Here is a 70810-nt window from a genome sequence, read left to right as displayed (position 1 = left end):
ATTTTACACAACCTGGTTTGACCCAGATCTGGGGAATATGATGATGTAAGAAATGTGCTTTAGGTGCCCAGGAGGGGCCAATGAAGTAAAAGAAACTATTTTGACTCTAGAAACTTTAACACCTAACCAAAAGTAAAAACAGTGTGCTCTGGTACCACAGTATATTTTACTGCTCTAGTAAGAATATAGATTATGCCACCAATTTAGTATTGGACTACACTGCGGACAAAAGAGTACTATCAAACAATATAAAAAAGCAGCAAATCCTCTTAATTGAGAGTGGGAAACAGAGAACATTTGGCATTTTTGTTTGAAAAATAACTTGGAACTGTTAATTGATTATCAAAATAGTTGACAGTTATTTTTCTGACAATCACTTACTAGTTTCAGCTCCAAAAAAACGTTGGCAGTAAATTTGAATGAAGATATTCCTGATTTCCTTTCATACATGGGAACAGAAAGAAAAAATCCACACAAAAATGTGTCAGTGCTGACCAGTGAGCCACAGTGCCACACTGGCACTATTTTGGCTTTCTAAATGACATTCCTATTCTTAAAATGCAATGCTGCATGTTTCATTTTTGAGTCACAAAAATGTGTGTTGCAAGCAAGAGTGATGTCAGGCTTTGTTTGGAAGGTGGAGAGAGATTAGAGGTGGCCTCTTATGACAAAAGTAGCATCTGATCCTGTTAACCCTCCCACAATTTGTCGTCCATGTTGTCAAGACTCTTTCAAAGGCAGAGACAATGGCAACAGAACCTGGTAAAAGAGGACTGTTAATCAATAATGTTATCCTCACCTGTGAACCTAAAACTGATGAAATTAAAGTGAATAAATTGGTTTGATTGATTGTCTGTGTATGTGTGTATGTGTCCATCCCTGCAGTTGTCCCACAGTGCTCTTATTAGAATTGCCAAACATGAATTATGTGACACAAATTTGAAAACAAATGCTGGTGTTAATAGCGCTAAAATCAAACAAAAGCAGTGTGTGAAAGAAAACAGCATGAATAACAAAATACTGCAGCTCTGTACAGTGCAACTGCTGGGTAGTAAATAAAGCCTAACACCCCCTGTTGATTCATGGTGTTGCATACTCTCAGCAGCTGTTACTCCAGATATTTCAGTGACATTTTTCATTTAGAAAAGTGCAATTGATGTTCAAGAGACTTTTTTTTATCACAATAAACAAAGCCGATCCACAGCACAACAGAATTATCAGTATACAGTACGTAGCGGACCGAGCCATTTCAGATAATAAACTTTATGTATAGTTGGTGATTATACAGAGGCACACCAAGGGTAACCATGTATTTCCCTACATCCTTAATCTATCAAAGGCATTTTTGAGACCAAAGGTGGTGTTTTTTTTATCAAGTCTCAAGAGCAAATATTTCAGTACAGGTGTACAGCCCAGACAAAGGCAACACAACAAAAAAGAATAATGTATGTTAAAACGTCTGTGGTGTTTGTGATGTGGATTGATACTGATAAGCTAACGAAAGATGTGACCTAAAAATGGTGGTGTTCATGTGCTCCCTTGTTGTTGCATGTTTAATCCTGTAAGGAAGCCCTTAGTGAGAAGACTAAAGGTGCAGATAGAGGCAATATCATAAGCATTTGACAGGACATCAAGGTTAACTTCCTGTTTTAACAATTGCTTCCTATTGTTGCTCACTTTAATTGCTGTGCAGTGACCACAAAAGGCAAAATCTGCAGTGTTGAATTTCCAAGTTAAATGAATTTAAATATGTCATCCTGTTGTTATTCAAACTAGTATAAACCTGAAAACATCCACAAGTTTTTCTTCTATCTTCAACAAAAGCGTTGTACATCAATGCAATAACAAAACATTAAATACCAGCTTTGTGAATCTTAAAAGTTAATTTTTATTAACTTTTATATCATAAGGTGTTTTCTGCTGTACATACACATGCTGCACTTTTTATTTTATGTTTTATATGAGACTTTAAATGTTTTTTCAGCAGAGAAATAACTGGGTTCTATAAACTTTTAATCAAAGAAAATACCCAGAACATATGGATAGTGAATGGAGCATATTCTTTACAGTTAGCTGTTAATCTCATTTAGAGACTGGTGAAGCATATCCTCGAGTAATGTATAACCTTCTCCCAATTTCATTTAGTGGCCTATCTTTTCTGCATCATTATGAATTCAGGTTACAGTACATACAGGGCACTGAGTATGATCGGTGAAGTCTGTAACTACATAGAGTAAGAACTTTCTCCATGAAAATCCATAAAGCTGCATATTAGCCAGCTACCCTCCTCCTCCTCCATATCAGCAGATAGTAGCTGTAGGATGGAGAGTCAAGGGGAGCACAGAAAAGAGTCATTGAGGTATTCTCCCTCTCAACTTAGTTACTAGCTGCATGCATGGCGACATCAACATTTTACTGAGTGATTTGTTAAGGCCATCACTAATTAATTCTATATTTACATTAATTTATTGCCACAATGGGTGACACAATTAGCCCCTGAAGTGTGGTGTGTGGTTAAAAAACAGTTTCAGAAATACAAGTGAGTGTCACATACAAAATTCACCCATAAACCGTAATTTTGGTAATTTTAATTTTAATGGTTTCCTGCAAGTTGCCTTATTACTAAATCCTGAAAATGTTCAATTACTGTTTAAGCTATCAGAACACTGTGGTTACGTATTTTCTGCCCCCTTGCATAATCAGGAAACTTGTTTATAGAGTGTTTCTTTCATTGTTGTTTCTGAAAAGCTGAAACATGTTCCTGGGATTACTGTTCATATTCTAAGCTAAATTCTAGTAGTGTCAACTACTCTCCTGGCTCATAAAATTGAAACAACTTGGCAACAACTACGGCTTCTGTGAGGCTTTATAAGTGTTCCAACTGCAAAAACTCATGGGATAAATGTAGAAACAAAAAAATCACTTAGTGGTTATCAATGAGGAAATCACATAGGGAAAGAGAGATTTGTTGAGAGAAGTAAGAAAAGTGACAGGTAAGAATCTAGACTCTGCAAAGTTCTGACATATGTCCTTGTGATTTGAGCATTCCAACATGCAGTACATGTCCGCGGGTAAATGCAACAAAATTTTTAAAGTTGTCAAGAGTGTCACATAGTGGTTGTCAGTGCAACCATCCAAGAGAGAGATAGAGTGACCTGATGCAACCAGGTATTGTCAAATTGTACATATAATTGGTATTTCAGGAGGGATTCACTTGACAGTCTCTGCCAAGTGAAAGAAAACAATGTCAGTGTCTAATATGGTGGCAGTCAATACTCTGAGAGAGGAGACGAGAGTGGACTGATAACGATTAAGCAATATTTTTATTTTAACACTTATAAGTGTACTTCATATAACTTGAAAGGGTTCCTGTACTGCCCACCTGAGGAGTGCAAATTAACTTTAAATCTAGGGGCCATCCTCACTGCATTTATTTGAGAGTTTTCTGTCAACACTCAGCAAATAATAACTAGCACCAATTAAATGGTGCTAGGCATGGACAGTATGGTGCTGTTTCATGCAGTCATACCATCTTTTTAACTGTCTTTTGCTCAGGATTAAGAAATATGTGGGAAATACAATACATGAGAAAACAGTGTTTTTAATGTTGTTGCAATTAATACAGTCACATGTGCCATTTTGATTGATTTGTTAATTTCAGTGTGCTCATATTGGTTTGCGAGACACTACTAATATTCAGTTGCTACTATTCAACTGTCCAATTTGGTCTTCTAAAATGTTACACTTACAGTCCAATGACCATGTAAAAAAAGTTCTAAAATTAACTAATAGCCATAATTTAGCAACTACAATTGGTTCAAATTAGATCAATTCTGAGCTGCCCCTGTGTTGGCTGCATTTGTAACCATATGGTTAGTACTGGAAGGGAGTTGGGTAGTGGTAGCAGGACACACTATAATATTTTTCCTTCATTATACCAAATATTTCAAATTCTGTCTTTGGATTGATAGTGATATGCACCAACCAACATCAGTGCTCAGTGTAGAGCAGCGAAAGAGGATGTGATTTGACCTTTTCCTGAAATCACATATGATGCTAGAGTGTGAAAGACAATGTGTTGGGTCTTGCCTCATCCACTACAAGACTGACATTTTCTATGTATATTACAATGTAGCTTTATAGGTTGAGAGAGAAAAATAGAAGGTCTATAATTTAGTACCTAGGGAGTCCTAGATTCACTAAAAATCAACAACCAAGTCTGTAGGTCTATGCAGCTTTCAGCTCTTTCTCTTCATTAATTATTCTGGTTTGTCTGTATATCTGTTTGAGTCACTTCTCTCACTAACCGTCCATATAAACCTGTCACTAGCTACTCCTGGTGGACAAGCTCACACTAGCCAAATGGACCCTTCTCACGCACCAAAAAATGACAGGGACCCAAAGTAAAGTTTAGTTAAAAAAAAAAAAAACCATCTAGCAAGCTATAAATACACCAATGACATTTTCTAAGAAGCTGGTGGACCAAGAACCTAGACCACTGGTGAATATTGGGCTTATATTCCATAAATGGCAAGAAAGAAGTCTTTAATGTGATGTTCATTTTGCTCTGACTCTGCTGGATCTGTAAGTGCAGCCGTCAAGTCAGACATGATAAACTCATATACTTCATTGAGGATGCTTTTTGTGTATTTGAGTACTTTCTGCTCTTTAGAGGCAAAAAAGTCAAATGCAGCTTTAAGATTTTAACTGTAATGTTATTTACAGTAGAATATCTGGGATTTATGCATTCTCTTGTAATTCACACAAAGTACAAAAACGATTAAATGTCAGAATTGTTGTAGTTGGTGATAATATTGTGTTCAAAAGTTAAAAGATAATTTCCCAGCTTTTCATGGCACCCTTGAAGCAAATCCTTTTTTCCTCAAGGGAAAAAGGCATTCACCGCCTCTTTTGTCCCGTTCGTCTCTGTTGTTGCTGTACAGTAATTGCTCCTTTAAAAAAGTTTTCAAGGTTGGAGAGAATAAAATATTCACATTAAGGGACTGTATTGTGGGAGACAGGCTTGTATTAAAGCTGCATCGCTGTCAAGCATCACCCGAAAGTCCTCTGATTTTGTGTCGCGTAACAAATGAGCTGAATTATTTGAACAACAAAATGCACATACAGACACACACACAGACACACACACACACACACACATACACACACACACACATTTTACTGGACTGTTGCAATCATTTTACCTGGTATGTGTTATTGGGACAAAATTTGGTGAAATGCTGACTTGAACTTGCAGCACAAAGAACAGATTGCAGCATTTATTTAATTTTGCAGCCACTGGAAAATAATCACCCAAGCTGCCAGCACTGATGAATGTCAAAATGTAATGGAATCATGACTTCCACAGTGCCTTCCTCTCAGGACTTGCCATCACTGTATACTTGGCTGTCAAAATCTGGCCCACTGTTAGACTCTACATACACCCAGGCTACTCCTATATACAGTACAGCAGTCACACTAATGATCACTGGATTTTATCACCTAACTGAGCAATCTTTTTTTAAATAAACACATTTGTGAGATTTAAGTTTTCATATTATTATTATTTTCATGTGATCATTTTAATAATCATTTGCTTATCGCCAAGGATGGTCCATGTTGTAGGGCTGCAAATTATGATTATTTTCACTATTATTATTTCAATTAATTTGTTAGTCTATAGACAATCAGAAAATATTGAAAAAAATCTCCTCACAATTTTCCAAAACCCTGATTTTGTCCAGTAAAAATGTAAAATTATAAAATAAGAAATACATAAATCCTTCTATTGAAAAAGCTTGAAACAAACTTTATAAATTAAATGATAAATCAGTTTTAAAAATAGTTGTCAATTAATTCTCTGTCAATTGATTAATCATTTCAGCACAACCGTGTCAAAGATGACCTGATTTGAACAAATGGATAATGCTCAGTCTTTGAATCACTTTTATCAGTAAGTCCAAATAACACACACACTCCTCTGTCAAATCAAAACCACCGGCTTGCTGTTATGATGGATGCGTGTAGTCATCTGGTTTTTCTATACCCCCTTTCCTCTTATCAGCCTGAAACAGCAGGAACTGAAATCAGAGCAGCCATTTTTTATCATCCAGTGTCTGCTTTTGTTCCTTATTCCAGTGCAAACAGTATTTCTTGGGTATTTCTGCTGGAGGAAGCACAGCTCTGTAAGGTCATCAGCCAAGGCTTAGGAACACTTTGTGTCCTCTCTATTTGATCTTTCACAATCAGTGTTATGCAGGACTGTTGACTGACTAAGTAATCTGTATTTCTCAACACTTTTTTTTTGGTACCTTTGAACACTAACTGGCTCAAAGTGTTGCTGATCTGTAGTTACATTAATAGTTTCCATAGATATCACCATACAGTAACTGATCTGTAATCTTAAGAGCACTTTCTAAATGGTTTCTGAACAGAAATCACACAGGACATTTATGTATGATATCAAGCCTCACTGTGTGTAAATAAATCACATCCATACTTCTAAGAATTATGGATAATCTCTCTGTTTAAAATGTGTGGATTTTAGTCTTTAAAATATTTCTTTTCTTAACTGATGTTTTGCTTTTTTGCTGTTATTTCTGTTTTGCTCAATCTTGTTATCCTGCCTGATATATCCTGCTAAATGCTTTTATTATGAAGCCCTGGACACTCTGGACTTCATGGTTATGCATCAGTAAAGCCAGCCACTGAGAGTATTCTCATGATCATTTAAGATGTCACACAAAGGATGATCTTCTTATTGTATAATTATCTGTAACTTCCTCAAAGTCCTCAGCTTTCTGATGACCTCTAGAGATACAGGAATACAGGCAATAGAAGAGTGCACCTGATCTTTTCAATGATCCTGTTCCTATCTGCAAATGCTGCACACTGCGTTAACTTGAACATTAATGTATATTAATTCATGTTTAATAATGAAAGTTCACACAAGATTAGAGGGGCTGGGGTCAGCAGTGGTTCAAGAAACAGCATAATAATCTCAAGGACTGGGTTTATATTTGCTCACTCCTTGTGTTTCTTTGCCCAAACAATTCTCTTCTTCTTCTTGGTCTCCCTCACTGGTGGTTTGTTTGCAACAATTCAACTATGAAGGCCTGATCCACGAAGTCTCCTCCGAACAGTTGTTGAAATGTGTCTGCTACTTGAACTCTGGGAAGTATTGATGTGGGCTTTAATCTGAGGTGCCGCTAATTGGCGATTTCTTAGGCTGATAACCGTAATGAACTTATCCTCTGCAGCTGAGGTAACTCTTGGGCTTCCTTTCCTGGGGTGGTCCTCATGAGAGCCAGTTTCATCGTAGCGTTTGATGGTTTTTGGAACAGCACTTGAAGACACTTTCAAAATTCTTGAAATCTTCCACACTGACTGACCTTCATGTCTTAAAGAAATGATGGACTTTCATTTCTCTTTACTTAGTTGAGCAGTTCTTGCCATAATATGGATTACTACAGTAGTCGAATAGGGCTATTTGCTGTATACCAACACTGCCTCGGACACTGCCACAACACAAATGGTCTCAAAAAGGATGCAAGAAATACTACCAATTAACTTTCGACAAGGCACACCTGTTCATTGAACACAATTCCATTGCCAATAGTGTGAAAAGCTAAGGAAAGGAATCTAAAATATGAAACGTATTAGATCCACAAACTAAAAAACAGTTGATACTTCAATAAAATTATATAAATAAAAATTCTGATTCCGTGTATGAAATGATCAGAAATGTTTTCTATATCTTGTTAGTACTTTTACTGAAAAATAAATCAAAGGTTAACTACCTTTTTTTGTATTGACAGGTTCACATGAATACATTTTGATGTTGTTTCTGAAGTTTTGTTGTTGTTGCTGTTGTTGTTCCAGAAGAAAAGAATCATGTTGTAAAACCTACGTAACAGGATGATCCAAGTTCTGACAAACTATGCATTCATAGACTGAACTAGGTTTGCCAATATCTTGTTTATGTTTTTGGTTTTGGCCTTTTGCTGACGTGGATTCTCAGACAGTGTGCATTGTTTCAGTACATAAAACTCCTAAAATGCAGACAAAGGAACAATTAAGGCAAAATTGAAATGTGGATCATGCAGACCATGATGTGATGGTTGGGATGGAAAAGGTGCTCTGTATGAAATGCAATATATACTGGACCTGATTATATTTTAATTTGTTATTACAAGAAACTAAACTCATATTGTAATAATTTGCATAAAATGTAATAACTTCTTACATTATGTGCAAAAGGTTATTACGTTTTGTGCTCACCATTTTTATTACATTACTGGCAGACAATTACATTATCAGTTTTTATTACATTTTATGCAATTATTATATCATTATTTTCTACAAGGCACAACAAGTTTCAACCATCTGAGCTCTGTATGTGTTGGTGAAGACAAATCCTCTGGTTGTGTTGCAGAATATATTTACTGGATTTTTTATTTTATTTTATGCAACCAAAATAAAGCTGCTGTTGCAGAGCTACTGAAATGATCCCTGAGAGGATTATATTGATGTTTCCTTCCAGTTAGTTTGTGGGGATATTTTGTATGTGTTGCAGCTTTCTTTTACCCCAAACAAATGACCAGCTGTTTGTTTTCAGCATCACCAGGTCTCTGGCACAGTACAATCAGTTAATACACTTGCATTTGAACAAAAAAAGATACACAGCACACAGAAATGCCACAGTGCACAATAATAATAATAATGTTTCCTTGTTTTGGCTGAGGGTGAGAGACCTCCAAAATTCAGCACAAGTTGAAAAGTGAATTTTTAACAGCCAGAAATCTCAGCACCTGGTCATTTGTGTTGATCAACAACCTAATCGACCTCCACAGATATATTGTGGTCATTTTGTGCCGTCGGACAGTAAAATCATTTTATGTATGAATGGTAGAGATGTACAATCAATGTCTCTTAGGAATAGATGCAGATAGTCTTAACTTTATTTAAAAATTATTCTTCATGTGTCTATTTATACTGACTAAAGTAATAGCAGATTCCTCAAATTATTGTGCATGCACTTTGTACAGTCACAACTACCACTTAAAATGAAATGAATGTTTAAAGGAATTTTAAAACATTTTTGGATATAAATTTATTTGCCTCCTTTCAGAGAGTTACAGAAGACTGATACCACTCTCATGCCTGTATGCTAGATATGCATCTGGAGCCAACAGCCGATTAGCTTAGCTTAGCGTATGTTAGGTATCCCAGATAATAATAGGACTATAGGTGCAGCTGTTGCACTATTAGTCTGTTTTCAGTCAGTTCATGAAAGTTAACTGTGACATTTTGGTCATCTAAAAAAGTCTTGTCCAGCGTTCGGTTATATTAAAACACCCTCTAAGGGGTCAGCTGTTCAGTTTTTCTGGTACGTACATTTTGGTTTAAGCCTCTTTTTGCGAGCTAAAATTTGCATTAGTATTATCACAGTTAACCATAGACTGTAAATGCACCGTGCTAACCGAGCTAGCAGCTAGCTTTAGGGTCAGCTCCACCCTCTCGTCCAAATATGGTCACTTCTGGCTCCAAAAATCCAAGATGGCGATGGTCAAAATGCCAGCTTCGAGGCTTCAAAACAGGAGTCCACAAAACAATGGATGATGGTCACAGATCATGGTGGCTACTTCCATTATTTTTATACAGTCTATGGTTTTATTAAACGTTGTCTATCAAATTTTAATACATTGAAGAATCCAGCGAGCATAGGTATACCAATATGGACAAAATACATTTGAAAATTCCAGGTGGTTCCAAGCATCTAACATTAACAGTTTTTGTCTTGTTTTTTGCAGGTCATGTAAGCACATTTTAAAAATATTTGTGTAAATGAATCCTGAGTTTGAATTAGTGTAAAATGGATACTATACTGTTGAGTACAAACTGTGTGAAACACATTACATGAGCTTGCTAATGGGCAGCAGGGGTTAGCTGCTTGGAGGCTCAGTCTGGCTAATGTCTAACGTTAGAGCTTGCAGTGCAGCATGCAGTTGACATTAGCATGACTATTACCACAACTAACCATCTATAGTGTAGGGCCTGGCTTAATCACTGTCCAGGAAACCAACTCATAATGTAGCCAGTTAGAGAGCACAACCTTTAACAGTTCACAGCGGGGTTGTCCTCTGTGTCCCAAATTAAACACCACATGTGGGAAGACAATATGGAGACACCTGGATGGCCACATCAAAAATGCAGTGCATTTCCAAGGTAAGCTGATGAGAAACATCTGCTAAAATGATATACTTTCACATCAAACTTAAATGTTGAATGACATTTGTGTGTTTGCATATAAAAGTTTGGAATTTGTTAAACAGTGATATATTGAGTAGCATTACTCTTTCCCATTGCATTTACCATAGATTTAAAGGTCAACAGTCTGTTATTTGGGGTCAGTAGATCACCTTGGCAAGAAAGCAAAAGTTACTTTCAAGGGGAGAAATGGGAGGTTATTAAAGGGTTAGTGTGGTCAATCTTTTCCCCTCTGGAAAAAGTGCACTATCTAGGACAGTGCAAGGAAAGACTGGATCATTTGCTAACTGTTTTTCAGATTAACATCAAAATCCTGGGGGCCCAAAGACAAACCCGGTGCCAAGCAGAGGTCAGCATGGCCAGAGGGAGACAGTTTTAACCCTCCTATTATGTTCAGAATCAGAACACTTTTATTGTCCAAGTACTGTATATTTGCACATACAAGGAATTTGGATGGGTGGTTGAATGTGTGCATTTAAAGACAGAAAGAATAAGACACAATGTAAAACAGCACAAATAATGTATATCAAAAAACAAGTAAAACAGTATACATATGAAGGGGTAGAAGAAAAGATGAGATCAGAAACATACAGAATGTAGTTATTGCACTAAGTCATTTGTTTGATAAAATGAATGAATAAATAGCTAACTGTGAGTTGTAGTAATACGTGGTGATGATGAGAGTGGGAAGGGGGAAGGTGCAGTGTAGTAGTGATTAACCATTTAACCATTTATTGCATGTGGAATGTAACTATTCTTTTGGCGCGTGGTTCGAGACTTTACAGTCCAGAACCTCCTTCCAGAGGGGAGTGCCTGGGAGATGTGATGGGCTGGATCGGAAATTTAGGAAAAATATTGCATTTCATCATGATTGTAACATTTAGAAGTAAGTGTGCCTTATGACCTATTGTCATGATGTAGGATGAATAGTTTAAGGATGTGTGATTGCTAAACTTAAATGTGTCTGTGTGTTAGAGCAATGAAAAATTACTGAAAAGAAGACCTTTGGGTGAATTGTATGTCTGTCCATCTGGGGTGCAGGTCAAAAAGTGCTTATCTCAGATTTACATAGTGTGCTTACTCCCAAATGGAAAGAGGAAGCTCGTAAAGTCAAGAGAAGTTTTTATACAGATCCTATGCTAATGAGAAAGATTATCTTGCAACACAACCACATGCGCTTAGACTTGTTTGTCACACTGTATAAAAGAAAGTTTTAAGATCCTCTTTCCAGAGAGACTTCTCTACCTCTACATGATTCTCATGTAAGAGTCCTTTTTTCATGTAAATGTGTAAGGGATAAAGACTTGTATTCACAGACATCTGAATCAATCCAGGTTACTGAAGGGATAATATTTCCCTTGACAAGGGTCACTGGTAATCTTTTTTGCCCTTCTTCCTGACCTGGAAGTATAGAGGTTGGACAGGATACACCTCTCTGCTGCTCTGATGACCTGTTGAGTCTGGCCTTATCCTGGCTGTTGATAGGCCCATACCAGACAGTTATTGAGGAGGAGGGATGGACTCAATAGCTGTGTAAAACTGGGCCGTCATTGTCATTGGCAGGTTGAATATCCTCAGTTGCCTGAGGATCATTTTCTTTAGTACAGTAATTAAATGTGTAGAAACACAGTAAATTACTGTGGATTTCACAGACATTTTTAACAGTGTCCATTTTTAACTGTCTCTTTTAATATGAAGGCTGTTATTTTAAAGTACTTTCTTTTTACAAGATGTAAATTTACCTTTATATCTTCAGAACCTTATGTCATTTTGAATTGCTATCTATGCCATGGTTCTTAGACACAATCAACATGATGCCTGTCAGAAAAAAATAACACCTGTATTTCAGAAAGAACAGATAATTGTTCTGTGTAATTTTCAAATCAATCTAAAAGGATGAATTTCTCTACAAAGTGCTCATGATGTCTTCACATGCTGTTAGATGTAGACCTACAAAAACTATAGGAGGGCACTGGTTTCCTCTGATGTCTCTGTCCAGGGGATCTGCTAATGAACTCCTACAGAGAGACATCTGGTTCAGGTATTTTTATATCACATAGAATAAGGAAGAAAAACACAGCATAAAATTTCTACACACTGTGCACCTAGGCTTAACTCTTTCACTGTACATGGTTCTTCCCTTGATGTATCATTAAGTGTTTTATTGTTAAAGCATTTTTTTTAAATGGGACAAAAAAAGAGCAATCCATCCAATAGTGGTTGACACGTTTCACTAAAAGTCAAAAATGTCAACCTCATGGTGGAGTTAATGGAAAAGTCAGGTAACCAACAAAGTCAGTAGGCATCATCCTCTGGAGACCATGAATGTCTACAAAATTCCATGGCAATACGTTCAATAGTTGTCAAGATCAGTTTGGAGCTAAGTGCTGGACTGACTAACCAACTGATGTTGCCATAAAAACTTAATTTCAACCAAGGAAGGTCTCTTCTATTTGGCTTCCGTAAAACATGAAAACCCCTCAGAAGTTTCTAGTAACAGAAGAACGTCACAAAAATGTATGTTAAAGGTATACTATGCAAGATTTTCCTAAAAACAATGTATAGACTCATACAAAAGTAATCCCTCTCAATTATCACTTACGACCCTTTAGAAATGTGTGGTGGTGTATGTATCTACCTCTGCCTGGATTTTCTTATTATTTTGCTGTATTCAGGACACTTCTGGGTATCAACCTTTTGGGCAGCGGGTGAGTAACCCCAGCCAATAACAGCACGCAGGGTGAGAGGTTGGGACTCATAGCATAGTGACCAGGTTACATCACTGGCTTAGCTTAGCTACACACACGCAGAACAGAGAGGCCACAGCAGACAGGATGAAGCTCTGCATTCATACAAAATCCGGCAATGCAGCACCCACTTGTAGGGATGTGCAGAGGTAAGGGTGTGTTTATTTGTGCTTTAGAGCATAACCGCCATGAAACAATCAGAAGATAACATTCTCTCTCTCTCTCTCTCTCTCCCTCTCTCTCTCTCTCTCGCTCATTGAGCTGGGGAGGAGGGGCCAACTTTGAATGCTGTGTGTTTACTAATACCAACCCTCAAATCCTGCATAGTTTACCGTTAAGTTTGTGATATATCTTGATGATAAATTATGAGACACAGTTCACTTAATCTACGTCATGATACGCAATTTTATATTGCTTTTAAACTGTGCTAAAGATTATTTTACATAGATGTATTTATCATTTTAAGCTTGATTTATTGCTTAAAAAATTAAAGTTAAAATGTTCAGTTTTAAAAGTCCCCTTGGTGTATTTATCATAATAATAACTATATCTGCAAAATCACAATAGAACAAGTACCTTTATCATCCAAAATATGAAAAGTGGGAAGGGATGGAAAAATTAAAAATACCCAAATGACAAGTCATTAATCAAGATGCATATCAGACCCGGTGAACCCATTTTCTTCAATTATGAAATCGACCTTTTGTCAACGCCACATGCTGAAACACTCAATAAAAATCAGAGAGGAACGTTTGTAAAATGTATATGGAAACTTAAGTGCTGACATTTAGCAAGAGCTAGATTATGAGCCACATGAAGCCAGAACAAAAACAATCTCATTCATTAAGATTTAAATCAACAGTAGAGTGTAAATTAAATTCACTTTGGCATTTTGAAATAATGTGAAAATAAAAATGCATTTAATTTCTTTTCACCTTTGCAAGTATTTGCATATGCCATCAAAGCTTTTTTTTTAAAAAATAATAATAATGAAATCTTCCAAATCAACATAAGGGGTGATTACTTACATTGTAATTAGTGACATTTCATATGGTTTGTTTTATTGCAGTCACCTTTCTCCTTTTAGATTTCATCATGTTCCTGTTGTTACCACCGAGTTTTGTGTAGGTCTTCACAAAGGAAGTAAAATACTTTGTATTTCCAGTAGCAGAAGCAATGATTCCTTTAGAGTAAAGCAGAAGATGAATTCAGTAGTAACCATGACCACAGCTAGCTGTTATGTTTGAAACAGACAAAGAATGACAGAACATGAGCTCAAACGTCATCAATAGAAAATCCAAAGAACAATGATTGTACTCTGTATGGCTCTAATCAGCTTCTCTAATTTAGCACTCATCAAGCAATCTATGAGGAAGTGAAATCACTTAATTAGAGAGATAAAACTGGTTGATGGACTGCTGATCCAAAGTTTTGCTTGACCAATTTTTATTATATTTCATTTCTGCTTCCTGTTACTCTGTGTCTAAACATGTTTCATTTCTGTTTTTACTTTTCTTTTTTGATTTAAGGAAGATTACTTATTATGAAATTGTCCCCCTTGCTAAGGAAAAAGTACTTAGTTCATTTAAATTGTTGAGCTCCAGAGTAATATCAAATAAAAAAGGTACATTACGCACCATCACAAAATGTCTTAAAACCCTAGACTCATGATCCACCCACAGAGGTGTTTTCACAGCAATCGATCTTAGAAGGTAAGACATATATTACAAAAAGATAAAGTGAAAATACATAAACCACAAAGCATGTAAATTATACCTTACTCTTAAACTCCTATTAAACGTAAAATGATGCAGTTGCTTTCTGTATTAGACGTGCTGTGGCAAACAACATATGTATCAAAAAGATGTGGAACCTGAAGATATACTATCAGGAAAGTGGCACTTCAGCCAGAAGAGATGAATATTAGACGAGAAGAGGGAGAGAAATGATAATAAGTACAGAAACTGGCAGATCAACTGCGCAAATAAATTGCTGAATTAATTTGTGTCTTAGTTTAGTTTTATTTTGTAATCTAAACATTATTTATTATTTTACATTAAACATCATTTAGAGAACATAAAAACTTAAAAATGAACAAAAACCTGAAGAAAACCTGTTTTCCATGTAAGTAGTTAAAACATTTCTTTAGCTTAAGAAGATTTGTAAGATGTATTTTACAGTAATCTTAGCCTTAAGATGCTTTTGGAAAACGGGGCCCTGGTTTGACTGATATCTCTCTCACTATTCTGTTGCACCTGTTGAGGCAGGACAATTAACATATTTTGCCTGGTGTGGTAAAAAGTAGGCAGGACAGAAAATAGCAAGGATAGAGTTGTCAACATAAATTGTGTCTCCTTCCTCGGAGACAAGTACGGGGAGCAAAATCTGTTGTTACTTCACTTTCACAGGTACATTGAGAGAGATGACACACACAAAAAAAGTCCAAAAATGGACCACTGCATTCAGCACAGAAAAGCTTACTGTTTGGTTAAATGCTTGGCTTTATGTGTTGAGACTGCTCCCTGATATTTTAGGTTTAGTTTAAACATACACTTTATGAAGTTTATTCCTCTACTTTGTGGGATTTGCTGCATTACTTACATTTTATTCTTGACTTAAATGCATCTAATAGAAACTCATCTACCATCCTACGATCGGCTCATTGTTCAGGCCCACTCGTCTCGTGCCTGCACTGCAATTCTCTCTTTGACATCCTCCCAAAAGATCCCCTTCAACACCTACTACTCATCCAGAATGCTGCACCTCAACTGAACCTTCATTAACTGTCCTTTGTCACTCCCCTCCTACATTCTCTGTTCATATCAAACCCCCACAACCTCACAGTGCTCAGTATTCTGCCGTCAGAGGCCACTTAGCTCCCTTCCTACCTGGTTATCTCACCATACTGTCTCAACTCTTCTCCCTCCTGGCTCCCCAGTGGTGAATGAGTGACCTTCTCCCTGACCTTCCTGTTGACAACTTTTTTTTTTCCAGCAGAAACTCACATCATCTTCTCTCCAATGAATTATTCTCATCCGTGTAAATTTGAAATAGCTCCACATGAAGTCTCATTTTCTCTTCTTATCTACACCTTTCCTTACACTTCCATTTTCATGTTAAATTGCAGTTTGTGATGGCAGTGTTAGCTAATTACTTGAAATGTTAATGTAATGTGATTTTAGAGCTTAAGATAAGTGTGTATTAGCTTGCTATTTTATCATATTGCTAATGATGTTTTTGAAGCTTCTTCTTATTTTTAAATTCTACTGTCCATCAAAGATAACTAGCTAACACACAATGTTGAAATGCACCATAGATAGATACACATTCAGTAGATGCTGCATTCCGAGGTTGTGAGACTCTCAGCCGCTGCCATATTGGTCCATTGTTGAGTAGTTATTACACAACACTTTACTGTCATGAACATGTTAAATTTAATGTACTGTCATTACTATATGCAATGTTAAGTGTTATCTTTGCAGTGAAACTTTCTAGTGTTGATTTATGAGTGAAGTGAGTTTTTTGCTTCCATTTATTCTTGTCATTTATTATTCCATTTATTGACAGCAAACCCAGCCATATGAACACATAGGAGCCAACCAGTGTCTATACACCTACCTGATGATCTCTCTCGAAGAATAAACAGTGCTTTCAAGTTGACTAAACTTATTAGGGCTAAATGTATATTGATCATGTCTCCCATACACAAACATGCAGTCCACAACTCATTTTCAGGTAACAATTAGTGTTAGGCAAGTGGTGATTGTGGTTGAGGTTCGTATAAGGAAACAATGTAATGCTCTCAGAAGTGATGGAAACACAACTGTGTGTGTGTGTGTGTGTGTGTGTGTGTGTGTGTGTGTGCGTGCGTGTGTGTGTATGAGCATGAATCTGAGAACCGACCCTGACCTAGTTTTACATTTTAGTTATTCCCTTTGTCAAAGAGGTACACTGGAACTTGCATTAAGTGCACAAACTTGGTTTCTCATGAATTAAAATGTTCAGAATGTATTGTTGCCCGATGGCACAAAACACAAGTGGCTTTTATTGCATTAACCAAACCTTTTAGACTGAGGTTAAATTTTTACTGGCAATACTACCACAAAAAATGCAGCCAGCATGTGTCACAATAGCTTCCCAAAATAATAAACCATCTGCTTCACTTGTTGGTCCATATCCAGATCAACTTGGCGCTTTCGCAATATTGGCCAGATGTTCCCAAAATTAAGAAGTCATCCCTGAATCATTAGGGATTTTTAGAAGCATCCCTTTACTTTTTTGCATTACTGACTGGTAGCCCAATGGCTGATATTACACATAGGCTACACTCTCTGACTTCTTCTTTATTCGTACTTCCATGACACACATGGAAGCAGACCATTGGTCCACACAGAGATAGAAAAAACATTTGAAAATATTCAAACCCAAACCCGACCTAGAACATCACACTTTGTCAGAACCTGTCGGGTCAGGTAGCACATCTCTAGCTCTAGTGTGTGTGTGTGTGTGTGTGTGTGTGTGTGTGTGTGTGTGTGTGTGTGTGTATCACAGCAAAATGCCAGTAAAGAATGAAAAGATGAGGGAGAGAGACGATGTGAATTATTTATCCTCTCCTTGCTGTTACCTTCTCATTACACACCGCTAAACTCTTATTTACAACCATTTACTGAAGACGACAGTTCACAGGCTTTGACCACAGCTATTGGTGGGCTCCTCACCTGGCTACATACCTATTACTTACACCACGTATTATGTTTGCTGGCTGTCTGTGTATGTCCAGTTTAGTGATCCTTATGTTTTTTTTTTTGATCTGCAGCTCATACCTCACCCACTCAAAGTCTGTCTGTCTATGACTCTCTTTCTCTTATCTCAGTGCTGTGCTGTCTCTTATCTTTGTGCGTAGTGTTGTTACACTCAGACAGGTGGCATAAGATTTGAAATTTGCAGTTTGACCAACACAGTCCACTTTCCTTTTCCTAAAAGTTAGTATTTTAATGGATGGCAGCCTCTGTGCATCCTAAACTTAGGTCAAGAAAATGTACTGCTACAAAACAACTTACAATTCTTGCATCAATTTGTCTTCCTGTCTGTCCTTGTACCGTATTATTGCACCACAACAAATGTGCCTTCAGTCACATTTTTAACAAAGTGGCTGGTGGAGATATGCAACTTGTGGGTGAGCTCAATCACTTTTTTATTTTAATAATTGACTGACTGGAAAATTGAATAAAAGCCGTTTAGCACAGGAAAGGTCATCACTGTGATGCCTTGTTGACTCTGTTGTCTCAGTGTAGGTTAATATTTGAAAAACTACTGTGACCTTATGGTTAAATGTAGATATTGTTTATGGTCTCTGAAAAAGGGCAGAGCCTAACATTGTGGAAAGAAAGAAAGAAAGAAAGAAGAGGACAGTGATGTTTTAGGGAGCATGTTGCAGCATGAAACAGGAATTATTAAGGCAGACCATCAGCATGACACATAGGCCATATAGTGGGCAGAACAAGGCATTAATAATTCATTGACCTCCACCCCCTTATTTTCCATTTTCCTGCTCTGTGGCTGAGCTGACTTCATGTCAATACCAGATGCCAGAACACACCACCATTCATCAGTGCATAGTGCATTTTGTTTTGCTCTGGTGGAGAGAATTAAAGGCAGAAAATCTGTAGAAACATTACAGGCTACAGTATCTTGTATTAAAATGTTGACTTTTTATTGCAGTGATTTTGTACTAATTATTTGGATGACAGTCTTAAAAACTAGTTATGACAACCATTTAGTATGGCAACATAATAGATAACCAGATAAATCATAACCTTGAGATAAAGAGACCAGAAACATAATTAGCAACCATGACTTTGCACACATAGAGACCACCTTGATGCCAATGCGTGCTGTGTGCTTTTTCACACCCCACTAAAAGAACGGTGCCTGGAATATTGAAGTGGAGGAGTGTCCATCCATCAGTATCTCAAAATACCCCAAAATTTGGCCAAAATTTCAGAATCAAGACAACAGGCGATGAATGTCTGGTCTCAATGGATCAATTCCTGTCATTTAAGGCTGTGTGATTCTTGATTGATGCAATCAAGACATGATTACAGGGGGTGAGTGGTTTCTGAGAAAAACACTATGAAACTATGCTCAATTAGAAAGGCTTGGCTACTCACCAAAATGGTAGGTGGCCAATGCTTTTATTATTAGCTTCTGTATGGGTGAGTGAGTATGTGTGTGTGTCAGAGTCTGAGAGACAGACAGACAGAGAAATAAATTGCATTTACCCATTTTTATTATTGTTTCGGTCAGAGATGGTACCATATTTGGGGGTGTCTGGAATTGCTCACAAGTAAATCAATATTGTGGCTTCCATCAAGATTAATACCTGTCAGAGAAGAGTATGAGTGCTTGTGCTTATGTGGGTCATTTAGATTTTGTATTTGGAAACTTCCATGTGATCAGAATTGGTACCTGGACCCAATCCTCCAGTCTGGCCGCAGAACAGCCCACATGTCTTGCAGCTATATTCATTTGATTCAAGAAGATTATGCTCATTATTAATGAATAAAACCTACTTTTCAAAATAAGCTAAAGTTAGACTCCAAAAGAAAATGATGAGAAATATTTCATTGAGGCCTGTTTTAAGATTCTTCCATACTTAAATCCTAAACAGTATGGATATACTATACTTTGTTTCAGCTGCAAACACAAAAATGTCGTTAATATAGTAAACATTATTGGTTAGTGAGCAGTTGCCTATTTTCACATTCAACAGACACAGCAACTCCAGCATTTTATTTGTTTATTTTCAATGGCACTTCTGTGCCATTAAAAGTATTGGGCTTTGGTTTTGTTTTAGTGTGTAGCAATTCTTGAGAAAAATATCTGCCTTTTTACTATGTTCAACTTTGTCTTCCGTTTGGTGCTCATCAGGTTGCTTACAGTGGGTTTATATGAGTTTTTTCAATGAAAACAGCTGCCTGTGATGACTGGAAAAGAGGTAAAGTTGCAGGCTGTAAAACCGAAACAATGAGCTAAAAGACGGTAAAATGCACTAACAAATAGTCATTAGTGCAGCTTTAAGGTGCCAAAGTATAAGACAGTCTTATAGGAGTAAAGAACCTGTGAATTATTTTAAAAAGTCATGTTTGTTTCAGACTCCAATTGCTTAAAAACTGGTTAGCCTGATATGTTTGAATGAGTACAGGGATAAGATGAAAACTGCCAGTATTAAAGGAATAGTTGGATATTTTGGCAAATATCCTCAATTCCTTTGTTGCCAAGAGTTAAATAAGAAGATAGATACCACTCCGCGCCAGGAGACAGTTAGCTTAGCTTTGCGTAAAGACTGGAAACAGGGGGAAACTGCTAGTTTGTCTCTGACTTAAATGCCAGATATGAGAGAGGTATCATCTAACTCTCAGCAAGAAAGTGAATAAGAGTATTTCCCAAAGTGTCAAACCATTTCTTTAAACGAAGAAATCACTGCATGTTTCTTATTCATGGCAATAGCAATTACTAAGGTGTTGTAAATCTAAAAAGCAAGACTGTAGACACCTATTTTAAATTGTTGCATGGTTGGTCTACTTTGAGCCTCTACACCATTACAATGTTTAATGAATTGTGTGCCTACTGTGAGAGAAACAGTGAATCAGTACAATAAAACCACCTCTCTGCAACTAAAGCAGCAGATTCTCATAACCGACCTTTTCCTGGGATATGTCTGAGCTGGAACATAATAAATTCTTTTGTTGACTGTAAGTCTTTCAGATTGAATATTATTTTTCCATTGACATTTGTGCATAAGAGGAAATGTGTCTTTATCTCTTTCTGAAAAACAGAGAGATGCACCCAACACAAAAGAAATTCAATTTATTTGTTTATGTAAAATGTCATCTTTCACTTCACACATCTGTTCAGAGCCTCACAACAGAGAGGAACTGATTATAGTTTTATTTCATGAATCTAAAGTGTGCTTCCTTTCATGACCTTCCAATTAAATTCATCAAATGCAGCAGATCCATGGCCTGACAACTGAATTTCAAAAGGCTGAGCACAAGAGAAATTACTTTTGCAGATTAATTTTATTCATCTGAATGCATCTTGAAATATCAATGTTTTTTTCACACATAAAGTACCATTTTACTAACTGGTCACTTACAGGTGTAACAACATTTAAACCAACAGAATCGCTCTTCAAGAAAGTCATAAAAGTTTTTGATTTAAAAAAAACAAACCACTCTCATTCCATCATTGTAACTTACTGGAAAATATCATTTATTGAGCTTTAAGAACTTTAAAAAATTTAAATATTGCATTTTATGTATAAGGTTTTGCATGGGTTTGCCCCACCTCCTTTAAATTAATTCATTAAACAGAGGGTTAACAGTGACAATAGCAAAGGTTATGATTTTGTAACCCTAGTTCTATAAGCACAGGCAGGGCCCTCTAATGGTTAATACTCTGGGGGCTGTTAACCAATGTGACACTCCCTCCCGCTGACAGTCATTTCAGTGCTGCTGAATTTCCCCGAGCGTAAGCCAGCTTCAGCGGAGATCTGTCTGCGCTCTTCGCTGCAGCTTTTTTGAATGGTGTTCCTAATATTTTGTCCATGCCATTAAAATACATGAGGGAGGCAAAAAATTAGGAACACTTTTGAATATAATGCATTCCAGTACACCACCACCACCCACTACGACCTCAATAATAAACATGAAGAAGAATTATCACCTTTCTGACAATGTCAACTAAAATTGAAAATGTATGAGTTTTGTAAAAGTAGAATTTATGGCAGAGTTGTTGTATTGGATTGCATTAGACTGCACAGGTATACCTAATGAAGTGGCAGGTGAGTGTATATTGACTGTAAATCACCAATTCACTGTCAGAACATAGTGGTATACGGATAGTTGAATGATAACTTATTAAAGATACATGAAGCATTTCAATAAATCTAATAAATTAGCTGAAGAGGACTTATGTATCTTATCAATAATTGGCAATAATTCACATATTTAAGATGAGAGAAAAAAATACAAAATAACTGATGTGAATCAGGTTATTACACTTCATATCAGTGAGAACAAAACAATTAAATTTGTCAATCAGTTTGACTCCCCACAGAGATGCCAACAAACTTCAACCTTAAGGAGGAATGGGCAGTGGGAGCCTTGGTATCCCCTCAGATTCAAGATAATTCATGACTCAAGAAAATGTGGAGCTTATTTCTTGGGTCTCAAATCCCTCTGTTGTCTATTATGTATCTGGTATTAAAACTGGATGAGATGTCCTGCAGCAGTAAGTGGCCACACAAAATCACATTCCAACACATTTGTTTACACTGTGAACATAACACAGACTGACACAACCAAATATAATCCTAGTGAAGAAAGCTATCCTTAGAAACACAGGCTGAAGTTCTCTGTTAGCTCATAGCTGTCATCAGGCCCCAGTAGACACTCCCTGGTTTAAATAGAGACTTACCCTAACCATGTTGCCCAACTATATATAAGACTGACATATTATCACTTTTTAAGTTGATAGAGTGAACTTTTTAGCAGACAGTTGCTATTTACACATCTAACAAACTAAAAATAACTAGCATTCATTCTCAGAAAAAATATTTGGCTCTTAAACTACTAAGTGTTCTACTTGCTTCACCAAGTAGTCACTGATTTTGTGTGTCTGCTATTCAGTGCTGGTCAGGAACTAACTGTACAGTGGATTTTCAGAGTTTTTATGCTGTGGCTGAAAATGGCAGTGATCAGAGCAGTGAGAGCTCATCAAAACATTAAAGTGGGCCAGCAAATGAAAACAAGCTGAACGATGAAAAAAAAAAAGCTTCATAGAACTGAGAGGAACTGCAGAGTCAGGTGATGATTTTCTGTGGGTTCATTACTACAAGCAACACCTCTCACATTACACATAGTACTGACTGTAGACATAAGATAATTAGAAATGTACACACATGTGTTTCTGTGGCTGTTCAGCCTCTGACTGATCTCAAGACTCAACAGGAACTCCAGTTCCTTCTGTTATTGTTTTCCAGACCCTTCACTTTTGTCCTTGTCTCTCTACATTCATAAACTGGAGTTGCACGTTTTTGTGCAAAAACTGCTAATTCTTGCTACTCCTAAATCCACTTTGCATTCAGTCTGAACATACCTTTATTCTGTCTTTCCATAATTGTGTATATAATGTTGCTGTGTTGTAAAACACAAAATTAAATATAAACTTGCTGTAATTCTTTGTCTATTTTAACAGGGATCTTGGCAACCCATACAACACTCCGAAATCAGCTTTGTCTCCTAGAAACTGCATTTGTATATTAACTTGTTTTCCTAATTATGTTGGAAAAACTATCTGAATTATGTTCAAAGGCTACATTTTTTTGTTTGTTTGTTTGTTTTGTTTTGTTTTGTTTTAGGCAAAGGAAACACTCCTTGCAAAATATGTATTTCAAATTACTGAGCAGCCCATTGCTGGAACTATCTGTCTGATTAAGGGAGATCTGTGGAAATGTTCAGTTAGACAGTCAAAAACCTTCTGCACATAGTACAAACATGATTTCTGGAGGAGTTAATCCTCATAGTGTGCAGTGAGTATTTTTATTTTTACACCCCTTTCTTTTTTACTACTTTTATCTTGACTCCTCCTCCTCTTGGCTTGTCCAAGGAGACCCCATGTCCACCTGCTGACTAGTTGTTGTTGTTGATTGTTAGGGTTGTGTTTGTTGTAGCTTTCATGGCCTTGTTTCTTCAGGCATGAGGGAAAAACTCCACACATCAGAGTAATACAGTCTTCTTATATGATTCTAGTCTTGACAGCAGTGATGCAGAAACATCTAGCTGGGGACTCACTGAAACTCTGCATCCTGTTTGCTGCATCTTAACACTCAATCTATGCCTGCTATCAGTATGATTGTGCATGTTGGTTGAATGTGTCTTCTGTGACTGTGTGCATCTACCCTTTTCTTTATGCCTTTTTATTTCACTGTCACTACCCACTGTCAAAAATTTAGTGTTCTTTCTGTGATCTATTCAAACAAACTTCTCTGTATCTGCCAAGCAAGTATTGTACTTTTTTAATTAATCTGAAAATTAATTAAACTCTAATCTAATTTCTTGGATGTTTTTTTATTCCTTGTATTCTCTTAATCATGTACGACTATTTATGCTTGGTAACATTAGCTTTATTAGCACAATGTGATAAATTGCTATGTCTTTTCAATGTGCTATTTCATTTTGGGGTTTTTTGACTGTTAAGTATTTGTGATGAAAGTCTGCTTAGTTATATGAACTTAATCTAAAATTTGAATGTGAAGAGCGAATATGTAGAGCCAGATTGAAAATAAATGATCTTTTACAATGTGTGCAGTCAATTTAGGTCATGAAGATCAGCCTAACCAGATATTTTGTTCCCCAAATGAAAGAGTAGGAAACTGTGTGCTCACCCTCCACTACTGTACATCCCAAACTGTGAGCTAATGCGGTGAGCTACAGTCCGAAAAACAAAACAAAAGAAAATCACTCTGCAGTTTATAGTAGCACACTGTTCAATTGGCCTCGCTTTCTGTGCTTAAATCATCACTCGCATAGTGTCTTGATAATCCCACTCATCGCCTAGAGCATCTGACCTCTGACATTACAGCTCTCACGGCTTAATCATAGGAGACATTAAGCACTTCTGTCTGTCCAGTAGGTTAATATTGCCATTAGAAAGCCATTATTCACCAGGAGGACCATGAGCTCATGCCAGTCTGTGCAGAAACACCAAATCCGTCTCCCCTGCTCTGGAAGGATAATTAGCATGAAAAAGGTTGAGGATGGGATGTCACTGGCTGATATTCATCACTGAGCCACATACAAACTGTGGGCTCCATTAAGCATGTCACTGAGAGTCCATCAAGACTGTGTGTTTGTGTTTTATAGAAAGAGAGGGCTCTAGTTTGAGAATGCTAAACATTAAAGGTATTGGCATTGTTATTGAATTTGAATAAAGCACAATGTCTTTAACGCATCAGCTGAGTTTAGATTGATGTTTTGGACCACTGAGGGCTGTGAAACACAATACTGACATATTATTATCTTAAAAAGTTGTTAAAGGCTCTCTTTAAGACATATAAAAATACTGCTTTGAATAATATTTTGTGTCTGATATGTCTTATTCCACAAAAAATTTAAATTACCTTGCTAGAAATTCTTACCAATGACATCTACTCCTTTTCCCTCATTAAAAAATCCAGAATCTATGAATATGCAAATAATTTTCATTTCCAAAGTTCAACTGCTGGATACAAGATGTCTCCTACTTCACTGAAAAGTCTATTCTCAGTGTATGAGCACTGGAGGTTCAGGTTTCCTCATCACACGTGTGTAAGTTGTACACTGGACCACGTTTGGCTCGTAGGAACACGCCTTTTACTTAAATTTAAGGTGAGCACAGAGAAACTTTCCACCTTCAGCAGATCAATGAGAGAACAGCTTTCCAGTGTCAACCTCTTCAGTACAGTGAAGCTCAAACATCAAAAAGTAACAACAGTAACACATTTTTGAGTGGAGGGGGACTTGTTAGCAAACTTGCCTAATTTAATATCCAGCAGACATTGAGCAACATCAGCACTCATTTGGAGCCGTGTGTCTGTCACCCAATAAATTAGTCCAAAATTCACTCTCCTTTAAGCTCTGTTTTGGGTTTCACTGACTCCTTTATATGAATGAATGAAATGAATGAATGAAATTTTTAATATTGTGTCATGCATACAACTGTATGCCCAGCCCACATGGGCTTACAAGACACCATGAATTCCAACAAGCCAGGACCAGAGTACAATGTATATATTGTAAAAAGAAAATCTTTCATCTTCAGATCTAGAGACAATCATTAAATAGTACAGACATCCTGAATTACAGATGGGAGCTTGCCATATATTACTGAAAAGTCTAGTAAACATTAATTAAACAATCTATCTTGCCTTCTTTTCCAGGCTTTTGAGATAAAGTTAGCAAACTTAAATACATCAAAATTAAACAGCCATTCCAGTTTTTGGTCATCTGAACACCAAAATATTTCAGGGTTTAGTCGAGCAATTTCATGAAACAGTAGCTCTCTTAAGCCATCATAATTTGTACAGTACAATAGAAAATGGGACTCACTTTCCACTTCACCCAAATCACAATTCTCACACAATCTATTTTCCTCTGGAAATAGATATATGTATATATATACATATATATATATATTTATCTTTAGCTGCTAAATGGCCCACTGTGTTCAACGACTAGTCCCTAAACTAGACTATCTTTGTCTGTCCGCTATTTGGTTTCCTCACATGTAGCACACAGTGGGTACATCAGAACTTGTTTGCTGAAAACAGCTCTGTGCTGCTAGGAAGGAGGTTGATTACAGAGGTATGAGTGAAACAGAAACTGTTCAGTTGCAAGCCATAAAATCAAAACAATGAGCTAAAAGTAGAACTGAGTGGAACTGTAGAGTCTGTTATTAGAGCAGCCTTAAATGTTCATCATCAGCACAAACAGTGACCTCTAAAAGTATCTGTTACATATTCCAATAACATTTTGTGCTCAAGAAATCATTATAAAATTATCATTATGTAGAATTGATTATCTGCCATATAAACCAGCATGAGATCGGTGCTGTGATACACCAAGCCTGCATGAAAAATGTAACTTAACTTACCATCAATAACCTGCAGCTTTAATAGCCAACTTTCCATTGTTTGGTTGCATTACCCAGCAGCAAAAGGTAAGGTGTTTTAGAGTCACAAAATACAAAGAAAACACTTTTGAGGGACATTGGAAGCCTTTATAACAGACACTAGGGAGGTGACAGGAAATAAGGGAGAGAGAAATGCAACAAATATCCCTGGCTGGACTCAAACTGGGGTCGTCAAGGTTCATGTTTGGCGTCTTAACCCCTGAGGACAACACTTGATAAATTAGCTTTGTGGCTTGCCGGTTCAGTTTGTAGGTGACACATGTTATGCTTAGGGGAAACATTAATGGCATGAACTGTAATATTTTTTAAAGATGCCTGACACCATGACTAGCTCCGTCTGAAGAGAGGTACCTAGTTCAATTTGGGACTGTCACTCTCTCCAGGATGCTTCCCATTGAAAAACATAGGGAAGTAGAGTGTGCTGTGCTTTAACAGAGGTGGGGAAGTTAAGATTTGTGTGGACAATAAACCACATAAAGATGAGATTTGCTTACTTATTATAAGTGTTTTGTTTTGGTTAAGAGAAGAGGCTTCAAGGATCAGGACTAGTGGTTGGTTTGGCAAATGTACGTCTTGTTAATTTTTCCACCTCCAATAAACAGCAGCATATAGCCACTTCCCCAAATGTTTTCTCTTCAGACAGTCCCAAATTGGGCTGTGTGTCTGTCAGACAGTCATATCACTGTGTCGTTCTGAGTGAGTTGGTCCAGCTGCTGCTTAAAAACAAGTCCAGTTATTGACTCATACATCCTATCATTTCATTTCAATATCCTAAAATATCTGATAATAAGGTGCTTATTGGTGAAACTTGTAACTTCAGGTTATCAATATCACTCATTTGACATGTAAAGGCTGACAGACTGTACTCATCTTTTTAATACGATGGACTGTTAAAATTTAGTAATGTTACGACTTCCTTCTTGAAATATTATGACTTTTATAACTTTTTTCTCAAAATATTTCAACTTTATTCTCGAAATTTCCAATTATTTTTTTCCAAAAACTGGCCCTACTACTCTGCTGTACAAAATCAATAGTTATTTGATTTAGTTGTGTATTCATCATTAAACGCACAGTATGTAATTTCTGCCACTAGGGGTCTCTCAAAACAATTACAAAAGACGGAGTTTGATGACGTTGTGAAGTAGCATGGGATCATGAGAGTTGTTGTCTTCATTGTTAAACAACCACCATTGCCATCATTGCAGTCAGCTTCTCTCGGTTAGGATTACTTCAGTGTTCATCATTCAAAAGGTTTTTACTGGTAGCCAAATTATCTGTCTCCTCTTCTCCAAAACGAACACAGAGATTACAACCAGTAAAAACACTGAATAAAGCTGTTTCACGTTAAAAATCAGTGTTTCTCTGAGGCTCTTTGGCAGACAGAGGACATCTAGGAGGGACTGTGTGTGAGCCAAGCAGCCGCTAACGTTTGCTCAGCTTGTTTCTCTGATAACTCTTCATCCGGTTAAAATATATATTTAACAACAACCAAGATCTAAAAAGTTCATCATAAAAATGTTCCTTAAAACTGATTAAAGTCAATTTTCTGGCGGACAACAACAACATCCACATATTATCTTGTACGCATATACTCTTTAGTAGACAGCGGTGTAGCTGTTTACTACCATGGCATCAACCGACACATGCACATAAGATGATCACCATCTTGTGATTGTATACTCTTTGGTAGAGGGGGTCTGACGCCATTGACAGGCGACCAAATGAAAGGGACCATTACCTTGATTAAAATGACTGATTTCTCTAGGTTTGAAAATTGTTAGAAACATTTGGGATAATGTAAGTACACAACTTAACAAAATATATAACATAGTTCTAGTTGTAATAGACATTTTATTGGAGAATGGTTACATATTATAGCTTTAATTTATTGTTGGAAATGTTAGTCTTTATATACTGTTTATTTTATATTAATTGTTTGCTTGCCTGTGGACAAATTTTACCTTTTTGCATGTTCAGCTGACCTGCTGTGCACTGACTAAAAGACTCTAAATTACACTAGCAGCAGTTAATTGGAATTAATTAACTGGAAGTGTACCGATTGAACATTGTCTCTCTTTAACCTTCAATTAACTTGTATAATTAGATACAAATTACATCGTCCTTTCCAGGAAACCTCCAAGGAAATTATTAGGAATTTACAGACTCATGAAATAAAGCCTTACCCATCATTTCAACCAATGCATACTACTTCTCTAGATGCTTAAAAAGTATGTGGTAGAGTCAGAGTCATGTTAATATATTTTAATTTATAACATCACTATGATATGTTAAAATGTTTCTATAGTAACTCATGATCTTTGGCCTTAGAATATATGCATAAAGAATTATATCAAACTTTAATTATTTAGGCTTCTCATCAGTTGGATTTTTTTTTATTAAATGTCATATCTTATTAGTTTAATATTAGCACAACTTTAATTAATTTGTGCATGTTAGAATGTACACCTCCTGTTATTCCATTGTTCAGAGAGCTGCTCTGTTCTTCTAACATCTACTGTAACATTTCACATGTTAGATTTTCGGTGTGAGGACAACCTGTAAATGAAGTAGACAACACCATGACTGAGTGTTTACAGTGATGTCTTATCCCATATAAATTTCCAAGCAGCAGATGTCCTTTGTTAGCACTTATTTTAGCACGTTGTCCTTAAAACAAATCCCATCTGAATGAGGATTTAATCTGCTCAACTGCTGGTTCTGGGCTTGTGGCCACATTACCACTATATGTGTCATTGTCAGTGTTTACACTCCATCTCCAGTGTACGGCTCTGCAGTAGGTGATGTCATACGCCCTTTGTGAGATTAGACACAACATCATGACAGTGTTTCCAGTCATATAACAAATGCATTCTTCCACAAGAAACAGACAGAACTTGTTTGTGCAAATGCAGATGATAAATAAATCTTCAGTGGTCTTCGAGTTAATCTGTGTTTTTAAGAGTCCACTTTGTTTATTCATGTTGAGTCATAGCATATCATCTTACCTACATCACATGACGCGTGGAAGCTGTTTGTTAAAACAGGATGTACATCATAGAACTAGTTTAAAATTGACACATTTTTAAACAAAGTCAGTCATTCACATGCTAATTAGACAGATAACAGCTTTTCATTAGAACAATAGGAGCGCTGAGCTTCTTGAGCAGCTGGGTTTACCCCTGCTTTAAATCAGAATATGGTTAAGATTTTCATTTTAGTGTTAGCCTGTCTTTCGGTGACAACTTAATATTTATTGGTCCTTTTCATATGCTGTAATTATGGTCCAATGTTGGCATCAAGTGAAATTTGTGAAATCTTATGCTTACATTTACATAGTTACATTTTAGTCAGATGCTACATTACCTTTTCTTTCTTTACATTTTAGGTATCCCATCCTAAAAATAAGCAGCTTCTGTACCAAATGAAGATTATGTCGACAGATGGATGTTTCATTGGCTACTGATTAATTAGGGCAAGACCACACAAAATAACCCCATTAACACGATGTCAGTTTCAATGAATAAAGTGAAACTGAATGGCATTTTATGTGATTATCAGGATCATCCAATGGTGTCTAAAGTGGCAAAATGACTCCAATGACAGTAATTTTGATGTCTGTTTTTCTCTTCAGAGTGGCTCCTTCTGTCCTGAGTGTGTCCTAAAATATGACCTCATTTAGTAGATGTCTTCATCAGGAGGAGGCATTTCAATCTCATAGGGTTAAATGCTGAGGTTTCCCCATCTGACTGCACGAAATGACTGCAGCTACAGCCTTGCAGATGCACTGTATGATTGTGTCGTATGTGTTGTGACAACCCCTGCACAGTCTGAATGTGTGTGTGTGTATTAACTTGTGCTGTCATTAAGGTGCCTGAGAAGTTGATTGTGGTGGCCAACCTGATGTGGAGCACCTGGGCCCAGTGCTCCTGTAGGATATAAAAGCCCCAGTCATCAGCATGGCTCTCTCTTCTTCCCCGGCTACCAACTCTTTGCTTTTGTTCGGCTTTTGGTCTTACAACATTCTACGTCACCTTATGCACTAGGAGTGCCTGAGTACAAATACATTATATGGCAAAGCACAAATAGTGTTTTTTTATGAACATTTTTTTGTACAAATTTTTTAAAAATTATTTGTTTTTGGGAAGAAAAAGAAAACCATGTCAAATACCAGCGTGCAGGTTGGTTACATCGCTATCTCAGTCTCTCCCCTGTGCTCCACTGTTACATCTATCAGCATGTCTCAATGAGGGGAGTCACATCCACCTGCTGCATGACACACATTTCCCTATTTGGACATCTCTCTCAGAGTTATGGGTGTTCCCCAGAGATGAAGGCCCTGTTTACACCTGGTATTAACATGCATCTCCACATGCATCCTGAGTGACCACTTGTGATCAGATCTCACTTTCCCACTCTATATGCAAATAAACACAGTCATCGTTTCCATTTTCAAAGACCAAATTTGTTCATTATTCGACCAAAGCTGTGTTCAACTTGATAAATGTTCAGGATATATATAAACATTCCGCATCGAGCGAGAGAGAGAGAGAGTTATGCAACGATCTCCCAGCAGCTGTGTCTCTCCATTCAGAGACACTGTATGCATGTACGCACAAGACACAGCAGCATAACTTCATTCTTCAAATATCCGACATACCAACAGGGTCAGTCAGGATCTAATGTTAATTAATGTTCTGTATTCTTCTACACATGCAGTAAGTCATCTGTTACACACAAAGTCCAGGTTCATACAGTGAAACTGTTTGGAGTAAAGCAGTCATCCTCCTGATAAATATTGAGCTCATTATGTTGAGCAGCGCAGCAAAACTAAAAACTATTGTTATCAACTTGACAGGACAGAAGAGACTATCCAGCAACGTTTAGCTTCTGAAATATTTTTTAGACAGACAAGCGAAAAGTGAATGGTTTAATTTATATTCTAATTGTCGATTTGAAGAGGGAAACCGGTTAGGGGAACGAGAAAAACAGGAAAAACAGGAGGTGGGTTACGTTTTTAATTCACATGAAAAACAAAATAATTTGTTTATCCTGTTATCAAACAAGTTGAACAGCTTTGGACGGAGGGTCTTGTGCCTAGTCTGCCGGAAAATAGAGGACATCAGTTGAGTAGGCGGTCCTTCAATGTGGCCCAGGACGCATTGCGTTTACACTACTAAAAGAATGTGGCCACATGTGGCCCAGACCACCTTCGAATGTGGTCTGAGTGATCGGATCTCAATCCGTCCTCAATGCGTCTTGGGTGCGTTTACACCTGTACTTAAAGCTGTCCACTTGTGATCGGTTCACCTGAGACGGATGTTAATACCAGGTGTAAACAGGGCCAAAGCTGAGCTACTGACACACGCTAAGTACTCCCAAGGGACTCTCCATAACCTGTTGTTCCCCTTCTCCTTTCCACAAAGTTAGGTTGTAAAAAATATGCAGTAAATGAAAAGAATCGCCTTTGAAGTTCTTCTCTACACATTACACGCTGTGCTGTCTCTGTGTTATGAGTGTATAAATAGGTAGAGGTCTGTCTGTACATTGGCAAGGTATTCTCTTTGGCTTGGTAATCAGCGCAGTCGTCTATGATATTGAAGACTTGAGTTCAAGACTCAGTGTGTGGACCTGCTTTGTAAGCTAGTTTATTCATTCCACCAATTTTTTTTCTGATTTCTAGACAATTATCACAAAGCTGAATCCATAAGTGAAGGCATGAAAAGAGTCAAGGAAAAACCTACACGTCGAAGATTATTTTAAAGTAAGTCAAACCTGAACAGCATTCACTGCAGGGGAAATCCTATATAGCACGTTGTTAGTGGCTCGCTGGCCTAGGGGTATGATTCTCGCTTCGGGTGCGAGAGGTCCCGGCTTTAAATCCTGGGCAAGTCCAGAGGGGAGGAATGTGGTTGGTTCTTGTGGGCTATCTGACTGATTTTGCAAGTTTGGAACTGTTGGGAAGCTAAGACATCCTAAGAAGGATATGAGAATCAAACTGCTGTATACTTGGCAGCTCGGCACATCCAATTGGGACGGGACTTCAATAGATGCATCTACATGTTGACGGTGTCAGTTGGGAGGTATGCTAGGCATGTCCCCTTAGGAGACTTCAGAAGACGCCAGGAGCATACTGAAATGGCTGCATATCCACTCTTTTCTCGAAACGCCTCACAATCCACTGTGAAGGGCAGGAGGAGGAGGCAGAGAAAGAGAGCATCTAGGCATTTTTGCTGAGCGTGCAACCGCTGCAACAGCACGTGGAAAGTGGCTCGTTGGTCTAGGGATATGATTCGGGCTTTGAGTGCGGGAAGCCCCGTGTTCAAATCCCGGAGAAGCCTAGATGAAAGGAATGTGTTTGCTTCTTGTAGGTTACTTGACTAGTTTGGAACTGTTGAGAAGCTAACAAAGAGGTGGGAGTTGAACTGCTGCCTATTTAACACATCCACTTAAAAGGAGACTTCAACAAATGCCAAGAGCATACTGAAATGGCTGCATATCCCCTCTGTTTTCAAAATGCTTTGGGATCCCGTAAGAAGAGCAGAAAGACCATGAAGGGGAACAGCGCATCTAAACATCTTTGCTGAGCATACAACCATTGCAACCTGACCTGGAAAGTGAATACAGATAGATGAATGGATCCAACAGTGGTTGCTGCTTTAAAGGTATACTGTGTAAACTTCACCGAGCTGCTATTGAATGGTTAGTTTTTTCTGTGGCTCTTTGCTCTAGGGGTATGATTCTCACTTAGGGTGTGAGAGGTCCCGGCTTCAAATCCCGGACGAGCCCTGAGGTTCAAGAATTAGGCTGCTTCTTCTGAGTTGTCTGTTTAATTTTGAAACTTTTAGTAACAGTTGGGAAACTAAGACATACTAAGAAGGAGGTGAGAGTCAAACTGCTTCACCTACATGTTGAAGTTCCTAGTCTAACGTTTGGGAGGTATGCTGGGCATGTGGATGCTGGAGGAGACTTCAGTAGATGCTGCTGTAACTTGACCAGGAAAGTGAAGACAAATGGACGATGGATGGATGGATCCTGCAGTGGTTGCTGGGAGAAAGGTACGCTGAGTCAAATTCTCCCAGATGCAATCACATGGCTTTTGCTTGGTATGGCTCGTTGGTCTAGGGGTATGATTCTCGCTTTGGGTGCGAGAGGTCCCGGGTTCAAATCCCGGACGAGCCCAGATGGCGGAATTGTATTTGCTTCTCGTGGGTTAGTTGACAAGTTTGGAACTGTTGGCAAGCTAAGGAGGAGGGAGTTGAACTGCTACTTATTTGGCAGCTCGACACATCCACTTAAGAGGAGACTTTAATAGATGCCAGGAGCATAATGAAATGGCTGCATATAATCTCCTTTTTCAAAATGCTTCAGGATCCCGTAAGAAGAGCAGAAAGACCATGCAGGGGAACAGCTCATCTAAACATCTTTGCTGAGCATCCAACCACTGCAACCTGACCTGAAAAGTGAAGACAAATAGATGGATATATGGATGGATCCAACAGTGGTTGCTGGGAAAAAGGTTCACTGTGTAAACTTCACCGAGCTGCTATCGAATGACTCCCAGTTCCTGTGGCTCGTTGGTCTTGGGGTATGATTCTCGCTTAGGGTGCGAGAGGTCCCGGTTTCAAATCCCGGACGAGCCCAGATGGCAGCAATGTGGTTGCGTCTTGTGGGCTACCTGACTAGTTTGGAACTGTTGGGAAGCTAACAAGGTATTTGGAGTTGAACTCCTGCGTGCTTGGCAGCTCGATAAATCCACTAAGGAGGAAAATTCAGTAGATGCCAGGAGGATACTGAAATGGCTGCATCTCCCCTCTGTTTTCAAAATGCCTTGGGATCCCGTAAGAGGAGCAGAAAGACCATAGAGGGGAACAGCGCATCTAAACATCTTTGCTGAGCATACAACCATTGCAACCTGACCTGGAAAGTGAATACAGATAGATGAATGGATCCAACAGTGGTTGCTGCTTTAAAGGTATACTGTGTAAACTTCACCGAGCTGCTATTGAATGGCTAAGTCTTTCTGTGGCTCGTTGGTCTAGGGGTATGATTCTTGCTTCGGGTGCGAGAGGTCCTGGGTTCAAATCCCGGACGAGCCCCGATGGCAGCAATGTGGTTGCTTCTTGTGGGCTACCTGATTAGTTTGGAACTGTTGGGAAGTTAACAAGGTGATTAGAGTTGAACTGCTGCATACTTGGCAGCTCGATAAATCCACTAAGGAGGAAAATTCAGTAGACGCCAGGAGGATACTGAAATGGCTGCATATCCCCTCTGTTTTCAAAATGCCTTGGGATCCCGTAAGAAGAGCAGAAAGACCATGAAGGGGAACAGCGCATCTAAACATCTTTGCTGAGCATACAACCATTGCAACCTGACCTGGAAAGTGAATACAGGTGGATGAATGGATCCAACAGTGGTTGCTGGTTTAAATGTATACTGTGTAAACTTCACCGAGCTGCTATTGAATGGTTAGTTCTTTCTGTGGCTCTTTGCTCTAGGGGTATGATTCTCACTTAGGGTGTGAGAGGTCCCGGCTTCAAATCCTGGACGAGCCCTGAGGTTCAAGAATTAGGCTGCTTCTTCTGAGTTGTCTGTTTAATTTTGAAACTTTTAGTAACAGTTGGGAAACTAAGACATACTAAGAAGGAGGTGAGAGTCAAACTGCTTCACCTACATGTTGAAGTTCCTAGTCTAACGTTTGGGAGGTATGCTGGGCATGTGGATGCTGGAGGAGACTTCAGTAGATGCTGCTGTAACTTGACCAGGAAAGTGAAGACAAATGGACGATGGATGGATGGATCCTGCAGTGGTTGCTGGGAGAAAGGTACGCTGAGTCAAATTCTCCCAGATGCAATCACATGGCTTTTGCTTGGTATGGCTCGTTGGTCTAGGGGTATGATTCTCGCTTTGGGTGCGAGAGGTCCCGGGTTCAAATCCCGGACGAGCCCAGATGGCGGAATTGTATTTGCTTCTCGTGGGTTAGTTGACAAGTTTGGAACTGTTGGCAAGCTAAGGAGGAGGGAGTTGAACTGCTACTTATTTGGCAGCTCGACACATCCACTTAAGAGGAGACTTTAATAGATGCCAGGAGCATAATGAAATGGCTGCATATAATCTCCTTTTTCAAAATGCTTCAGGATCCCGTAAGAAGAGCAGAAAGACCATGCAGGGGAACAGCTCATCTAAACATCTTTGCTGAGCATACAACCATTGCAACCTGACCTGGAAAGTGAATACAGGTGGATGAATGGATCCAACAGTGGTTGCTGGTTTAAATGTATACTGTGTAAACTTCACCGAGCTGCTATTGAATGGTTAGTTCTTTCTGTGGCTCTTTGCTCTAGGGGTATGATTCTCACTTAGGGTGTGAGAGGTCCCGGCTTCAAATCCTGGACGAGCCCTGAGGTTCAAGAATTAGGCTGCTTCTTCTGAGTTGTCTGTTTAATTTTGAAACTTTTAGTAACAGTTGGGAAACTAAGACATACTAAGAAGGAGGTGAGAGTCAAACTGCTTCACCTACATGTTGAAGTTCCTAGTCTAACGTTTGGGAGGTATGCTGGGCATGTGGATGCTGGAGGAGACTTCAGTAGATGCTGCTGTAACTTGACCAGGAAAGTGAAGACAAATGGACGATGGATGGATGGATCCTGCAGTGGTTGCTGGGAGAAAGGTACGCTGAGTCAAATTCTCCCAGATGCAATCACATGGCTTTTGCTTGGTATGGCTCGTTGGTCTAGGGGTATGATTCTCGCTTTGGGTGCGAGAGGTCCCGGGTTCAAATCCCGGACGAGCCCAGATGGCGGAATTGTATTTGCTTCTCGTGGGTTAGTTGACAAGTTTGGAACTGTTGGCAAGCTAAGGAGGAGGGAGTTGAACTGCTACTTATTTGGCAGCTCGACACATCCACTTAAGAGGAGACTTTAATAGATGCCAGGAGCATAATGAAATGGCTGCATATAATCTCCTTTTTCAAAATGCTTCAGGATCCCGTAAGAAGAGCAGAAAGACCATGCAGGGGAACAGCTCATCTAAACATCTTTGCTGAGCATCCAACCACTGCAACCTGACCTGAAAAGTGAAGACAAATAGATGGATATATGGATGGATCCAACAGTGGTTGCTGGGAAAAAGGTTCACTGTGTAAACTTCACCGAGCTGCTATCGAATGACTCCCAGTTCCTGTGGCTCGTTGGTCTAGGGGTATGATTCTCGCTTAGGGTGCGAGAGGTCCCGGGTTCAAATCCCGGACGAGCCCACATGGCAGCAATGTGGTTGCGTCTTGTGGGCCACCTGACTAGTTTGGAACTGTTGGGAAGCTAACAAGGTAGTTGGAGTTGAACTCCTGCATGCTTGGCAGCTCGATAAATCCACTAAGGAGGAAAATTCAGTAGATGCCAGGAGGATACTGAAATGGCTGCATATCCCTTCTGTTTTCAAAATGCCTTGGGATCCCGTAAGAAGAGCAGAAAGACCATGAAGGGGAACAGCGCATCTAAACATCTTTGCTGAGCATACAACCATTGCAACCTGACCTGGAAAGTGAATACAGGTGGATGAATGGATCCAACACTGGTTGCTGGTTTAAATGTATACTGTGTAAACTTCACCGAGCTGCTATTGAATGGTTAGTTCTTTCTGTGGCTCTTTGCTCTAGGGGTGTGATTCTCACTTAGGGTGTGAGAGGTCCCGGCTTCAAATCCCGGACAAGCCCTGAGGTTCAAGAATTAGGCTGCTTCTTCTGAGTTGTCTGTTTAATTTTGAAACTTTTAGTAACAGTTGGGAAACTAAGACATACTAAGAAGGAGGTGAGAGTCAAACTGCTTCACCTACATGTTGAAGTTCCTAGTCTAACGTTTGGGAGGTATGCTGGGCATGTGGATGCTGGAGGAGACTTCAGTAGATGCTGCTGTAACTTGACCAGGAAAGTGAAGACAAATGGACGATGGATGGATGGATCCTGCAGTGGTTGCTGGGAGAAAGGTACGCTGAGTCAAATTCTCCCAGATGCAATCACATGGCTTTTGCTTGGTATGGCTCGTTGGTCTAGGGGTATGATTCTCGCTTTGGGTGCGAGAGGTCCCGGGTTCAAATCCCGGACGAGCCCAGATGGCGGAATTGTATTTGCTTCTCGTGGGTTAGTTGACAAGTTTGGAACTGTTGGCAAGCTAAGGAGGAGGGAGTTGAACTGCTACTTATTTGGCAGCTCGACACATCCACTTAAGAGGAGACTTTAATAGATGCCAGGAGCATAATGAAATGGCTGCATATAATCTCCTTTTTCAAAATGCTTCAGGATCCCGTAAGAAGAGCAGAAAGACCATGCAGGGGAACAGCTCATCTAAACATCTTTGCTGAGCATCCAACCACTGCAACCTGACCTGAAAAGTGAAGACAAATAGATGGATATATGGATGGATCCAACAGTGGTTGCTGGGAAAAAGGTTCACTGTGTAAACTTCACCGAGCTGCTATCGAATGACTCCCAGTTCCTGTGGCTCGTTGGTCTAGGGGTATGATTCTCGCTTAGGGTGCGAGAGGTCCCGGGTTCAAATCCCGGACGAGCCCACATGGCAGCAATGTGGTTGCGTCTTGTGGGCCACCTGACTAGTTTGGAACTGTTGGGAAGCTAACAAGGTAGTTGGAGTTGAACTCCTGCATGCTTGGCAGCTCGATAAATCCACTAAGGAGGAAAATTCAGTAGATGCCAGGAGGATACTGAAATGGCTGCATATCCCTTCTGTTTTCAAAATGCCTTGGGATCCCGTAAGAAGAGCAGAAAGACCATGAAGGGGAACAGCGCATCTAAACATCTTTGCTGAGCATACAACCATTGCAACCTGACCTGGAAAGTGAATACAGGTGGATGAATGGATCCAACACTGGTTGCTGGTTTAAATGTATACTGTGTAAACTTCACCGAGCTGCTATTGAATGGTTAGTTCTTTCTGTGGCTCTTTGCTCTAGGGGTGTGATTCTCACTTAGGGTGTGAGAGGTCCCGGCTTCAAATCCCGGACAAGCCCTGAGGTTCAAGAATTAGGCTGCTTCTTCTGAGTTGTCTGTTTAATTTTGAAACTTTTAGTAACAGTTGGGAAACTAAGACATACTAAGAAGGAGGTGAGAGTCAAACTGCTTCACCTACATGTTGAAGTTCCTAGTCTAACGTTTGGGAGGTATGCTGGGCATGTGGATGCTGGAGGAGACTTCAGTAGATGCTGCTGTAACTTGACCAGGAAAGTGAAGACAAATGGACGATGGATGGATGGATCCTGCAGTGGTTGCTGGGAGAAAGGTACGCTGAGTCAAATTCTCCGAGATGCAATCACATGGCTTTTGCTTGGTGTGGCTCGTTGGTCTAGGGGTATGATTCTCGCTTAGGGTGCGAGAGGTCCCGGGTTCAAATCCCGGACGAGCCCAAATGGCAGCAATGTGGTTGCGTCTTGTGGGCTACCTGACTAGTTTGGAACTGTTGGCAAGCTAAGGAGGAGGGAGTTGAACTGCTACTTATTTGGCAGCTCGACACATCCACTTAAGAGGAGACTTTAATAGATGCCAGGAGCATAATGAAATGGCTGCATATAATCTCCTTTTTCAAAATGCTTCAGGATCCCGTAAGAAGAGCAGAAAGACCATGCAGGGGAACAGCTCATCTAAACATCTTTGCTGAGCATCCAACCACTGCAACCTGACCTGAAAAGTGAAGACAAATAGATGGATATATGGATGGATCCAACAGTGGTTGCTGGGAAAAAGGTTCACTGTGTAAACTTCACCGAGCTGCTATCGAATGACTCCCAGTTCCTGTGGCTCGTTGGTCTAGGGGTATGATTCTCGCTTAGGGTGCGAGAGGTCCCGGGTTCAAATCCCGGACGAGCCCAGATGGCAGCAATGTTGTTGCGTCTTGTGGGCTACCTGACTAGTTTAGAACTGTTGGGAGGCTAACAAGGTAGTTGGAGTTGAACTCCTGCGTGCTTGGCAGCTCGATAAATCCATTAAGGAGGAAAATTCAGTAGACGCCAGGAGGATACTGAAATGGCTGCATATCTCCTCTGTTTTCAAAACGCCTTGCGATCTCGTAAAAAGAGCAGAAAGACCATGAAGGAGAACAGCGCATCTAAACATCTTTGCTGACCATACAACCACTGCAACCTGACCTGGAAAGTGAATACAGATAGATGGATGGATCCATCCAACAGTGGTTGCTAGTTTAAAGGCATACTGTGTAAACTTCACCAAGCTGCTATTGAATGGCCAACATTTCCTGTGGCTCGTTGGTCTAGGGGTATGATTCTCGCTTAGGGTGCGAGAGGTCCCGGGTTCAAATCCCGGACGAGCCCAGATGGCAGCAATGTGGTTGCGTCTTGTGGGCTACCTGACTAGTTTGGAACTGTTGGGAAGCTAACAAGGTAGTTGGAGTTGAACTCCTGCATGCTTGGCAGCTCGATAAATCCACTAAGGAGGAAAATTCAGTAGATGCCAGGAGGATACTGAAATGGCTGCATATCCCTTCTGTTTTCAAAATGCCTTGGGATCCCGTAAGAAGAGCAGAAAGACCATGAAGGGGAACAGCGCATCTAAACATCTTTGCTGAGCATACAACCATTGCAACCTGACCTGGAAAGTGAATACAGGTGGATGAATGGATCCAACACTGGTTGCTGGTTTAAATGTATACTGTGTAAACTTCACCGAGCTGCTATTGAATGGTTAGTTCTTTCTGTGGCTCTTTGCTCTAGGGGTATGATTCTCACTTAGGGTGTGAGAGGTCCCGGCTTCAAATCCCGGACGAGCCCTGAGGTTCAAGAATTAGGCTGCTTCTTCTGAGTTGTCTGTTTAATTTTGAAACTTTTAGTAACAGTTGGGAAACTAAGACATACTAAGAAGGAGGTGAGAGTCAAACTGCTTCACCTACATGTTGAAGTTCCTAGTCTATCGTTTGGGAGGTATGCTGGGCATGTGGATGCTGGAGGAGACTTCAGTAGATGCTGCTGTAACTTGACCAGGAAAGTGAAGACAAATGGACGATGGATGGATGGATCCTGCAGTGGTTGCTGGGAGAAAGGTACGCTGAGTCAAATTCTCCCAGATGCAATCACATGGCTTTTGCTTGGTGTGGCTCGTTGGTCTAGGGGTATGATTCTCGCTTTGGGTGCGAGAGGTCCCGGGTTCAAATCCCGGACGAGCCCAGATGGCGGAATTGTATTTGCTTCTCGTGGGTTAGTTGACAAGTTTGGAACTGTTGGCAAGCTAAGGAGGAGGGAGTTGAACTGCTACTTATTTGGCAGCTCGACACATCCACTTAAGAGGAGACTTTAATAGATGCCAGGAGCATAATGAAATGGCTGCATATAATCTCCTTTTTCAAAATGCTTCAGGATCCCGTAAGAAGAGCAGAAAGACCATGCAGGGGAACAGCTCATCTAAACATCTTTGCTGAGCATCCAACCACTGCAACCTGACCTGAAAAGTGAAGACAAATAGATGGATATATGGATGGATCCAACAGTGGTTGCTGGGAAAAAGGTTCACTGTGTAAACTTCACCGAGCTGCTATCGAATGACTCCCAGTTCCTGTGGCTCGTTGTCTAGGGGTATGATTCTCGCTTAGGGTGCGAGAGGTCCCGGGTTCAAATCCCGGACGAGCCCAGATGGCAGCAATGTGGTTGCGTCTTGTGGGCTACCTGACTAGTTTGGAACTATTGGGAAGCTAACAAGGTAGTTGGAGTTGAACTCCTGTGTGCTTGGCAGCTCGATAAATCCACTAAGGAGGAAAATTCAGTAGATGCCAGGAGGATACTGAAATGGCTGCATATCCCCTCTGTTTTCAAAATGCCTTGGGATCCCGTAAGAGGAGCAGAAAGACCATAGAGGGGAACAGCGCATCTAAACATCTTTGCTGAGCATACAACCATTGCAACCTGACCTGGAAAGTGAATACAGATAGATGAATGGATCCAACAGTGGTTGCTGCTTTAAAGGTATACTGTGTAAACTTCACCGAGCTGCTATTGAATGGCTAAGTCTTTCTGTGGCTCGTTGGTCTAGGGGTATGATTCTTGCTTCGGGTGCGAGAGGTCCCGGGTTCAAATCCCGGACGAGCCCCGATGGCAGCAATGTGGTTGCTTCTTGTGGGCTACCTGATTAGTTTGGAACTGTTGGGAGGCTAACAAGGTAGTTGGAGTTGAACTCCTGCGTGCTTGGCAGCTCGATAAATCCATTAAGGAGGAAAATTCAGTAGACGCCAGGAGGATACTGAAATGGCTGCATATCTCCTCTGTTTTCAAAACGCCTTGCGATCTCGTAAAAAGAGCAGAAAGACCATGAAGGAGAACAGCGCATCTAAACATCTTTGCTGACCATACAACCACTGCAACCTGACCTGGAAAGTGAATACAGATAGATGGATGGATCCATCCAACAGTGGTTGCTAGTTTAAAGGTATACTGTGTAAACTTCACCAAGCTGCTATCGAATGACTCCCAGTTCCTGTGGCTCGTTGGTCTAGGGGTATGATTCTCGCTTCGGGTGCGAGAGGTCCCGGGTTCAAATCCCGGACGAGCCCCGATGGCAGCAATGTGGTTGCTTCTTGTGGGCTACCTGATTAGTTTGGAACTGTTGGGAAGTTAACAAGGTGATTAGAGTTGAACTGCTGCATACTTGGCAGCTCGATAAATCCACTAAGGAGGAAAATTCAGTAGACGCCAGGAGGATACTGAAATGGCTGCATATCTCCTCTGTTTTCAAAACGCCTTGCGATCTCGTAAAAAGAGCAGAAAGACCATGAAGGAGAACAGCGCATCTAAACATCTTTGCTGACCATACAACCACTGCAACCTGACCTGGAAAGTGAATACAGATAGATGGATGGATCCATCCAACAGTGGTTGCTAGTTTAAAGGTATACTGTGTAAACTTCACCAAGCTGCTATTGAATGGCCAACATTTCCTGTGGCTCGTTGGTCTAGGGGTATGATTCTCGCTTAGGGTGCGAGAGGTCCCGGGTTCAAATCCCGGACGAGCCCAGATGGCAGCAATGTGGTTGCGTCTTGTGGGCTACCTGACTAGTTTGGAACTGTTGGGAAGCTAACAAGGTAGTTGGAGTTGAACTCCTGCTTGTGGGAGTTCAACTCCAACCCTCCTGCATGCTTGGCAACTCGATAAATCCACTAAGGAGGAAAATTCAGTAGATGCCAGGAGGATACTGAAATGGCTGCATATCCCTTCTGTTTTCAAAATGCCTTGGGATCCCGTAAGAAGAGCAGAAAGACCATGAAGGGGAACAGCGCATCTAAACATCTTTGCTGAGCATACAACCATTGCAACCTGACCTGGAAAGTGAATACAGGTGGATGAATGGATCCAACACTGGTTGCTGGTTTAAATGTATACTGTGTAAACTTCACCAAGCTGCTATTGAATGGTTAGTTCTTTCTGTGGCTCTTTGCTCTAGGGGTGTGATTCTCACTTAGGGTGTGAGAGGTCCCGGCTTCAAATCCCGGACAAGCCCTGAGGTTCAAGAATTAGGCTGCTTCTTCTGAGTTGTCTGTTTAATTTTGAAACTTTTAGTAACAGTTGGGAAACTAAGACATACTAAGAAGGAGGTGAGAGTCAAACTGCTTCACCTACATGTTGAAGTTCCTAGTCTAACGTTTGGGAGGTATGCTGGGCATGTGGATGCTGGAGGAGACTTCAGTAGATGCTGCTGTAACTTGACCAGGAAAGTGAAGACAAATGGACGATGGATGGATGGATCCTGCAGTGGTTGCTGGGAGAAAGGTACGCTGAGTCAAATTCTCCCAGATGCAATCACATGGCTTTTGCTTGGTATGGCTCGTTGGTCTAGGGGTATGATTCTCGCTTTGGGTGCGAGAGGTCCCGGGTTCAAATCCCGGACGAGCCCAGATGGCGGAATTGTATTTGCTTCTCGTGGGTTAGTTGACAAGTTTGGAACTGTTGGCAAGCTAAGGAGGAGGGAGTTGAACTGCTACTTATTTGGCAGCTCGACACATCCACTTAAGAGGAGACTTTAATAGATGCCAGGAGCATAATGAAATGGCTGCATATAATCTCCTTTTTCAAAATGCTTCAGGATCCCGTAAGAAGAGCAGAAAGACCATGCAGGGGAACAGCTCATCTAAACATCTTTGCTGAGCATCCAACCACTGCAACCTGACCTGAAAAGTGAAGACAAATAGATGGATATATGGATGGATCCAACAGTGGTTGCTGGGAAAAAGGTTCACTGTGTAAACTTCACCGAGCTGCTATCGAATGACTCCCAGTTCCTGTGGCTCGTTGGTCTAGGGGTATGATTCTCGCTTAGGGTGCGAGAGGTCCCGGGTTCAAATCCCGGACGAGCCCAGATGGCAGCAATGTTGTTGCGTCTTGTGGGCTACCTGACTAGTTTAGAACTGTTGGGAGGCTAACAAGGTAGTTGGAGTTTAACTCCTGCGTGCTTGGCAGCTCGATAAATCCATTAAGGAGGAAAATTCAGTAGACGCCAGGAGGATACTGAAATGGCTGCATATCTCCTCTGTTTTCAAAACGCCTTGCGATCTCGTAAAAAGAGCAGAAAGACCATGAAGGAGAACAGCGCATCTAAACATCTTTGCTGACCATACAACCACTGCAACCTGACCTGGAAAGTGAATACAGATAGATGGATGGATCCATCCAACAGTGGTTGCTAGTTTAAAGGTATACTGTGTAAACTTCACCAAGCTGCTATTGAATGGCCAACATTTCCTGTGGCTCGTTGGTCTAGGGGTATGATTCTCGCTTAGGGTGCGAGAGATCCCGGGTTCAAATCCCGGACGAGCCCAGATGGCAGCAATGTGGTTGCGTCTTGTGGGCTACCTGACTAGTTTGGAACTGTTGGGAAGCTAACAAGGTAGTTGGAGTTGAACTCCTGCATGCTTGGCAGCTCGATAAATCCACTAAGGAGGAAAATTCAGTAGATGCCAGGAGGATACTGAAATGGCTGCATATCCCTTCTGTTTTCAAAATGCCTTGGGATCCCGTAAGAAGAGCAGAAAGACCATGAAGGGGAACAGCGCATCTAAACATCTTTGCTGAGCATACAACCATTGCAACCTGACCTGGAAAGTGAATACAGGTGGATGAATGGATCCAACACTGGTTGCTGGTTTAAATGTATACTGTGTAAACTTCACCGAGCTGCTATTGAATGGTTAGTTCTTTCTGTGGCTCTTTGCTCTAGGGGTATGATTCTCACTTAGGGTGTGAGAGGTCCCGGCTTCAAATCCCGGACGAGCGCTGAGGTTCAAGAATTAGGCTGCTTCTTCTGAGTTGTCTGTTTAATTTTGAAACTTTTAGTAACAGTTGGGAAACTAAGACATACTAAGAAGGAGGTGAGAGTCAAACTGCTTCACCTACATGTTGAAGTTCCTAGTCTAACGTTTGGGAGGTATGCTGGGCATGTGGATGCTGGAGGAGACTTCAGTAGATGCTGCTGTAACTTGACCAGGAAAGTGAAGACAAATGGACGATGGATGGATGGATCCTGCAGTGGTTGCTGGGAGAAAGGTACGCTGAGTCAAATTCTCCCAGATGCAATCACATGGCTTTTGCTTGGTATGGCTCGTTGGTCTAGGGGTATGATTCTCGCTTTGGGTGCGAGAGGTCCCGGGTTCAAATCCCGGACGAGCCCAGATGGCGGAATTGTATTTGCTTCTCGTGGGTTAGTTGACAAGTTTGGAACTGTTGGCAAGCTAAGGAGGAGGGAGTTGAACTGCTACTTATTTGGCAGCTCGACACATCCACTTAAGAGGAGACTTTAATAGATGCCAGGAGCATAATGAAATGGCTGCATATAATCTCCTTTTTCAAAATGCTTCAGGATCCCGTAAGAAGAGCAGAAAGACCATGCAGGGGAACAGCTCATCTAAACATCTTTGCTGAGCATCCAACCACTGCAACCTGACCTGAAAAGTGAAGACAAATAGATGGATATATGGATGGATCCAACAGTGGTTGCTGGGAAAAAGGTTCACTGTGTAAACTTCACCGAGCTGCTATCGAATGACTCCCAGTCCCTGTGGCTCGTTGGTCTAGGGGTATGATTCTCGCTTAGGGTGCGAGAGGTCCCGGGTTCAAATCCCGGACGAGCCCCGATGGCAGCAATGTGGTTGCTTCTTGTGGGCTACCTGATTAGTTTGGAACTGTTGGGAAGTTAACAAGGTGATTAGAGTTGAACTGCTGCATACTTGGCAGCTCGATAAATCCACTAAGGAGGAAAATTCAGTAGACGCCAGGAGGATACTGAAATGGCTGCATATCTCCTCTGTTTTCAAAACGCCTTGCGTTCTCGTAAAAAGAGCAGAAAGACCATGAAGGAGAACAGCGCATCTAAACATCTTTGCTGACCATACAACCACTGCAACCTCACCTGGAAAGTGAATACAGATAGATGGATGGATCCATCCAACAGTGGTTGCTAGTTTAAAGGTATACTGTGTAAACTTCACCAAGCTGCTATCGAATGACTCCCAGTTCCTGTGGCTCGTTGGTCTAGGGGTATGATTCTCGCTTAGGGTGCGAGAGGTCCCGGGTTCAAATCCCGGACGAGCCCAGATGGCAGCAATGTGGTTGCGTCTTGTGGGCTACCTGACTAGTTTGGAACTGTTGGGAAGCTAACAAGGTAGTTGGAGTTGAACTCCTGCGTGCTTGGCAGCTCGATAAATCCACTAAGGAGGAAAATTCAGTAGATGCCAGGAGGATACTGAAATGGCTGCATATCCCTTCTGTTTTCAAAATGCCTTGGGATCCCGTAAGAGGAGCAGAAAGACCATAGAGGGGAACAGCGCATCTAAACATCTTTGCTGAGCATACAACCATTGCAACCTGACCTGGAAAGTGAATACAGATAGATGAATGGATCCAACAGTGGTTGCTGCTTTAAAGGTATACTGTGTAAACTTCACCGAGCTGCTATTGAATGGCTAACTCTTTCTGTGGCTCGTTGGTCTAGGGGTATGATTCTCACTTCGGGTGCGAGAGGTCCCGGGTTCAAATCCCGGACGAGCCCCGATGGCAGCAATGTGGTTGCTTCTTGTGGGCTACCTGATTAGTTTGGAACTGTTGGGAAGTTAACAAGGTGATTAGAGTTGAACTGCTGCATACTTGGCAGCTCGATAAATCCACTAAGGAGGAAAATTCAGTAGACGCCAGGAGGATACTGAAATGGCTGCATATCTCCTCTGTTTTCAAAACGCCTTGCGATCTCGTAAAAAGAGCAGAAAGACCATGAAGGAGAACAGCGCATCTAAACATCTTTGCTGAGCATACAACCATTGCAACCTGACCTGGAAAGTGAATACAGATAGATGAATGGATACAACAGTGGTTGCTGCTTTAAAGGTATACTGTGTAAACTTCACCGAGCTGCTATTGAATGGTTAAGTCTTTCTGTGGCTCGTTGGTCTAGGGGTATGATTCTTGCTTCGGGTGCGAGAGGTCCCGGGTTCAAATCCCGGATGAGCCCCGATGGCAGCAATGTGGTTGCTTCTTGTGGGCTACCTGATTAGTTTGGAACTGTTGGGAAGTTAACAAGGTGATTAGAATTGAACTGCTGCATACTTGGCAGCTCGATAAATCCACTAAGGAGGAAAATTCAGTAGACGCCAGGAGGATACTGAAATGGCTGCATATCCCCTCTGTTTTCAAAATGCCTTGGCATCCCGTAAGAGGAGCAGAAAGACCATAGAGGGGAACAGCGCATCTAAACATCTTTGCTGAGCATACAACCATTGCAACCATTGCAATCCACTAAGGAGGAAAATTCGGTAGATGCCAGGAGGATACTGAAATGGCTGCATATCCCCTCTGTTTTCAAAATGCCTTAGGATCCCGTAAGAAGAGCAGAAAGACCATGAAGGGGAACAGCGCATCTAAACATCTTTGCTGAGCATACAACCATTGCAACCTGACCTGGAAAGTGAATACAGATAGATGAATGGATCCAACACTGGTTGCTGGTTTAAATGTATACTGTGTAAACTTCACCGAGCTGCTATTGAATGGTTAGTTCTTTCTGTGGCTCTTTGCTCTAGGGGTATGATTCTCACTTAGGGTGTGAGAGGTCCCGGCTTCAAATCCCGGACGAGCCCTGAGGTTCAAGAATTAGGCTGCTTCTTCTGAGTTGTCTGTTTAATTTTGAAACTTTTAGTAACAGTTGGGAAACTAAGACATACTAAGAAGGAGGTGAGAGTCAAACTGCTTCACCTACATGTTGAAGTTCCTAGTCTATCGTTTGGGAGGTATGCTGGGCATGTGGATGCTGGAGGAGACTTCAGTAGATGCTGCTGTAACTTGACCAGGAAAGTGAAGACAAATGGACGATGGATGGATGGATCCTGCAGTGGTTGCTGGGAGAAAGGTACGCTGAGTCAAATTCTCCCAGATGCAATCACATGGCTTTTGCTTGGTATGGCTCGTTGGTCTAGGGGTATGATTCTCGCTTTGGGTGCGAGAGGTCCCGGGTTCAAATCCCGGACGAGCCCAGATGGCGGAATTGTATTTGCTTCTCGTGGGTTAGTTGACAAGTTTGGAACTGTTGGCAAGCTAAGGAGGAGGGAGTTGAACTGCTACTTATTTGGCAGCTCGACACATCCACTTAAGAGGAGACTTTAATAGATGCCAGGAGCATAATGAAATGGCTGCATATAATCCTTTTTCAAAATGCTTCAGGATCCCGTAAGAAGAGCAGAAAGACCATGCAGGGGAACAGCTCATCTAAACATCTTTGCTGAGCATCCAACCACTGCAACCTGACCTGAAAAGTGAAGACAAATAGATGGATATATGGATGGATCCAACAGTGGTTGCTGGGAAAAAGGTTCACTGTGTAAACTTCACCGAGCTGCTATCGAATGACTCCCAGTTCCTGTGGCTCGTTGGTCTAGGGGTATGATTCTCGCTTAGGGTGCGAGAGGTCCCGGGTTCAAATCCCGGACGAGCCCAGATGGCAATGTGGTTGCGTCTTGTGGGCTACCTGACTAGTTTGGAACTGTTGGGAAGCTAACAAGGTAGTTGGAGTTGAACTCCTGCATGCTTGGCAGCTCAATAAATCCACTAAGGAGGAAAATTCAGTAGATGCCAGGAGGATACTGAAATGGCTGCATATCCCCTCTGTTTTCAAAATGCCTTGGGATCCCGTAAGAGGAGCAGAAAGACCATAGAGGGGAACAGCGCATCTAAACATCTTTGCTGAGCATACAACCATTGCAACCTGACCTGGAAAGTGAATACAGATAGATGAATGGATCCAACAGTGGTTGCTGCTTTAAAGGTATACTGTGTAAACTTCACCGAGCTGCTATTGAATGGCTAACTCTTTCTGTGGCTCGTTGGTCTAGGGGTATGATTCTCGCTTCGGGTGCGAGAGGTCCCGGGTTCAAATCCCGGACGAGCCCCGATGGCAGCAATGTGGTTGCTTCTTGTGGGCTACCTGATTAGTTTGGAACTGTTGGGAAGTTAACAAGGTGATTAGAGTTGAACTGCTGCATACTTGGCAGCTCGATAAATCCACTAAGGAGGAAAATTCAGTAGACGCCAGGAGGATACTGAAATGGCTGCATATCTCCTCTGTTTTCAAAACGCCTTGCGATCTCGTAAAAAGAGCAGAAAGACCATAGAGGGGAACAGCGCATCTAAACATCTTTGCTGAGCATACAACCATTGCAACCTGACCTGGAAAGTGAATACAGATAGATGAATGGATCAAACAGTGGTTTGTATACTGTGTGAACTTCACCGAGCTGCTATTGAATGGTTAGTTCTTTCTGTGGCTCTTTGCTCTAGGGGTATGATTCTCACTTAGGGTGTGAGAGGTCCCGGCTTCAAATCCCGGACGAGCCCTGAGGTTCAAGAATTAGGCTGCTTCTTCTGAGTTGTCTGTTTAATTTTGAAACTTTTAGTAACAGTTGGGAAACTAAGACATACTAAGAAGGAGGTGAGAGTCAAACTGCTTCACCTACATGTTGAAGTTCCTAGTCTAACGTTTGGGAGGTATGCTGGGCATGTGGATGCTGGAGGAGACTTCAGTAGATGCTGCTGTAACTTGACCAGGAAAGTGAAGACAAATGGACGATGGATGGATGGATCCTGCAGTTGTTGCTGGGAGAAAGGTACGCTGAGTCAAATTCTCCCAGATGCAATCACATGGCTTTTGCTTGGTATGGCTCGTTGGTCTAGGCGTATGATTCTCGCTTTGGGTGCGAGAGGTCCCGGGTTCAAATCCCGGACGAGCCCAAATGGCGGAATTGTATTTGCTTCTCGTGGGTTAGTTGACAAGTTTGGAACTGTTGGCAAGCTAAGGAGGAGGGAGTTGAACTGCTACTTATTTGGCAGCTCGACACATCCACTTAAGAGGAGACTTTAATAGATGCCAGGAGCATAATGAAATGGCTGCATATAATCTCCTTTTTCAAAATGCTTCAGAGTCCCGTAAGAAGAGCAGAAAGACCATGCAGGGGAACAGCGCATCTAAACATCTTTGCTGAGCATAGAACCACTGCAACCTGACCTGGAAAGTGAATACGGATGGATGAATGGATCCAACAGTGGTTGCTAGTTTAAAGGTATACTGTGTAAACTTCACCGAGCTGCTATCGAAAGTCCAACACTTCCTGTGGGTCGTTGGTCTAAGCAGTGAAAAACAAACTCACAACTGATAACTTGCAGCATGACAGGAGGACAGAGGACATGAACAGATAAGACAGAGCAGCACAGCCCAACAGCAGCACCATGCAGCAACGAGTTATTCAGACCTTCAGGGGGAAAGTTAGAGTCGCTCTGTGTGCCTGTCGTTTTGAGACTTTCTCACAATTCCCAATAGGCTAATAAGTTTTTAGGTAATCTACCCCCAGAAAAAAAAGACGCATCATACCAATTATGTATATTTCCAAGTTTGCTCCCTCATTTTAAAACACAACCAGATACCCATGCTTGCATGTGTTGTCTTATTTCATGTGTGTGCACAGTGGGGGTTGGCTCACAAATTTCAATCACTGACCTCACGTTTCAGTCACGTTAACTTGATAGGTATGTAATGGTCATTTGTCTAATCTTATTCGTCAGGTGTTACTCAGGATCTTTCGGTGTAAAGTTGTGGAGCTGGCCTACAAATTGCAGCAGTTCAGCACTAAACAAGGCCAGAGAGAGGTCAAGTGGGTCAATTTACCATGAATAATTCTCATTTTATTATTTTAAAAAAAGTACTACTAAAATACCAGTCAAAAGTTGTCAGCCCTGGTTTAAATTCATTTTCTTTATTATAATAAATCTTAATTTGCTGGCATTTTTGGTGTGTCCAGTCCTGTTCTTTGACATGGCCAGTGGGCCAGGTTATGACAGTGTCACACCTCTAAAATGAGAGAGAGAGCAATCAAGATGTGCTCTGTACACACCGTTTCCTACTGGTTTTCACCATTCTGGGTGCTTTTTTTCATCAAATCCAAACTAGTTTAAAAGCCAATTAATGGATGTAGGCTGGTCATCCGTGTGCTGTAGCTCTATGGAGTGGATTACAGCAGCCAGCACTGCATGCTTTGCAGTCTGTTCCAGACAAATCTCAATGAAAAGTATACTACTGTGTTGTAAAAGCCGAGATAAAAGCTGAGATGTGGTGTAATTTCATTAAGATTCATGGTGTGCTGACAGAAAAGACATTAGCGCAGAGTGATTCTTATAAGTATTATTAGTAATAAGTAACAATGTGTTGAATTATCATTATGATGCATGTATAACCTCACAGATCACATATAATCAATATAAGGGTAGAGTAGTGTGTTAAAAGAATCTTAATTCATACACTGGACAAATTTGAGTGTGTAAAGTAAAGTCTTCACCTTTTTTTAAAATATTCTCTGGAGAAGATCAAGAAATAAGGGTGTAAAATGGCAAGAATAACTTATAAAAAAAAATAAGGCCAGGAGACGATTTGGCAATAATGGTGTAAAATGATCCCCAACAATTATATAAAAAAAAGAACATGACTAGATTGAACCGGATGTGCCAATGCATATCCAGCTCAACTCAAAACCTATCGTGGAGAGTTTTTTCCAACGAATGATGAGGATAAATTATAATGTATGTGTAATTGGCTATGATAAAGAGGATGGACAATAGGTGTGACCTATGCAGACCCAAGGGTATAAAAGACTACGCCCTGAGGCCAGAAACCTCAGAGCAACCTGGTGCATCTTGTGTACACTGTTTGCTCTCCTTTTTTGCCGGCATTAAAGAACACTTTGCTGCTTGGAACTCTGACTTCTGATTTTTTACAACAAAGAGTAGTTTTTGACCTTGTGTTTCTCCAACTGCAACCCATCAATTTGACACGGCATAACAATGATCAATTTTACATGTAGGTGATGAAATATGCATATCATTCAGTTCAATGTAATGGCCTTGAGCTGGAAAGAAGATTTTTGACAACTGGAAGTGACTAGTGAAATACTTTTAAATGGTGGATAAATAGTTGCTGAATGATTGATAACCTAATGTAAGAGTTTTAGATTTATTTCACATGAATGTGAAATATTAAGTATTTCATAACAATATTCATCAATTATATATGTCAATGAAGTATTTACTTATGTATAAATACTATTTCACTTTCCCTGACAACTAAATAAATTCCATCTGCCGTTGTTTTATGACACACTATCGTACATGTAATAATATATATATTTTAAATATGTTATTAAATAAAGGCAAAATGATGAAAATGAAATCAAATCAAATATTGTTACAGCTATGTTGAGTTATCAATCATTAACTGTTTATACAACAAGCGCTTCTTAGGAGAACTTATAATTAATTAATTATTACTAATAATAATCAAGCTAATCTAATGACTTCACATTTAACTTGATGACTATAAATGAAAAAATGTATGTTTCTCATCATCAAAGTCATCAAATTGTCACATATACATTAGTGTAGTGTATTTTAAAAAGCTGTTTGCAACTGTGCTCATATTGCACTTGTACTCCTGCATACAGTATTAGAGGCTGGATACATTAGCATTGTACATTAGTGTGCATCACACCTACAATAAAAACAATATATTTATAATTCTTGTCAATGTCTATCTCCTGAATTCAGAGGGATTACAAAAGATTATGTTAGTTTAGTAATATATCAGAATTCCAAAATGTTTTATCTCCAGCTTTGTATTTTTTGTTTGCATGGTTTTATCAGGTATTGTGTAATTATTATATTTACATCTGTTTCAGTAAACAAAGAGGGAAGTAGATCAGTATGGAGATACAGATAAGATTTGCCCTCGGCTTTGTGATTTTGCATAAACCAGCAAACACAATTTCTACAGATATTAGATATGGATGTGAATTTGTTTAAATATTCAAGACAATATTCTGGTTTGAATAGTAGTGCATATATATACGGGTGACAAATTAAAGGAAAAACCTGAATAAATGGGTGGACAAACATAACAAATGCAGATGTTTCCACATGGGTGCACTGCATGGTACAATTAAGCAATTAACATCCAATCATGCTCTGTGGCATGTATAAAAATGCTAAGCAGGCCCAGTTGATTCTGTTTTTGAATCAAGATGGCAAGAGGAAAAGATCTAAGTGACTTTGAAAGAGTATTAATTGTTGGGATACAGATCGCAGGAGCTTCAATCACACACACTGCTCAACTGGCTGGTATTTCAATAGGAACAGTAACTAAAGGACAAACAGAAGAGCAACTCTTCCTTAGGCGACTGAGAATGTCAATGCAGGATGTGATCAGACTGTGTCAGCAAGAACAATCTGTCAACAATTACATAGAGAGGGATATTATAGTAGAGTTACAGTGCATAAACCCCTCATTACAAAGATGAATGCACATTTGAGAGTTTCCATCGGCATTGCAATGTTGGAAGACCATAGATTTCTTGTATCTGGGAATTAGGTTTTGGTACAGTGTCTACTGTGCCTGTTAAGTCCAATCCATGAGAGGCAGACTCGGTGGCAGATGTTTCATGTGTAAGCCTGCCCCGATGATGATGATGGTGGTGATGTGGTGGTGTCCTATTGTTGTTTTATATATCAGCAGCCCACAGTGGAGTGCCTGCTGCCACTGAAGATGGTCCTCAGCAGTCCTGAGCAGAATCTTCCCAAGTGGCAGGGTTGATGTTGATGGACTTAGGGTTTTGCTTGCAGATATCTTTACAGCGTAGTTGTGGGCAGTCAGTTCGCTTCTTGCCAGATGATAGTTCTGCATAAAGAATGTCCTTTGGGATTCGTCCATCATCCATTGGCCGGACATGGCTCAGCCAGCAGACGCCTCACCACCTCAGCAGAGAGTACAAACTGGGAAGCTATGCTCTCACCAGGACTGCTTTGTATGTGATCCTGTCCCTCCAGGTGATGCCCAGTATGCATCTCAGGCAGCGCAGGTGGAAGCTGTTTAGCCTCCACTCTTGATGTGAGTATAGGGTTCAAGCTTCACAACCAGAAAGGAGTGTGCTGACAACACAGGCTCTGTACACCTGTATCTTTGTGTGGACTGTGAGGTTGGCATTGTCCCATACTCTAGCTGTAAGCTTCCCAAAAGTAGAGGCTGCTTTTCCAATGCAGCTGCTGAATTCAGTGTCGAGGTTATTGGTAATGGTGCACCCGAGGTAAGTGAAAGTGCTTACAGCTTCCAGTGTGTAGTTGTTGATGTTAACAGAGATTTTGATTTTGTTCAGGCTGATGGTCAGGCTGAAGTCCTGGCATTCTTGGGAGAACCAGTCCATGGGTTTGCAGGTATTCCTGGAGTGTGCTGCCACTGCTGCATCATCAGCAAACAGCATGTCCCAGATGATGACTGGTCTGACCTTTGTTTAAGTTTTCAGTCGATCGAGGTTGAATAGGTTACTGTCTGTCATTGTGTGTAGGTAGTAGGGGTGTGCCCAAATACAAATACATTACTTGGCAAAATACAAATAGGTTTTTTTTTACGAATATTTGTTTCATACAAATATTTCAAAAATTATTTGTTTTTGGGAAGAAAAAAACCCATGTCAAATACCAGCATGCAGGTTGGTTACATCGCTATCTCAGTCTCTCTCCTCTGCTGCTGAATATGCCTGTATGAGTCGCACATTATCCAGGTTTCTGATGGTCTGTGCCAGAGTGACAAGCTCTGTCATTTCTGCACTAAGGTGTCACCTATTATTAGCACCTATTATTATCTGCTTATTAGTTATCAATGTCCTGAAAACGTTTATGTTATGTGATGTCAACTTTATTGTCTAACTAAGAGTCCCTTAGAAAAAACATAAAACACAAACAAGGTACAGTACATACATTAAGATAAAAATGCCAAAATGCATGATGACAATCCACCATCCTTCTGGGAGAATGTGCTTTGGACAAATGAAATAAAATTAGAGCTTTTTGGTAAATCATACTAACCCTATGTTTACAGAGGAAAAAAATGAACCCTTCAAAGAAAAGAACACCATGCCTACCCTGAAACATGGAGGAGGCTCAGTGATGTTTTGGGGTTACCTTGCTGCCTCAGGCACTGGGTGCCTTGAATCTGTGCAGGACAAAATGAAATCATAAGACTATCAAGGCATTTTGGAATGAAACATATAGCGCATTGTCAGAAAGCTGTGTCTTAGTCTCAGGTCAAGGTGGCCTGGGCAAGGTGCTCTTGTGCTCTACAACAAAGTTTTAATTTTATCATTTTATGGACACAAGTCATCTCAGGCCTAGTTTCAGAGAGCACTTAAGCTTAAAATTAAGCTTTATTTTGTTTGTTTGTTTTTTTTTAGTGGAAATCGTGACCAAATTAATTATCACCTTCAGAGATTAAAATACCGCCGACAATCTAGGGATTACTACAGGCTTGGAGGAAGGCCTGAAGTGCTTGAGTTAGGGTTGGGGTTAGGGTTAGGGTTAGGGTTAGGGCTGAGAAGACCAATTCCATTCTCAATCCTAGGTCATCATATACTGACACATGCATAGGCTACTATTTATACAACCCTGGAGATGTTTGTATCTTTATGATTCTTGGTTTTGGGAATTTATGTCAGCATGACATAGTCCATTCAATCAGAATCTGTTTTATTAGCCAATGCAAGCATACAAAGAATGTGTCTTGGCGTTTGCTCCCAAAAAACACAACACAGAAGAATAAAAATAGACAAAAGCAAGGTAATAATAAAGACATAGTAATATTAAAATTGAATTGAAATCTTAAAATCTATTTACAGAATGGAAAAGTAATAGTTTTGAAATGGGATATAAAACTTGAAATGAAATATGGACTGTACAAAGGAAATAATAATAATGATAATAAATTAATCATAAATTATGTAAAAGTGGAGGTTGAATGCAATGTACAATGTAAAGTCCAGTTTGATGAAATATATGAAAGTGACAAGTGCAGGGATTAAATAAGGGATGTGAAATGTGAAGTCCAGTTTGATAACCCCATCCTCAATGTGGCACTGATGTGCGCGCACACACACACACACACACACACACACACACACGCACAAAATGTTGGAGCACTTTATTGGATGACATGGCTCAGTATTAATTGAGGAAGACTCTATTTTAAGATGGATGAATTTATATTAAATATCCTCAACCACATATTCTTGGAAATATAAAATTAAGTGAGCAACTTCACATTTTATAATCACAGGCTATAAAACACTTTTTCTTAAGAGATAGTGGCGTTTGGATTAGGGTTGCAGCAGACTGGCAGCAATTTGAAATGGAATGAAGCCCACTGATGGCAGACAACCCAAAACAGTAATCGAAGGCATGAATTCCACCCACAACACAATGCACTTCTGTAGGCTACTGCTATCAAATACTGACAAAAAAAACCCTTATTTCTCAGAATCGAAGGAGAAATAATTAAACTGACACCACAGCATTAACCTATCATATTGTTGAGTTATCAAGGACACTTTTGTGCTTCCGTGTTGAGAAATATTAAAGATATCCTTAACCTTAACATGGTGAGGAAAATACTTCCAGGCGGCGGGTCCTTCAGTCCACCAACAAGACTGATAAAATAGAAAATGAAGAAATAAAAAAAGGATAAAATCTTGTGATTAAATGTTGAATAATGTCGTGGTTATAGTTTAAAAATAAATAAATAAATAAATAAAACAATACAGCTTCGGAGTCTTAACCGACAAAAAAACGTCATGCAGGCTCAAAACATTTTTCCAATTGAAATACATTAATTTGAAAGTCGTGTTGAGTGTACAAAAAAAATGGAAAATTCTTGTCCATGTACATGAATCTATAGATTAAATTTTGTGACTATTTCATGGAATGCCGTGAGACTGGGTTGTCTGGCAGCACGTAGTTGCCCAACACCTTACTGTTGAGCTCATAGGACTTGGTTTTACTATTACGTATTGTAATTGGCAATCATTCCTTGAGTGGGGGTAGGGGATAAATGCTTCACTGAGGTCATCAGTTGGGCACTGTTTCCTTGGTGTTTCGTGAATAGGCCCACGCGGCAACAGAACTTCAAGAGGATCAGTCAAGTCCAAGTTTCTTCTGTCAATGATTCAATCCCGTTTATGCAGACTGTAAATCATCAACAGAACTTCAGTAGGATCAGTCAAGTCCAAGTTTCTTCTGTCAATGATTCAATCCCGTTTATGTAGACTGTAAATCATCAACAGAACTTCAGTAGGATCAGTCGAGTCCAGGTTTCTTCTGTCAATGATTCAGCCCTGTTTATGCGTACTGTAAATCATAACCAGCAGCAACAGACTTTCCAGAGGATCAGTCGAGTCCAGGTTTCTTCTGTCAATGATTCAGTCCTGTTTATGCATACTGTAAATCATAACCAGCAGTGGGAGTAGTGGTGGTAGAAGATTCACTGGGGTGATCAGGTAGACACCCTCCTTCCTTGGTTATTCATTGATAAACACAACACCTCCAGGGGGCTCAACAGTGACACCTGGCATCCCAGGTGCACCCCCCTCCGCTTCTATCCCTCCTGCTGGCTGATGGTCATTATGCCGCCCAGTTCTTGTCCTTTCTCTTCAGCCAGGGCCACATGCTGCTTCACTCGGCAGCCTCTGCCAGTGACTTGATAGCCTGTCAGAGATCCTGTTCTCTGACTCCCATCCCTTTCAGCAGCCTGGTGGTTGACCTGGCCACAAAACCCCTGCAGTTGACCTCCACGGAGAGCACCCTTGTTTTCTAGCTCTCTTTGTTTTCTGCTTCAGTTTCTCAATCAGAGTACTTCAGCTTTTTGCATTTGTATGCTTCACCAGCTGCATCTTCCTATGGAAAAGTCATTTCTATGATGAACAGGGCCTTTTGTGAGGCTGGCCACATGATCAGATCCAGACTGAGACTGGTTGTAATGATCTCCGGTGGGAAGGTAAGCTGCTGAACATTGTAGATGGCTCTGCTTTCTTCCAATCCCAAAGATCCCTCCAGGCAAGCTTCTGGTGTTCAAGGTTTTCCCATCTTGCCCATTGGCCCTGTTTTGCCTATGAGACGGCCTTTGCACATCATTCTGCTTCTTCCTGCTGCCATACCTCTTTTACCACCAGCCCTCTCTTCTGGGCAGGTGTTGCTCTGTGCCATGTGGGTCTACTTGTGCCTAGCCCAAAGCCTCTTCTTCCATGCTGCACTTGGCCTACAATATCTCCATGCCTGAGAGTAGATTTCGCCTGCTGCACCACCTCGGATGGGTTCCATTTTCTGCCTGCTGCCATTTGCCCGTAATGTGGCGTCCTGAGATTATTTTACTAAGCCACTTTATGTTGTTTTTTCCTTTAGTTTGTCATCCATCTATACATACAGCATCAGTCAACTATTCAGCTTTGTTAGAATGTTATGTACATCCTGATGTAACAAGATGCAATCTAAGTCTGTAAATAAAATCACCACAAACCAAAACTTAATGCGCTCAGAATCACTGGCAGAAAAAATATTCAATAAGCACTGATAAAGAGAAACTGGCTCAGTTCGACATGTTTGTCCCTCTTGGATCTTTGGCACAAGCACTCTTTGTAGTCACGGCATGTACAATCTATAGGCTCTATGATGAAACAGCTTTTACAATGTACGGTGGGAACATCAGTGCATTCACACATTGAGTGGCCACTGCTTCAAAAGTCCTTCAGCAACCACTGCAAGCTCGGAGCTGGCCTCTCTTGGGAGGGTTTGTGGATGATGTGTGAAACTCTCGCACTTCAAGAGTAATCATACTATATGCCTGCAGTAATATCATCTACCAACATAGTAGTAACATGTCATTTGATGGTCCTTAATGGTAATGGTCTCTCAAAAATTTTCATAACAAAGAAAAAGATTTAAATTGAACTGTCTTGGTTCACCAAAAACAAACAGTAATACAATACTTGTGTTGAATGTGATGAACATTCACCTCTTCTCCTTCAGCTCTTATCAGTGTAAAACTTTGATGTAGTGTTTTGTTTTTTAAGAGCATTGTCCTCCAAGATAGATTTTAATAATCAAAATCATCATATGTCATGTACTGCATACAAATGAGACTTCAGAGCTGGCTCCAGGGAAAGTCTTGCACACTGGCCATGTATGCTCTTGTCAGCCTTGGAGTGAGAGCTGGTTACTCCGGTTCCATTACCACCCTGGCGTCTCCATTCTCACTCCCTCTGACAGGCAGGAATGAAAGCTCCCGCACTCAGTGCTGCAGGGCCAGGCAGGGAAAGAGAGTGCTGCTCTTTGGTGGGGGGAGAGTGACAGCGGGCTGCTTGGAGCTCTGTAGGGGATATGGAGCTGGGAATAAGGTGTGTTGTGTGCTTGAGAGAGAGAGAGCAAGAAAGTCAGTGAGGTGGCAGGAAGGATAGAGAGAGAGATAGATTGCTTGTGGCCAGTGACATGGAAGTACCATGTGTCTGTGTGTGCGCCATCTTCACACCACACCTCAGATTTTGTGCTATCAGGAGTATGGAGGGAAGGCGGCATTCCTTCTAATGTTTAATGATAATGACAGGTTCAGGTTTTTTCAAGTCTGTCTTAATACAATACTGACATGCTCATATGTGCGTGGAAATGGTTCATGGTCATTGTAACAATTCTTACTGTCCATACTGACCCTGAAGCTATGTCCCCCCAAAAAATCCACAACCCTCATTCTGCATTCCAAATTTCAGCTGAAGCTAATATGATGCTTTATCAGTATCACTCAAGATCTTTTGAAGGACATCTCTGAAACATATTTGCTTGTCGCTGTCTTTCTCTTAAAACCCACTTGATAAACACAGACACAAACCATATTCCATGTCTTATTACAGATACAATACCCAAATTGTACAGCTGCCTTAAAGAGGCTACCTTTCTCAGGTAAGTTGCCACTACAGAGAAAAGTGGTCACATACAAATAATGCAGCATTTCGTAGATACGCCAGACTTGCATCTAAAACACACAAAGTTGATAATAATAATAACAATAATAATAATAATAATAATAATAATAATGTCAAATACTTAAGCACTAATACAAATACTCTTAACAATAGCAATGACAGCATGTCTGCATTGAATAATCTACTGGAGGCACACATGGTGTCAGGGAGAATTAAAAAAAAGACTTTGCTTCACTGGAGACAAATACAAATGAAGTCGAGAACGTTAATGCTGACTTCGCAGTCTCTTGAATCAAAGGCTGACTAGCCAGTCCAAGGAATCAAGTCTTAATACATTAACTGATGACACTGTCAAACTTGAAGCTGAAAACATGGACTGAGAAGGATGATGCAACGTCCACATAGTCATTTCAAGTTTTGGTGCAAAGATCTTCCCGTGTCTCCCAATATATTGTGCTCATACAGTTGTCACTGCTATCACTGTCACTGTTGTGCTCTTCCATTGCTTCTTAGCCAAAGTGATGGTTATCTGTGAGGCTTGCAAATGGAACAAGAGCCATTAATAGAACAGTAACAGGTGAGTGGATACAGATATATAATGACTGGAGAGATCAAGAGGAGGTGGAGGATTTAGTGATGGGTGGTTTATATGTTTTTTTGTTTTGTTTTGTTTTGTTTGGGGTGTTTTTTGTTTGTTTGTTTTTGCTGTTGTTTTGTTTTGTTTTTTGTCTTTATTGTATGATACAAAAGAGAAAACAAAATATCAAGGCACACACTGGTTTTGAAATACAACATAATGAGACAATAGTAAAATAATAAAATAAAATAGCTAAATAATAAGTAAATATCCCAATTAAACAAATTATATATACATATATATCAGGTTATTCCATCAAAACATTATTTCTCCTGATTATTCTCCAGAAAATGTTTGCTAAACTTGTTTTTTTGTGAAGTAAATGATCTTTTCTAGAGTAAGGTAAAAAGTCATTCCTTTCAGCCTTTGGGAAGTTCCACAGCTTGTTCCTTTCTCTCAGGCGATAATGGTTCCACATATGTTTCTAGCAGCTGCATTTTAAACATTGTGATAAGATTCAATGCATATAGTTGAAAATGTAAAAGTCTGGTTGATGCAACAAAACTCTAAACGAGTTCAAGTAAAGGTTAAGGAGTAACAATCTATTAACTGAAAGAGGTCAGTTGGTGTCATAATTTAGAAGAAGACACTCATTTTTCAAGCAGTGCCAGTGGATATTTCCAGAAAGGTGCTGCAGAGTTGCCTGCAGTACCAGTCACCAGTGTGGCAGTCACGTACTGTACATGTTTTCAGCTCACATCAACCTCATCTGTTAGCGAAAGGTTATCTGTCCCCCTGTTGAGCCGAGAGAGTGACGTGTGATAGACTCCAGCTTCTGTGAGCCTCTACTCAGGCCTGGAGATGCTGGCATGTGGTCAAGCCAGTCAACCTGTTTCCATCAACACAATAATCAATAGTGTCAGAGACGTCTCTGGTATCCTCTGTGCTGTCTGCTTTTGCACACAGACACCCCTGACAACCATATTGTTATGTGACCAGCAGCAATGTCGACTGGTTTAGCCATTATCAGCTAGCTGCAGTAATACAGAAAAGGTCACAATATGACACCTGCAAGACATCCAACCAGTTACTTCCTCAACATGTCTTACACACAGTCAAGAATAGAGTGTCACATGTTACAGATGAGAAAGCAGAGACATGAGACATGAGACATGAGTTGTGTTTGTCTAACAGACTGGTATAAAACAGGGTTATGTTTTTTTCTCTTGATTTGAACCAGAACATTTGAACAGATCTTATTTACATTGTGACACATAACAAGTTCAAATATTAAACCGCTGAGATAAATAATAAGTTACACTTTCTTAATATACAGTCAACAGTATTAACTAGGCTACTGATGTAGATGATCAAACCTCGTCCTTAGAAATAAACTGTGATGAGATAAAACACATTAATAACCTGTTTTATACAAGAAAAAGCTAGCTGTAAGTGAACTACACTTTAAGAAATAAAACCATTCAAACCATTAGAAAAGTACACATAAATTAGGCAGTTTTCACATAAAACACTTGAATTCTTTCAAAACAAATGTGACCATATATTTGATACAGGTTCCTGATTTATATACAGATTCTCAGCAGCAGTAATCCTTCAAGGAAAATAGCTTTTAATAATCACTCTATTGTTTGGTGAACTTACCTCAAAAGGTATTCAAAAGGTATTCGCTGCTTTCTGAATCTTGACCACACTGACATCATAAACATATCCCTGCAAGATTTTGATGAATGGTATTTAACTTCAGAAGAGCTGAAATATCCCTTGGATACTACACTGATTTATAATGTTCAGTGTATTCCAAGAGGTTTTGTTGTGATGAAGTGCTGTAATTTACCTTTTGTTGTACCCACTCTCACTCAACCTGCCTCATCTACTTCTGCTTCAGTGAGTGATTTCCTGCTTAGCCCTGGAATGACTTTCAACAAGCCCCAGAGAATGGGTGTATTTCAACTTGCTGTAAGTTGTTTGTGACCAGAGTAAAGTTTGTGTGGTACTGGAGAGTTTTTTTGTATACATTCCCTACAAAAATTGGAAGCACTACGCAATATTTCTTCCCTCCTTTCAGTAATCACAAACATTGTGGGTGGGAAAGGTGGAAAACCATCTTCAGGAGGAAAATTGGTATCTCATCTTCAAAAATGAGTTTCTTCCTGTGTGGTCACTGAACATCAGTTCAAAATAGTGAGCCTACAGGACATATTAGTTTGATCTAGAGCAGCTGTTTACACCACTCTAGTTGTGCTGGGAATGTCTCCTCATCCATGTTTGGCTGGTTATCCATCTTGGAGTGTAATAAGACAAAACTAAGATTCTGCAGCAATTCTAGCAGTTTTGTGAGGCTGTAGTTAGACCCAGCAGTGCTTTGAACCAAATGTTAATATTGAAATGCTAACATGCTCACAATAATAACTTTAACATGCTAATAATTAGCAGATATAATTTTTTACCATGTTCATAATTTTAGTGCAACACATTAGCATGCTAAAATTTGCTAATCAGCACTACAGCTACACCTCAGGCTTGTGGAAATGTCAATAGTTTTGCAAGTATTTTGTCATTAAAAAACAAATAGAAATGTTCAGGAGATCACCAAAGTCATTAGGATTTATCCTCTGGGCACCACAGATATCTGTACCAAATATCTCAGCAGTTGTCAAGACATTTCACAAAAAACGTAAAATGTAACCCTTATGGTGGCGCTAGTGGAAAAATCAGGGGATCACCAACATCAATAGGCTTTATCACCCACATAACATGAATGACTATACAAATTGTTGAGGAAATCCATCCACTATTGTTGAGATATTTCAGTTTGGACCAAAGTGGTGGACCAACAGACCAACATTGCCACCTCTACATTTAAGAGTAGGCTAAAAACCTTCCTTTTTGTATATTATAGTTAGGGCCAGCCCAGGCTTGCCTTGGACCAGCCCCTAGTTATGCTGCTATAGGCCTAAACTATCAGGGTACTTCCCATGATGCACTGAGCTCCTCTCTCTCTCCATCTGTACGCATTCATGTACCAGTAATGCATGTTACTAACTCTCATCTTCCCCGTAGTTTTGTGCTTTTTTGTCTCGCAGGAGACCTTTGTCTGCGGACTAACTGTCCGGCTTATCACCCTCCACTGCCTCTATTATTAGTTATTTTTGCCCACTGCTACCGCTATTATTATTAGTCACATTTCTACTATTATTATTGTTTCTATTGTTATTATTATTGTTGCTGTGCTTCTCTGTGCCTCTCTCTCCCCTCTCCCCCTCCCTCTTCCTCTCTCAATCCAACCGGTCGAGGCAGATGGCCGCCTACCTAGAGCCTGGTTCTGCTCGATGTTCCTTCCCATTAAAGGGAAGTTTTTCCTTGCCACTGTCACCAAGTGCTTGCTCATGTGGGAATGTTGGGTCTCTGTAAATTAAAGAGCACGGTCTAGACCTGCTCTATGTGAAAAGTGCCCTGAGATAACCTCTTGTTGTGATTTGGTGCTACATAAATAACACTGACTTGACCTGACTTGACTTGATTAGAGCCACACTGCTAAGCATGGCTAAAAAACAACAAAATGGATGCTTGTATTACTAATATCTGTTTTCCAACAGCAGGTATTTCCTTTAAATTCTTGACAAAAGTGTTAGTACTACCAAGAGACTCAAGCTGACTAAACACAGCTATAAGATAATGTAATATTCAGTGCAACAAAATGCAAAGTCTCTGTTAGCATTTCCATTCATTATCAGTCAAAACACAGTCTAAGCTTGTTTTCAAAGAGGGGAGACAGCACAGTCCTTTGCATTTAGAAAAGGTTGAGATATGAACAGGAAACAATGTAAATGTATCTAAATGTTGTATTAAACTATTCTCGCATGTTAAAATCTAACATAACCAAATTGTGATATTATAGTTCCTCTAATTTGTGCATCAAACTACACATCTAAAATGAGGATGCTTGGTTGTTACATGGCACTGTGAAGACACTGTGAAATAAGGACAACCTACATATGTAAATGACAGTGCAGAACTATGCATAGATATCAAAGAATTTTGTGTTTATATGAGGAACTGACAGCAGTTGCTTTGCTACGAGAGCAGCCTGAGATGCTGGGCAGGAAACGTATTCACATGCATTTAATCAAGAATTATTTGCCATCTTCCTGTCTTTAATAATTGTATTTGTACTTCTGAATTTGGTTAATCATTAACAACAGAGAGGATTTATTGGATATTCTGGCAAACAATAATTCAAGCTGAGACATGTTAACAAGCCTCATGTGTAGTGACTCCATGTGATAGCATGTTATACAAGGTACTTTAGCCCATACAGCTGGAATTAAATTGTGATGTAACCCCTTGTCTGTGGGGACATGTAGTGTTTGTTTTATCATTTTTGTTGCGTGTGTCCTTATTTTTAGTGCATTCACCTGTAATATCTCATTGAAATCTATGTTTTTGTGAGTGAAAAATTTGTATAACACATAAACACTGACGTTTTCAGAGACTGGCTCCACTGGCTTCCACTGGCTCCAGAGCTTATGTAAACAAACAATAATAGGATTTCACTTCTTTTTCTTGTTCTTTACTCAAAATGTCAACTTCTCAAATACATCCGTACACATTCAAGCCGAAATCTGATCCAAAATATGAGAGTGGACAATGCAAACAACCCATGGAACATCCTTAGCAACAAAGACGACAGAACAGATGGATGTCTGTGGGCGTGTGCAAACAATCTCCATGTCATCATGGAGAGGAAGTGGAGGTAACAAACGAAGCATTCAGAGCACGTTGAAGCCCTGCCTTTTGACTTTCAAGGAGCATTTTTACACATGTTCACCTTAAGTTTTGTAAATTTGACCATGTTTAACATAGACATCCGACATCATAACAGTATATAAATAACAGAAACTCACAAAAGGCATGTTATGGCTCCTTTAAGATTTTTTTTTCAAACTATGGAAAACTATATCAGTCTAGTCCTTTGTATTCACTGTAATTGTGAATATAAAGTTTTACTGAAATAGTGAACTGTTTTAAGTTGTAGCTGGCTTTGTTTTTTAACCCCAGTAAAAAAACTACAAAATAATAATTTTTCATCACAAAGCCTCCAATGGGTCCAGACTCTAATCGTGTCTCTTTCATTGTCTTCAGACTTATTAACATGTCATTAGGCTACTAACTTGCTAACATATACTAATAAACCTAAACTAGCCAAAATTTTCCTTGTGATGTCACTGATGAAAACAAGAAAGAAAATGCTGCATACACACCATTGTGGGTATTTGTTGTCAACTGTTTTTTTTTTTTCATAAATCAAAAATGCTTTTCAAGGACAGGCAATTACTATGCCCACTCAAGTCTGAAAACTTTGTCAGAAAACATTTTATTATGTACTTCTTTCCTCCAGCAGTGCTTTCAGCAGCATTCCTGCCCTTGTGCAAACTTGAAATTGTTAGTAAATATTTTCTCCATTTTCCATTGTTTGTTTGTGTCTCACTTTTTGCATTATGATCAGTAAAGGCAGACCCAAACACAGACATCAACAATGGAATTAAGTAGTATAAAAAGGGGTTTATTATAGGAAAAAAAGGGAATAAGGATGGCAGGCAAGGCAGAAGGTAGAGAGGCGATGGCGGATGGCAGAGCTAAACTGAGATGGATGGTGGATGGCAGAGTTGAGCTGAGCAGGACAGGTGGACGAGAGTGTGAGCATAACTGGCTGAGGATAAGCTCAGGGGTTTAGTAAACAAGTTGGTGAGAAAGGCAGGCAGGAGGACTGGAGGGTAGTGATCCTGGAAACACAAGAAAACATGCTAAGTACAGGTCATGTACACAACATGAGGAACAACTAAATATGTTATTGCAGAATGGCCAAGAGCAAGAGACTACCACTCCACTGTGGTTGAAACAGGTGATGAGTGGATGGAGAACCGGAGAAGATATACTGTTGAGTTGATGAGTTTATGGAAGGCAGATGTGCAGGCTGGGCAGGTGGGGCCAATGAGCCACAATCAGGAGGGAGCCAGAGAGTGTCAAGGAAGGAAACCATACCCACACACAGAGACAGATGGGGGGAAAACATCAGACACAGGGAAAAAGGGAGACACATGGAAACACAAGGGAAATAACTGGAGGTCTTGCAGTCTGAACAAGACCAAAACGTGACATATTGGCCTTGTTCAGATGGCCAGCCTAAATCTGTTGTTTTGGCATATCCAGATTGATTTTAGAAAGTCTGGACAGCAAAAACCCACATGAAATGCGATTTTTGCAAACCGGATCCAAGCCACATTTGGAGGTGGTTTGAAATGTGATTCCAATCGGATTTCTCAGTTCGGATGCTCTGGCCACTCAAATCAGATTTCAAAGTGTCTTTTGCGTCACTCACAACGGGACACATAATGGCGACGTCAAATCCAGGCTGACGGAAGTGCATCAGAGCGGCTGAGCAGAATCCATGCTGTTACTAGCAGAGCAGTATGGAAGACAACACAGAGAACAACAGTCTGTGGTCAGACGCTGAAATAAAATGTCTGTTGGCACTTTGGAGGGATGACGGATCTCCATTTCTCATGCTTCCACGTAAAGCCACATCGGAAAGCTGTGTCACCAGCGTACATAGTTACTGACGCCTACGTCTTTACTACAGCAACCCATGAAGATAGATTGGTGATGTCTGTACACACAAATCCGATCTGATCACTTGCAAATAACAGTGCATAAAGTCTGTCTTGACGATCTGATTTGAGAAACAAATCTGATTTGCCTGTAGTCTGAACAAAGCCCTTGAGGCCTGTCCCACTCGGGATTCACCACACGAATACTGTTTAACATTTTTCATGATGACTTCTCTCAGAAAATGGAGAGATAAGGCTTCAATATTTCTCCTCTTCGTTAATCAGACAGAGGCAGCCTTACCCCCTCTCCTCACCCACAGAGGAAGAGAGAGGTGGAGACAAAGTCAATAGCATCTGTAGGTTGCTTTACTGTGGTGTTGCTAATTATTTAATCCTGATGGTTGTCATTAATCTGCTACTGGCATCATTTACAGTCGGCATGCTGCATTGCTCCATAGCTGCGAGGTGAACGTGGGTTGCACTACACACCCTACTCTAAATGCAAATTTCCCAAAGGAAATATATGCAGGGAGCCACTGTAGAACACTGATCACATTTGTGTGCAGTGCTTGGTTTTGCTGTTTGGCTGTGAGTTTCATCGTATTTTCCCTTTTATCGTCCTGCTGTGTACAGTGCAGTCAGAAGGCATTAGGACAGTGACACATTTTTCAGTGGTTTGGCTCTGTGCTCCAGCACTTTGGATTTCAAATTAAACAGTGACTACGAGGTTAAAGTGCTGACTCTCCCCTTTAAATTTCAGGGTGTTTACATCCACGTAAGATGAACAGTGTAGGAAGGTGGTGCTTTTTATACACAGCAGCTTCATTCTAGGGGAGAAAAAGTAATTGAACAAGTTAATATGGACTTAAAGGCATAATATTTAATATTTGGTGTCATATCGCTTACAGTCAGCAACTTTCTGAGGTTTATGACCCACAGGCATCAGCATACACTTATGCCATGTTCCAATTCCATAAAAAGTATGTACAATGGTATATACTAATATTTACAGTATACTGTGCGCGTCTACTATTTTGAATTTAGATACAATAAATCAACATACCATAATGTGTTCTGTTAATCAAACTTTATAATGCCACTGTCAATTAAGCTTTAGATAGAAAAGGCAAAATGTCTTTCTAAATATTTAATACTCATTTTATTGACCCACCAACATTTGCAACCTCTTTATATTTTGAGATTGAAAGTTCGTTCTTGTTGTTGGAAAAAGCAGTTGGCGAAACCATCTCTCAACAGGATCCATTAGTAGCTCTTGTGCAGGTTTTGATGGCATCACACAACCTTCTACTCTTCCTGTCACAAGCTGATCGTACCCTGCTGCAAACACATGCGCTCACTTCGGATTCTGATATTGAAGCTATTCAGCGAAGTTTCAGGAGCAGGACCACACCTCAACCACGCCACTTCCGGCATTCCTATAAATACCACCTAACCCTCTCCTCTTCTTCCGCTCTTGTATTCTGCGCCCCCATCTCCCTCCCTGATTTCTCTCTCTCTGTTTCTTCATGATTCTCCTCTCCTTCGTAGGGTCCTGAGGGGGTCCGCTGTTGCCCGGGTGCCACGGCGGATTCCCCGTAAGCTTGCCCACAACGCAGCAACCGGAAGAACTATGCATATCTATCGTTTTCCTTAATAAATCATCCAAACGCATCTTGTTGATGGTGTGGTCCTTGCTAGTGAATACTGGCTTTTTGCATATGCAAGGACAAGCAGCCACGACATGTGCATCACTGTGCACATACTTATCTGTGTACTTTGTGTGTACCTGGATGATTAAAACGTATCCACCAGGTAGCTGATCAGGGTAGAATTAACCCTTGTCAACACCAGAATATCCTCCTTGAAAAACTTTTTTCACAAAATGTAAATATAATTAAATATGGTGACATTTAAGGAGGTTACTACATTATTAATGCTGACATTATTGCAGGAAAAGCAGCAGCAGTTTCTCTTCTGTCTTAACTTCTTGCTCATTTTAGATGCTGTTACTTAGCTCAAGGCCCACTTATGTAAATAGCAAAAGGACTGCACTTATATAGCACCTCTCTAGTCTTCCATGTACTCTTGCCCAAGGTCACTTCAACATGTGGACTGGAGGAACCAGGGATTGAACCACCGATCTTCCAATTAGTGGATGACCCGCTCTACCTCCTGAATCACAGCCACTCATGTGAAATATAATTAATTAAAGGTAAGAAAAGCTCATTCCATGGTCAGATCACTGTTTTGAAGGCGATGCATCTGTCAGAACTACGGACAGAGAGAAAGAGACTTTTATTACAAAGAGAAATTATTTCAATGGTTAAATCACCACTTAGTGAGAAATGTGGGCATGTTACTACATGACTAATTTATCATTTCATGGAAAAATCAGAGAGGGGTTTCTTACATCCATTCTTCTCCGAAATCTTGTTATTGTGTCTGACATAAAGTAGAAACCTGCTTCATGAAGGTGTGTGTGATCAGGAAGGGCGGTAAAGTCTTCACTTCATACTGACAGACAGAGGCGATCAGCTTTAATGTACAGCAGAAATGATGACAGAGGCTGCTGAACTGAATGCACTGTCAGGAGGTAAGCATCCAGTAGCCAACACTGCATGGACCGGTCATTGAGAACTGTTGATCTGACACCAAATCCACCCACAATAATTACACAGAGGCACACAAAGCAGGGGGCAGCCCAGGAAAAAGGATACATAAAAACACCCTGAATATGTCCATCAATAATGTTTCACGCATTATTGCCAGAAGATAAAATTAACCACACTGACCAGGGCAAAGCTGCGCACACACATTAAAAATGGCAGACAGGACATTAGATTTTAACTAGATTTTAAATATTTCTTTTCATTGCAGCATTAGAAATGTTCAATTCAGTTTTTCGAGACCAACACCCCTCCAAACTTATTACTAATTTTGTTGCTTACTGGGGAACTCAGGTCTTTTTGGCTCCACCGTAATTCGAACACTGTATGAATGACCTCAAACCCTTAAAGCTGAAAGTCAGCCCTTTACCTTCATTGTCAGTGTTTCATTTTAAATTCAATGTGCTGGAGCAGAGCCAAAACAATAAAAAAATATCACTGCCCTAATACTTTCTGACTGCACTGTACCATATATAACACTTTTAGTCAATGTCAGATGCCAAACAAAATACGCAATGTGGATTTCTCTTTCCTACATCAACTTTAAATGCAATGATAGGACTGCAGGAAGTAATTCTAGGGAAATAGTTTCAGAAATTGCAGGCAGACTTTGGTTTGGCATTGACAATTTGGTACCAGCTGGTGTAGACACAGTGTCTGAGTGGTGCGGACCTTGTCAGCACTTACGACAGTTAGGGTTGACAAGTTCCCGGAATCAGCCTAAAAGTTTCACAGCATCTGCGTCTTCCTCTGTCTGTAGAGAATTTGCCATGGGTGATTGCCTTAGTGGCTGTATTAACAGACATCACTACTGCCCTC

The 70810-nt window shown here is 40.2% G+C and overlaps 27 non-coding genes across 27 annotated transcripts; all 27 read left to right on the top strand.

Moving 5' to 3' along the window:
• The first annotated feature begins 33860 nt into the window (after positions 1–33860).
• Positions 33861–33932, top strand: trnap-ugg (transfer RNA proline (anticodon UGG)). The gene has a single exon. It is a non-coding gene; the product is annotated as a tRNA-Pro (tRNA).
• Positions 33933–34777: 845 nt separating this feature from the next.
• On the top strand, positions 34778–34849 carry trnap-cgg (transfer RNA proline (anticodon CGG)). Its single transcript has one exon. It is a non-coding gene; the product is annotated as a tRNA-Pro (tRNA).
• Positions 34850–35626: 777 nt separating this feature from the next.
• trnap-ugg (transfer RNA proline (anticodon UGG)) lies at positions 35627–35698 on the top strand. The gene has a single exon. It is a non-coding gene; the product is annotated as a tRNA-Pro (tRNA).
• A 774-nt stretch (positions 35699–36472) lies between these two features.
• trnap-ugg (transfer RNA proline (anticodon UGG)) lies at positions 36473–36544 on the top strand. Its single transcript has one exon. It is a non-coding gene; the product is annotated as a tRNA-Pro (tRNA).
• A 389-nt stretch (positions 36545–36933) lies between these two features.
• trnap-agg (transfer RNA proline (anticodon AGG)) lies at positions 36934–37005 on the top strand. The gene has a single exon. It is a non-coding gene; the product is annotated as a tRNA-Pro (tRNA).
• Positions 37006–37782: 777 nt separating this feature from the next.
• On the top strand, positions 37783–37854 carry trnap-ugg (transfer RNA proline (anticodon UGG)). The gene has a single exon. It is a non-coding gene; the product is annotated as a tRNA-Pro (tRNA).
• Positions 37855–38243: 389 nt separating this feature from the next.
• Positions 38244–38315, top strand: trnap-agg (transfer RNA proline (anticodon AGG)). Its single transcript has one exon. It is a non-coding gene; the product is annotated as a tRNA-Pro (tRNA).
• A 777-nt stretch (positions 38316–39092) lies between these two features.
• trnap-agg (transfer RNA proline (anticodon AGG)) lies at positions 39093–39164 on the top strand. The gene has a single exon. It is a non-coding gene; the product is annotated as a tRNA-Pro (tRNA).
• Positions 39165–39553: 389 nt separating this feature from the next.
• On the top strand, positions 39554–39625 carry trnap-agg (transfer RNA proline (anticodon AGG)). The gene has a single exon. It is a non-coding gene; the product is annotated as a tRNA-Pro (tRNA).
• A 388-nt stretch (positions 39626–40013) lies between these two features.
• trnap-agg (transfer RNA proline (anticodon AGG)) lies at positions 40014–40085 on the top strand. The gene has a single exon. It is a non-coding gene; the product is annotated as a tRNA-Pro (tRNA).
• Positions 40086–40862: 777 nt separating this feature from the next.
• Positions 40863–40934, top strand: trnap-ugg (transfer RNA proline (anticodon UGG)). Its single transcript has one exon. It is a non-coding gene; the product is annotated as a tRNA-Pro (tRNA).
• A 389-nt stretch (positions 40935–41323) lies between these two features.
• On the top strand, positions 41324–41394 carry trnap-agg (transfer RNA proline (anticodon AGG)). The gene has a single exon. It is a non-coding gene; the product is annotated as a tRNA-Pro (tRNA).
• Positions 41395–41778: 384 nt separating this feature from the next.
• trnap-cgg (transfer RNA proline (anticodon CGG)) lies at positions 41779–41850 on the top strand. Its single transcript has one exon. It is a non-coding gene; the product is annotated as a tRNA-Pro (tRNA).
• Positions 41851–42238: 388 nt separating this feature from the next.
• Positions 42239–42310, top strand: trnap-cgg (transfer RNA proline (anticodon CGG)). The gene has a single exon. It is a non-coding gene; the product is annotated as a tRNA-Pro (tRNA).
• Positions 42311–42698: 388 nt separating this feature from the next.
• On the top strand, positions 42699–42770 carry trnap-agg (transfer RNA proline (anticodon AGG)). Its single transcript has one exon. It is a non-coding gene; the product is annotated as a tRNA-Pro (tRNA).
• An 806-nt stretch (positions 42771–43576) lies between these two features.
• Positions 43577–43648, top strand: trnap-ugg (transfer RNA proline (anticodon UGG)). Its single transcript has one exon. It is a non-coding gene; the product is annotated as a tRNA-Pro (tRNA).
• A 389-nt stretch (positions 43649–44037) lies between these two features.
• On the top strand, positions 44038–44109 carry trnap-agg (transfer RNA proline (anticodon AGG)). Its single transcript has one exon. It is a non-coding gene; the product is annotated as a tRNA-Pro (tRNA).
• Positions 44110–44497: 388 nt separating this feature from the next.
• Positions 44498–44569, top strand: trnap-agg (transfer RNA proline (anticodon AGG)). Its single transcript has one exon. It is a non-coding gene; the product is annotated as a tRNA-Pro (tRNA).
• A 777-nt stretch (positions 44570–45346) lies between these two features.
• On the top strand, positions 45347–45418 carry trnap-ugg (transfer RNA proline (anticodon UGG)). The gene has a single exon. It is a non-coding gene; the product is annotated as a tRNA-Pro (tRNA).
• A 389-nt stretch (positions 45419–45807) lies between these two features.
• On the top strand, positions 45808–45879 carry trnap-agg (transfer RNA proline (anticodon AGG)). The gene has a single exon. It is a non-coding gene; the product is annotated as a tRNA-Pro (tRNA).
• Positions 45880–46267: 388 nt separating this feature from the next.
• trnap-agg (transfer RNA proline (anticodon AGG)) lies at positions 46268–46339 on the top strand. The gene has a single exon. It is a non-coding gene; the product is annotated as a tRNA-Pro (tRNA).
• A 384-nt stretch (positions 46340–46723) lies between these two features.
• Positions 46724–46795, top strand: trnap-cgg (transfer RNA proline (anticodon CGG)). The gene has a single exon. It is a non-coding gene; the product is annotated as a tRNA-Pro (tRNA).
• A 384-nt stretch (positions 46796–47179) lies between these two features.
• trnap-cgg (transfer RNA proline (anticodon CGG)) lies at positions 47180–47251 on the top strand. Its single transcript has one exon. It is a non-coding gene; the product is annotated as a tRNA-Pro (tRNA).
• A 946-nt stretch (positions 47252–48197) lies between these two features.
• On the top strand, positions 48198–48269 carry trnap-ugg (transfer RNA proline (anticodon UGG)). Its single transcript has one exon. It is a non-coding gene; the product is annotated as a tRNA-Pro (tRNA).
• Positions 48270–48656: 387 nt separating this feature from the next.
• trnap-agg (transfer RNA proline (anticodon AGG)) lies at positions 48657–48728 on the top strand. The gene has a single exon. It is a non-coding gene; the product is annotated as a tRNA-Pro (tRNA).
• A 381-nt stretch (positions 48729–49109) lies between these two features.
• On the top strand, positions 49110–49181 carry trnap-cgg (transfer RNA proline (anticodon CGG)). Its single transcript has one exon. It is a non-coding gene; the product is annotated as a tRNA-Pro (tRNA).
• Positions 49182–49947: 766 nt separating this feature from the next.
• Positions 49948–50019, top strand: trnap-ugg (transfer RNA proline (anticodon UGG)). The gene has a single exon. It is a non-coding gene; the product is annotated as a tRNA-Pro (tRNA).
• The last annotated feature ends 20791 nt before the right edge of the window (positions 50020–70810 follow it).

Source organism: Thunnus thynnus, chromosome 3 (assembly GCF_963924715.1).
Source record: "Thunnus thynnus chromosome 3, fThuThy2.1, whole genome shotgun sequence".
Classification (NCBI taxonomy): domain Eukaryota; kingdom Metazoa; phylum Chordata; class Actinopteri; order Scombriformes; family Scombridae; genus Thunnus; species Thunnus thynnus.
Note: the sequence above shows the minus strand (reverse complement) of the source record. Positions and strands in the feature narration are given on the sequence as shown.